Raw genomic sequence first — 72,089 nt, 5'->3', positions numbered from 1 at the left:
TGGTTATAGGTCATGTTTAGAGCTAAAATAACATTTTCGCTCCCAACTTTGAACTAAAGAACCTTAGGACTCATTTGATTCTTATTACATGATTAATATGCATAGTTTTAACTTTCTAAAACTCATTCCAATCTACGTATGCACATTTAAGGCTCATTGGGTCGTTATAGGTCATATTTAGAGCTAAAATGACATTTCCGCTCCCAACTTTGAACTAAAGAACCTAAGGACTCATTTGATTCTTATTACATGACTAATATACATAGTTTTAACTTTCTAAAACTCATTCGAATCTATTTATGCACATTTAAGGCTCATTAGGTCGTTATAGGTCATGTTTAGAGCTAAAATGACATTTCCGCTCCCAAATTTGAACTAAAGAACCTAAGGACTCATTTGATTCTTATTACATGATTAATATGCATAGTTTTAACTTTCTAAAACTCATTCCAATCTACGTATGCAAATTTAAAGCTCATTGGGCTGTTATAGGTCATATTTAGAGCTAAAATAACATTTTCGCTCCCAACTTTGAACTAAAGAACCTAAGGACTCATTTGATTCTTATTACATGATTAATATGCATAGTTTTAACTTTCTAAAACTCATTCCAATCTACGTATGCACATTTAAGGCTCATTGGGTCGTTATAGGTCATATTTAGAGCTAAAATAACATTTCCGCTCCCAACTTTGAACTAAAGAACCTAAGGACTCATTTGATTCTTATTACATGACTAATATACATAGTTTTAACTTTCTAAAACTCATTCGAATCTATTTATGCACATTTAAGGCTCATTGAGTCGTTATAGGTCATATTTTTAACAACATAATTATCTCTATAGTCTGCAACTATATCTTTTTATGCTTCAATGGAATGTAAAGATAATATCGTGAGTGTGAACTTTGGTACTCTATAGCTCATATATTTTCCTTCCATCTTGCAGGGATCGAGTCGATTGGAATTAGAAAGTCAACACGGCCTTAATTAAGGTTTGTACGTAATGCATGATCGATCTAAAGGGAGCTAAGTGGCCGGATTAGAGAAATTTGTTAGACTAGCTCTCTAGCCTTTTGTCTTTATTTGTTAATATTAGTTTTAATTTGTTAGACTAGCTAGCTAGGTGTTTAAAAATTGTAAACGTACGTACTATACGTTTTTCTCTATTAGGCTAATATAAATGAAGTTAATTTAATGATTTATTAATAAAAAATAAGCAGATTCATACCTTTGCTATTCTGGTGTTGATTGGTGCGTGTACAGGTTTCAATACTCAATGGTGTATATATATAGATTTGGTTATTGCCACCTATTTTATATTTTAAAAGAATTTGTTGAAGGGGGCTTTTAATGTACGCCTCGACAACATATGAATTTATGGCGCCAATGTACAGGTATTGGCGCAAGAATACAGGTCTGTTGAGGGGGGAATTTAAGAAGTGAGCCTCAACAGAGGTGTCTGTTGAGGCGGGCTTTTGTAAAGCCCCCCACAACAGGTCCTTATTTTTTCGCTTTGGTTTTGGGCTGTTGAGGCGGGCTTTTGAAAGCCCCCCACAACAGACCACCTGTTGAGGCGAACAAAGCCCGCCTCAACAGCTATGTGAGCTGTTGAAGCCACGTCTGTCGAAGCGGGCCTTGTTCGCCTCAATAATCCCAAAATGCCCCCCTCAACAGGTATTTTTTCCACTAGTGAGGCCTCGCCCTTTTCATGAACTGTTAAACTAACTAATTCTGATTGTTCTACCACGCCTAACAAATATAATATTTTTGGGAAATTGGATTATCATGCTAGGTCCCTTAATGCTATTTAAATCAGATAATCGCGATCGATCTAGTATTATATGTTGCATATTGCTAAAATCAACTCAGATTAGTTTAATAGTTAATGCATGTCCCTTCAATTATTTATGCTGAGCTAGTAAGGATATCCTGCCTCTGGAGTTATCGAAGAGCGAGTACTCCTCTCGGTAGTTACAGTCCCCCGAACCCTCAATCTCTACCTTGCGGGTGTATGTTGAGAGATCCCCACACCAGGGATCACAAGGGAACCTACGGCCGTCGTGGTCAAACATAATTGCACTCCCTTTATGTCACGATAACCGGGTTTTGTCAGTTTTTCTCATTGTCGTTAAAAACTGAATGGCGACTCCTATATTACTAGTCAATTGGGTGTAAACTCACAGGAAATCCAATTACACTTGATTGAATAAAAAGAATCGTCACACCCACGAGGGACGAGGTCACGCATTAGCCTCGTGCGTTTTCGACCCCCTCACAACAAGCAACCTCTGCTGAAGGATTTGGGACTTGGGAGCCAAAATGAAGGTTGCTGACGTTTTTTATCTAACCCCAATCCTACAAGCATATGAAATTCGCTAGAGAGCTAGCTACAGACAATGAGTTATGCGTTTAATGAAAAATAGTAGTAGTAATATGCAAAATAGTGAATACTTGTAAAGGGCTTGACTATACATCTGCTCAGTTTCTATCAAACATCTGGAATAATTTTATAGGCAATCAAGAAGAAAAGCCCAAGAGATGGTTTAACTAAACAAAAATGAGATACAAAGAAGTCAGAACTTGAAACACAACCTTAGAGACACAAAATCACTCAAACGGAAAATGGTGTGAGCAGAATCAAACTTGAATTAATGAACGTGTTTAGGTTCATATAGAATATAGGTCAGGGTATTAAGCACAATGAACAACTAACTCTGCATTGTATGACTATACACAAACTTTAAAGTTGGTTTGCATCAACACAATATGATTACAGTACATAGAATATACACTAGCTATAAACATGCTACTAGCTATGAAACTAAAGTGGCAAAAGAGAAAAAGGTGAATTTGTAATTATAACTATAGACAATTCTTCCAATTTTAAAACCAAGCTAGGAAAACCACAATACATCTATAACTTAGCACGATAGTCTTTATACTTAGCTGACAGCATCAGATGCAGCAGCTAGATGACAACATCAGCTAGCTGACAACAGCAACATCAACAACTAGTTGACAACAGCAGCATCAACAGCTAGCTGGTGGCAGATCCGCGGCAGATCCAGCAGCTCGAACTTTGTGTAATTCTAGTTTTTTCTAGGTAATTTAAGGTGTGTTCGGCTTAAGAGGTTCATTTGAATTCGTTGCACTGAATTTGGTTTCTTTTTCGTTCTTTACGCAAATTATAGGCGAACTTGTTTTTTCACTAGTAGAAAAAATGTCATTTGCAGCGCGCATAAAAGGGGCTTTTTGCAGCGTTTTTGAGCGCTGCAATTGTGATGGCTGCAAATAGTGGACTTTTATTTGCAGCGAACACAAACGCTGCAAAAAGTCATTAATTGCAGCGCATGGGGTTTTACACGCGCTGCAAAAAGTCTATTTTTGCAGCCTTTTGCAGTACGTTAGGCGTTGCAAAAAGAGAATTCAAAGCCACATTTTTGAAACTATTCGCAGCATTCGCTTGACAGTGCGTGCTGCAAATAGTACATTTATTTTACAAAAAAAAAATCACTACAGTAATAATGCATTGTTTTTTTTTTTGGTAAATTAGCAAAATTTATTACCAAAAGGTAGGAACCAAGAATCCAAACAAGAAACACCATAAAAGGTTAAAGGAGTACAGTTCTAATTCTAAGTATCCTTACAATTTGTTTAACCTTTAATGAAGAAGTACAAAGTGATCAGAACTCAGAATAGAGCCAAAGAAACAGTCTGCGGGAACGAGAAACTAACATTCAAGTGTTAGGTTATGATACATATGACAATTCATAAATCATGCGGAAAAACCATAAACCCAGGAAAACATATTATTTACACATAATCATTTAGCATAGATTAGATGCATACTCTTTGTTGCGTGCCTTCCCTAGCTGCGCCCGAACCGAACAAGAACAAGTCTTTAGGACTCCAAGTGTCGTCCCTCCGTAGATAGTCCACAGCACGTCCGGATCCGCCTTAAGATTGACCAACTAGAATCGCCCTTAAGGTACTATTATTTTCGGCACTTTATAGGCAAATGTGTGACTGAATTTTTCTCTCAAAAACTCACTTTGAATACTTTTAAACTTGTGTTATAAATTGTGAGCCCTAGCCTCATATTTATAGCGGTATGGAAAGGGAATCGAAATCCTATTCAGATACAAATTAATCAAACCTAGAATCCTACAAGAACTCTAATTTAATTAATTTATCAAATAGAATTAGGAATTTAATCATTAACCGAACTCTGCATGTTTTAGGAAACGTGCACGAACACAAACACTTGCACACACACGCACGACAGCCACGATGGGCCTCATGCGTGCGCGCGAGCAGCAGCCCACTCAGCGCCCGCGCGCGGTGCGCGCTGCGCGCGCTGTGCGCGCTGTGCGCTGCGCGTGCTGTGCGCGCTGTGCGCGCTGCGCGCTGCGCGCAGCCTGCTGGGCCTGGCCTTGCTGTTTGTGCGGCGCGCTTGGCTTGCTGGGCGATGGCCTGGCTTCGTGCTGGGCCTCGTCCGGCAGGCCTCGTCCGATGCTTATTCGTACGATGCGCTTCCGATTAAATTTTCCGATTCCGGAATTCATTTCCGATACGAACAATATTTAATATTTCCGATTCCGGAATTAATTTCCGTTTCGAACAAATATTTAATATTTCCGTTTCCGGAATTATTTTCCGATTCCGGTAATATTTTCCGATTCCGGTAATATTTCCGATTCTGACAATATTTCCGTTTCCGGCAATATTTCCGATTCTGGCAATATTTCCATTTCCGATAATATTTTCCGATACGTACCATGTTTCCGTTTCCGGCAACATCTACGACTTGGATAATATTTATATTTCCGATACGATCCATATTTCCGTTTCCGGCAATATCATCGTTTCCGGAGTATTCATTTCTTGCCTGTGACGATCTTAGCTCCCACTGAAACCAAGATCCGTCGGTTCCGAATATTCATAGATATAGTATCTAATGCCATTAGATACTTGATCCGTTTACGTACTATTTGTGTGACCCTACGGGTTCAGTCAAGAGTAAGCTGTGGATTAATATCATTAATTCCACTTGAACTGAAGCGGCCTCTAGCTAGGCATTCAGCTCACTTGATCTCACTGAATTATTAACTTGTCAATTAATACTGAACCGCATTTATTAGACTTAACATAGAATGCATACTTGGACCAAGGGCATTATTTCCTTCAGTCACCCACTTGTCCTTAGGGACAAGTGTGCATTTCCTAATTCCTTTGTCGCTCGATGCTTGCTCTTGAACATAAGGTAAGAGTTGTCATCCTTATTATGTCCAGAGGTGTTCCTCGGTTTCAGAGTTCAACTGATCAAATAAACAGATAATCATAGCCTATGATTCATCCGAGCACGGCCATGCATTTCACAGTTTCTAGCTCTCCGAGTGGCCTTGTACAACTTTTAAGCATCTCATCCCGATTTATGGGAGGACAATCCCAATCTTGCGATCTTGAGATTAGACTTCGTTTGATAGGTGATTACCTGAGCGTTGCCTTTATAGCCTCCTTTTACGGTGCGACGGTTGGTCAACGTCAAAGCAACCAGTTTTCAAACAAGTAATCTCAAATCACTCAGGTATTGAGGATTTAGTGTCTAATAATTTAATGAAATTTACTTATGACAGATTTTCATCTCTTACAGTAAAGTTTCATAGGTCTTGTCCGATACTAGTCTTCCCAAAGTAAGTATCTATGCAAATGATTATGACATTGCCATGTCCACATAGTTCAAGAAACAGAACTACTAGTCATCTTGCATTCTAATCGTCTAACGTTTTCTATGCGTCCAATTTTATAGAAAACTCCGATTAGGGACCATTTTCAACCTTTGACATTCAAGTTCACTTGATAGACATTTCTTAGTCACAGGACTGGTCCTGACAGTCTATCTTGAATATATCGTCAAATTGAAGGGACTCATCATTTAATAAACCACAAATTAAATGGAAAAATGAATTCCTTTCATTTATTGTGAATGATTAACCAATAATGTTTTACAAAGATTTAAACTCTAAAACTTTAAAACATTAAACAGAGACATCAAAGCCATTCTCCAATATGCTTGATTCCCATAGCTGCAGTGTGCGAGTTGTGCTTCGCTTGCGGCAGAGGTTTAGTTAATGGATCTGATATGTTGTCATCAGTTCCAATTTTGCTTATCTCGACTTCTTTTCTTTCAACGAACTCTCGTAGAAGGTGAAATCTACGAAGTACATGCTTGACTCTCTGGTGGTGTCTAGGCTCTTTTGCCTGTGCAATAGCTCCGTTATTATCACAATACAGGGCTATTGGTCCTTTAATGGAGGGGACTACACCAAGTTCTCCTATGAACTTCCTTAGCCATATAGCTTCCTTTGCTGCTTCATGTGCAGCAATGTACTCCGCTTCAGTTGTAGAATCCGCAATGGTGCTTTGCTTAGCACTTTTCCAGCTTACTGCTCCTCCGTTGAGGCAGAAGACAAACCCAGACTGTGATCTGAAATCATCTTTGTCGGTTTGGAAACTTGCGTCCGTATAGCCTTTAACAATTAATTCATCATCTCCACCATAGACCAGGAAGTCATCTTTGTGCCTTTTCAGGTACTTCAGAATATTCTTGGCAGCAGTCCAATGCGCCTCTCCTGGGTCTGACTGGTATCTGCTCGTAGCACTGAGTGCGTACGCAACATCCGGGCGTGTACATATCATAGCATACATTATTGAACCAATCAATGATGCATATGGAATCCCATTCATTCGTCTACGCTCATCAAGTGTTTTTGGGCACTGAGTCTTGCTTAGAGTCATTCCATGAGACATGGGTAGGTAGCCTCGCTTGGAGTCCGCCATCTTGAACCTATCAAGCACCTTATTGATATAAGTGCTTTGACTAAGTCCAATCATCTTTTTAGATCTATCTCTGTAAATCTTGATGCCCAATATGTACTGTGCTTCTCCTAGATCCTTCATCGAAAAACATTTCCCAAGCCAAATCTTGACAGAGTTCAACATAGGAATGTCATTTCCGATAAGCAATATGTCGTCGACATATAATACTAGGAAAGCAATTTTGCTCCCACTGACCTTCTTGTATACACAAGATTCGTCCGCGTTCTTGATGAAACCAAAGTCACTGACTGCTTCATCAAAACGTATATTCCAGCTCCTGGATGCCTGCTTCAATCCGTAGATTGATTTCTTTAGCTTGCATACCTTTTTAGCATTCTTTGGATCCTCAAAACCTTCAGGTTGTGTCATAAACACAGTTTCTGTTAAAACGCCGTTTAAGAAAGCAGTTTTGACATCCATCTGCCATATTTCGTAATCGTAATATGCAGCGATTGCTAACATTATTCGAATAGACTTTAGCATTGCAACTGGTGAAAAGGTTTCATCGTAATCCACACCGTGGACTTGCCTGTAACCTTTTGCAACCAATCTAGCTTTGAAAACTTCAAGTTTCCCATCCTTGTCCTTTTTCAGTTTGAAAACCCATTTGCTTCCAATGGCTTGGTAGCCATCTGGCAAATCGACCAAATCCCATACTTGGTTTTCAGACATGGAGTCTAATTCAGATTGCATGGCTTCTTGCCATTGATTGGAGCTAGGGCTCGTCATAGCTTGCTTGTAAGTCGCAGGTTCATCACTTTCAAGTAATAGAACGTCATAGCTCTCGTTCATCAAAATACCCAAGTACCTTTCCGGTTGAGATCTATATCTTTGCGATCTACGCGGGGTAACATTTCTAGATTGACCATGATTCTCACCAGATTCTTCTAAAGATCTCTGAGTTTCATCTTGAATGTCATCTTGAGCATTCTCTAGAGTTTGTTGTTCGACTCGAATTTCTTCGAGGTCTACTTTTCTCCCACTTGTCATTTTGGAAATGTGATCCTTCTCCAAAAAGACACCATCTCGAGCAACAAACACTTTGTTCTCAGATGTATTGTAGAAGTAATACCCCTTTGTTTCCTTTGGATAGCCCACAAGGATACATTTGTCAGATTTTGGATGAAGTTTGTCTGAAATTAATCGTTTGACGTATACTTCACATCCCCAAATCTTAAGAAAAGACACATTTGGAGGCTTTCCAAACCATAATTCGTATGGAGTCTTTTCGACAGCTTTAGACGGAGCTCTATTTATAGTGAGTGCAGCTGTATTTAGTGCATGTCCCCAAAATTCTAATAGAAGTTCGGCCTGACCCATCATTGACCTGACCATGTCTAGCAAGGTTCTGTTCCTCCGTTCTGACACACCGTTCCATTGTGGTGTTCCAGGAGGAGTCAATTCTGATAGAATTCCACATTCTTTCAGATGGTCATCAAATTCATAGCTCAGATATTCACCGCCTCTATCAGACCGCAGTGCCTTGATCTTCTTGCCTAATTGATTCTCTACTTCACTCTGAAATTCCTTGAATTTGTCAAAGGATTCAGACTTATGCTTCATTAGGTAGACATAACCATACCTACTGAAGTCATCAGTGAAAGTGATAAAGTAGCTGAAACCACCTCTAGCATTTGTACTCATTGGTCCACATACATCTGTATGGATTAAACCCAATAGTTCATTTGCTCTTTCTCCAACTTTAGAGAAAGGTTGCTTTGTCATTTTGCCAAGTAAACATGATTCGCATTTACCATAATCCTCTAAGTTAAATGGTTCTAGAATTCCTTCCCTTTGAAGTCTTTCTAAGCGTTTCAAGTTTATATGGCCTAATCGACAATGCCACAGATAGGTGAGATCTGAATCATCCTTTTTGGCCTTTTTGGTATTTATGTTATATACTTGTTTGTCGTGATCTAATAAATAAAGTCCATTGACTAATCTAGCAGATCCATAAAACATCTCTTTAAAATAAAACGAACAACTATTGTCTTTTATTATAAAGGAAAATCCCTTAGCATCTAAGCAAGAAACTGAAATGATGTTTTTAGTAAGACTTGGAACATGGAAACATTCTTCCAGTTCCAAAACTAGCCCGGAGGGCAACGACAAATAGTAAGTTCCTACAGCTAATGCAGCAATCCGTGCTCCATTTCCCACTCGTAGGTCGACTTCACCCTTGCTTAACTTTCTACTTCTTCTTAGTCCCTGTGGATTGGAACATAAGTGTGAGCCACAACCTGTATCTAATACCCAAGAAGTTGAATTAGCAAGTATACAGTCTATAACGAAAATACCTGAAGATGGAACGACTGTTCCGTTCTTCTGATCTTCCTTTAGCTTCAAGCAATCTCTCTTCCAATGCCCCTTCTTCTTGCAGTAGAAGCATTCGGATTCAGAAGTGGGTTGACTGACCTTCCTCTTTGCAGATTTGGCGCCAGTTTGCTTAGTTGGGCTGGCCTTGTTGCCACCTTTCTTAGCATTCCTCTTCTTTCCAAATTTCTTGAACTTGCCCCCACGCACCATAAGCACATCCTGCTTATCACTTTTGAGCGTCTTTTCAGCGGTCTTCAACATACCGTGAAGCTCAGTGAGCGTTTTGTCCAGACTATTCATACTGTAGTTCAGTTTGAACTGATCATACCCGCTATGAAGAGAATGGAGGATGGTGTCTATAGCCATTTCCTGAGAAAATTGTTGATCCAGCCGACTCATATTCTCAATGAGTCCAATCATTTTGAGAACATGTGGACTTACGGGCTCGCCTTTCTTAAGCTTGGTCTCAAGAATTTGCCTATAAGTCTCGAATCTTTCGACTCGAGCCAGATCTTGGAACATGTTCTTCAACTCACTGATGATTGTGAAAGCATCTGAGTTGATGAACGTTTTCTGCAGATCCGCACTCATGGTGGCGAGCATTAGACATTTCACATCCTTGTTGGCATCAATCCAACGATTGAGGGCTGCCTGAGTGACCCCGTCGCCTGCAGCTTCGGGCATCGCCTCATCTAGGACATACTCCTTTTCTTCCTGCATAAGAACTATTTGCAAGTTCCTTTGCCAGTCAAGGAAGTTTTTCCCGTTCAACTTCTCCTTTTCGAGAATTGATCGAATGTTGAATGAATTGTTGTTTGCCATATTAAAAACTACAATTGAAAAAAATAAACAAATAAATAACCATTCACAGTTTCTCTTAATAAACTTAAATTCTAGCATACATGCATAATTCAATGTTTATTAAGCATTTTATTCAAGTTATGTGTTCCGGCAGGTGTGAATAAAATGATTCCAAGATCCTAAAATCATTGAAGAACTAAGCACAGTTTGTCGACTTAATCCTAGAACATCTTAGGTAAGCAAAAGCCTTTTGCTAATAGTCTAGAAACTATTCTTGGTTGATAGGTACGTCTAAGAACTTATTAGGTAAACCTATCGAGTTTGCCACGACATAAAAGGACTCCTTACTTATATCGTTGAGTTTCACCAAAACTAACATGTACTCACAATTATTTGTGTACCTTGCCCCTTTAGGACCAATAAGTAACACCTCGCTGAGCGAAAACTATTACTAGATTGATGTAAAGGATATCCAAGCAAGTGTATATTTTGGCATGGCACCTTTTAACTCAATTTTTAAGTTTGGAACTTAAGGCTCTTACTATGTTGGTTAGATTTTAAGTGAACTAAAATCCTTAATCATGCAACATAATCAAGCTTTTGATCTCATGCATTTTAAGACATATTTAAAACAATAAATAACTTAAAACATGCATAAGATATTTGTGATCTAGTATGGCCCGACTTCATCTTGAAGCTTTGACTTCAAAGTCCGTCTTGAAAATCTCCGTGGGAGGCACCATTTTCTTCAAATAGGATAAGCTATAACTAATTACAACTATTTGATGGTTCGCAGACCATATTTGAATTGAAAAATAACTTTGGTACTTTAGACCAATTACATTCAAATTAATGGTACGCAGACCATATTTTCTATCCTATTTGGGCCATACTAGTCACTTCATAACCTGCAAAACAGTACATATACAATATATACCATTCACCCATTCATTATCATGAATGGCCCACATAGCTGGTTAGTAAAACACATTATGCATCACGTAAACATTTGCAGCAATTAATCAAGGGCACCAATAATCTACCAATTACTCAGTCCTTATTAATTCTAATCAAGTTGTTTTAACCTTAAGGATTTGTAGACCTAATCAAGAGTTTATGACTAAAAAGCGCTCCCACTTAAACCAATAAATTCATATGCTTTACCAATTTTAAACATAAAAATGTATTTCTAGTCCAACCGGAAACATACAAATTTAATTAAAATTTAAAGCTCATATCAATTTATAATTGAATCCAAAAATTTAATTTAATTTCAGTCGTATTTAAATTAATTCATGATTTTAATTTTAGTAAAATAATTAGAATAAATAACATTTATTATAATTATAATATTCAAAATTAAAATCCAAGAAAATAATTCAAATTATTAATTTTAAAATTAATTAACATTACGTGAACTGAAATTTTCAAATTAAACATTCAAAACGATCTAATCGTAACGCAAACACCCTACGCGTTGCACGCCCATGGGCCGTACGCACACAGCCATTGCTGGCCATGTGCGCGCAGCCCATGCGCTCGTCGCATAGCTGCTGCTTCCCTATCGCAAGCCTCCGCACGCATTGGTGCTCGCTGCGCGCGCCAGCGCTCATCGCACGCGGGCTATCGCTCGCAGTGCGCGCGCGACATCGCTCGCTGGGCGCGCGAGCCATCGCTCGCTGGGCGCGCGACATCGCTCGCTGGGCGGGCGACATCGCTCGCTGTGCGCGCGAGCAATGCTAGGCGCAGCGCTCGTGGCACGCGAGCTTGCGCTCGCTGCGCGCGAGGCTGCGCGCTCTTGTGCGAGGCAGCGCGCGTTGTGGCGCAGCTCGCTTGCTGCCCACACGCGACTGCCTTGGCTCGCTCTTCGCCCATGCCCATTCGTTCATTGCTCGTGGCACACGACACAAGGCAGGGCTGCTGCCTTGTGCTCGTGCACTACGCCCTTGCTCATTGCATTCGTGCCGCACGGGCGACGAGCTCCCTTGCTCGTCGTCGCATGCCCGCATTATACAACACCCCTTAAGGGTAACACGAAGCGTCCATTGCCTCGTGCGTGCAAGTTATATGAACGAATCGCATAAAAATTTAAAATTTATATTTAAAATTAATGACAAATTAATAAATAATATTAATTTCATAATTTTAGGGCGAAAATCGAAAATTTATTATCCAATTGATTTCCGATTGTTATGGATTCAAGTCTAGGTCATAAAAATTTAAAATTTATCGTAAATTTACAATTTTTATGGTGGTTTTTAATCATAGGTTTCTAATTAAATTACAATTAATTATGAAAATCAAATTAATTCTAAATTATTCTAATTTTCAACAAATTAATCATAATTACAAATTAGATTGCATAATTAACAAGACTAGGCATTCAAACTTGTTAAACATATGCAGTAGGTCAATCAAAAATTCAAGATTTATCAACAAGAATCGCAAATATTTAATTTAACATCTTAAATTTACGAAATTTTGCATTCGAAAAACTAAAACCTTCGAAAAGTCATAGTTAGGCTTCGAATTTGAGAATTCTGGGTTCGGCAGAAAAATACTATTTTTGTCAAAATTTTAGAATGCCTTTTACATGCGGAATTGACACAAAAATCACTCAATTTGGATGAGTAACGAAGAAACTGCCGAAAAACTGCGTACGTATAATTAAATAAACGCAATTTGCAATTAATTAACAATTACGAAAATTAATCACCCCTTTTAATTCTTGCAAATTTGTAATATTTAACCATGTTCATGCAATTTAGATTATGAAAATAATAAGGGGCTCGTGATACCACTGTTAGGTTATGATACATATGACAATTCATAAATCATGCGGAAAAACCATAAACCCAGGAAAACATATTATTTACACATAATCATTTAGCATAGATTAGATGCATACTCTTTGTTGCGTGCCTTCCCTAGCTGCGCCCGAACCGAACAAGAACAAGTCTTTAGGACTCCAAGTGTCGTCCCTCCGTAGATAGTCCACAGCACGTCCGGATCCGCCTTAAGATTGACCAACTAGAATCGCCCTTAAGGTACTATTATTTTCGGCACTTTATAGGCAAATGTGTGACTGAATTTTTCTCTCAAAAACTCACTTTGAATACTTTTAAACTTGTGTTATAAATTGTGAGCCCTAGCCTCATATTTATAGCGGTATGGAAAGGGAATCGAAATCCTATTCAGATACAAATTAATCAAACCTAGAATCCTACAAGAACTCTAATTTAATTAATTTATCAAATAGAATTAGGAATTTAATCATTAACCGAACTCTGCATGTTTTAGGAAACGTGCACGAACACAAACACTTGCACACACACGCACGACAGCCACGATGGGCCTCATGCGTGCGCGCGAGCAGCAGCCCACTCAGCGCCCGCGCGCGCTGCGCGCTGTGCGCTGCGCGTGCTGTGCGCGCTGTGCGCGCTGCGCGCTGCGCGCAGCCTGCTGGGCCTGGCCTTGCTGTTTGTGCGGCGCGCTTGGCTTGCTGGGCGATGGCCTGGCTTCGTGCTGGGCCTCGTCCGGCAGGCCTCGTCCGATGCTTATTCGTACGATGCGCTTCCGATTAAATTTTCCGATTCCGGAATTCATTTCCGATACGAACAATATTTAATATTTCCGATTCCGGAATTAATTTCCGTTTCGAACAAATATTTAATATTTCCGTTTCCGGAATTATTTTCCGATTCCGGTAATATTTCCGATTCTGACAATATTTCCGTTTCCGGCAATATTTCCGATTCTGGCAATATTTCCATTTCCGATAATATTTTCCGATACGTACCATGTTTCCGTTTCCGGCAACATCTACGACTTGGATAATATTTATATTTCCGATACGATCCATATTTCCGTTTCCGGCAATATCATCGTTTCCGAAGTATTCATTTCTTGCCTGTGACGATCTTAGCTCCCACTGAAACCAAGATCCGTCGGTTCCGAATATTCATAGATAGAGTATCTAATGCCATTAGATACTTGATCCGTTTACGTACTATTTGTGTGACCCTACGGGTTCAGTCAAGAGTAAGTTGTGGATTAATATCATTAATTCCACTTGAACTGAAGCGGCCTCTAGCTAGGCATTCAGCTCACTTGATCTCACTGAATTATTAACTTGTCAATTAATACTGAACCGCATTTATTAGACTTAACATAGAATGCATACTTGGACCAAGGGCATTATTTCCTTCATCAAGTACATAAGTCTAGAGATAGTAAGTAGAAAGCAAAAAATAGCAAATTGACAACTATAGCACCTTAAATGACCGAGTGTCTCGAATCACCAGACGATAATCAACTGCAGCAATGTAGCAAGCATTGGGAGAAAAACAGCAGGGCCCAGTCTGCTTATAAGCATCCGTGAACTCCATTCTTCTGAATATTCAATAACAATCTGCACACGAAAATCACCTATAAGATTCCCAAATGAGCATATCAACAATCCAAGAGAATTAACCTGTTTGATTCCGTCTAAAACTCTAAAATCATATTTCTCTTTGATTTGGAACTATACCAAAAATTTAGCCTTTGAATGTGGTAATGCAGAGTTGCCCCTAGGCGTTCAACCAATTTCCTTGGGTACAAGGGAGAAAGCAATCCCAACTGTAATTCAGGAGGTAAACCAGCTGATGTATTTGTCCACTACATTAAAGTAAGAAGACATTAGTTTCCTGGATAAATGGTAAGAACCATCCTTATTGAACAAGTGTATTCTATTTTCAGATGACGAGTAATAAATTATAAGTATCAGCATATATTACCTTTGAAACATCAGTTAGCCACTCACTACCAACCCCAGCAACTGCTTGTACTCCTTGAGCTAGTCTTAAGGCTCCACGAGGACCAGTATTTATGGATGTCTGGACTATATCCTCAAGCAGCCTAGGAAGGTTTTGGATACGTTCTATAAGGTAATGGAAATTCATATTAAAATCTATGAGAACCATGACAGATTGCAATTAAATATAGGGCACTTAATGTGAAGAATAAGAATTACAAGAATCGCTAACACTCTAATAATGTCAAGTATTATATGTCAAACTCGATTTGGTTGCTACAAGAAGTTTACATCTAAATTTGACAAGATGGTTTGAGTGAAATAAAATCCAAAGTTCACAAGGCACAAAAAAAGAGGAGTAGCTTGTTATTAATATATACAAGAGAGGCACAGATTTTGACTAGAGTGCATGTATAGGTGTAGCTTGTGCATTCAGAAAATGGAATCCCTTCACATATAGAAATTAACCTATGTATAGACCAAAAATATTTATTTCACACCTAATTAAATGATAAAATGACGCCATGACCTAACTTCTGAAATATACCAAGTCAATATAAATTGAGGTGTTCAAATCACAAGTTAAGTAATCACTCTAATCAAAGGTAGGGAAGAGGGAAAGACAGCTCAAACCAGAAACTTTGCAGCAGCACACTCTTATTACAATCTAATAATAGGTCAGCCTTGGTACCAGGTGCACATGCAATACAGATACATCTGACTCTCCGAAGATTAGTTGCTTTGTACTTCTTCTCCCTAACCCTCTCCCCTCCCCCAACATCCCTACCCAACCCAACCCCCCCCCCCCCCCCCCCCCCCTAAATGACAAAAAGATTCAGAAACTGTTATCGCATTCCAATTTAAGCTCATGCATAAAATCTCCATAAAGCAATGCAGGCATAATTGCTATCTTCAGATTCTTCAAAAAGGTGAATTTAAGATCTTGTAGCTGTAGCCTGTAGGCAGTTCACATCACAACTCTCTGACTCCCAGTATAATGTCTTATTTAGTATTTAACTGTTTACATGACAACTATTTAACTATTTAGTATAATGTCTTATTTAGTATTTAGTATTTAACTGTTTACATCACAACTCTCTGACTCCCAGTATAATGTCTCTGACTCCCAGAAAACTCTAGTATAAATAACACATGATTTGCTGAATTGAGACCGGGTACTTGATTAACAAAATATAATGTGGTACAGGAAGACCAACCTTTGGGGACAAGAAAAGAACAGGGAGGCGTGGGGGAGAAGGGGAAATAAAGAGACGAGGAGGAAAAACATTAAAAGAGATAGCTAAAAGATATCATGAGCCGGGGCAGAAAATGTACCTGCAGCTGAAGTTAACATTGCAGAAGCAGGAGGTGCCATGTCAAAACCGCTCTTCCATTTGCTGTCACAACACAAGTTAGAGTCCATAAAATCAAAGGAACTGTCATGAACACTTGTCAAAACATAAACGAACGACCATAAAGATTGGCAATATAAGAAATACTAGTAAATACTGAAAGAGGAGACTTTTGGTTATACATTTAGTCTGATCGTTTGATAGGCACAAACCATTTATCATAGTGGTAGAGCAATATCTTCACAAAGGTAAAAGGAATCTAATTCACAAAATTCCTTGATGCCTAGCTTTTTGTAAATGTCAGATTGATAAAAGAAGGACAAAATGATATTTAGAACAGTGAATCACACCAGGCTCCACCCAGGTTCCTTGATGCCCATGAAACAATGTCTTGGTAAAAGAGTTGTAGGAAAACTTCACAAGATTCTATCAATTCCGGACAGACGGAATATTTCTCTTACAGATTTGGGTAAAGTTTTTGAACAATTTGAGACTCATTGCACTCAATTATTTGACAGCAAGTTAAATCATAAACATATACAAAATGCTAGAATCATGACAAATTTCCATCGCTATCAAACTTTAATTATACAATTTCTTACTTGTTACATTATAAAGTAAATTTATTTCCTTATTTGGAAACTGTAGAAGAACATTGTTCTCTTAATCAGAAACTAATGAAATGAAATGAAGATTTAGGTATCATTTCATAAAAATAAGAATCTATCAGTTGTTGACACTATTCTGTTGCAAAACTCAAATGTGTATTTTGCAAACAATTTTCTTGTCAACAAGAAAAGGGTAGTCCATGGAATTACTCCCACCATTATTCCTAATGCACTGGGATTCAAATACATGAAAATCAAACAAATAAACATATTGTGAATTCCAAATAATCTGAACCAATTTGACTCCAAATCAACAAATTCGAAGCATAACTTATACAAGCAATGTTTGTCAGACCTTTACTAAACACTGGTAGAAAGTCTCAACATTGTTAGAAGAATTCATCTCTTATATTTACCCTACCTCCTAGACTCATGGTTGACTCAAATTAATCTCCAAGACACTTAATGAATGCATAATGAACTATCTGATTCCGTATTATTTCAATCGGATTACTCTAGAAAGTTTTCTAGACATATTTTGAACTGAAAAGTGTCAAGTACACAACAATCTGGAGTTCAATTTTTGTTTTTTAATTTCTACCACCTAGTTGACTAATCAATGATCATGTCTCAATCTGACATTTACAAAAAGAGTGACTTACTCTAAATTTTACTACCTAGCTTAAATTCAACTCTTTTTGGCAGTGCTGCAATTACAAGCAAAGAAATGTCCTGTTTATTATTTAGTTAAATTGTAAGCCATATGCACTTACTAACATTGAAGCATAAATTACGACTTCTACTTTGCTTATTTGGATGGATATATTTGATGATCATAGCTCGATCATACCTAATACTTGCTTTATTTCTCCAGATTGGCTCGATCTACCAGGTTTCATCATCATCATCATCATCAGCATCATCATAGTGGTGGCTCCGAGTTTGGTTACCTACTACGCTCGTGGTGGTTGGATTGGCGCAGGAGTATGTTTGGCAATCGCAGGTTACTTGCTGCAAGAACACATCCGAGCATCAGGTCTAGGAGGTAGGGTAAATATAAGAGATAAATTCTTCTAACAATGTTGAGACTTTCTACCAATGTTTAGTAAAGGTCTAACAAACATTGCTTATATAAGTTATGATTCGAATTTGTTGATTTAGAGTCAAATTGGTTCAGATTATTACCAGATCCAGTCTCTCAATTAACAGAACCCCACAAATTTACATCAAATTAACAACTAAAAAGAACAATAAATCCCCAAATATTAAGAAATCAAATCAGCCAAACATCATAAATCATTTAAATGGAAGAAAACAAAGAGTTTAAGAATTGAAACCCTACCACAATTGACGATCGAAATGAATGTAGAACTTCAAGCACAGTACGATGTCGGCGTCCTCTCTCTCATCTGCCATCTTTTATCTCTCTGTAGATCGGGGTTGAAACTTTAACACAAAATCGAAAGAGATGAACCCATTACATATTTCAAAATAATCGACTAACATATCCAAAAAATGAGAAAGAAAAGCAAAAAATGGTGAGATTTAGAGATAGAAATATTAACCTTTCGCACGAGGGGAGTTGGAAGGAACCAGATCGAAGCTCTTTGAACGATTGAACGATTTGGACGGAGAGATTTGGACGATTGAACGATTTGGACGAAACAAAGAGATAGAATTCTAGGGTTTGAAATGGAGGGAGAGTTCTAGGGAGAGGAGAGTTAACAGTGATTTTGGGTCTAGAAAAGTCACGCAGCGCGTACATAAGGACAAAGTTGCCATTACACGCCTTTTTCTTAGCGTGTACTCACTTGATGCGCTGCGATTAGTTTTTCAATTTTTTTTTTCCAAAACTTGCAGCGCTTACCGTCCTAAAACGGTGCAATAAAATGATTAAATCCTTGACCCGCGTTGACCAATGGCTTTTCGTAGCATTCACATAATATGTGAGTTGCAAAAAGGGAGTTGCAAATGACATTTTCTCTACTAGTGTTTAAAACTAAATTCTAGAAAATTTAAAATAATTTTATCTTAATTACGTTCGTTTAGAGTTCTATGCACTGAGTTAATCTAGAGAATCACACCACAAGCCAATATTAGAAGCACACCACCAGCCACCTGGTTGGGTCGGCTGGATAGTAGCTAGCTACTGAATTTCATAAATGAAGAGAGTTGTTCGCTGACTTTCACAACCAGCCAACAGCTCAATGTATGCAGACTCGAACAAAAATACAAACAACAGACCTGGACACTCAACAACAACAACAACAACAACAACAACAACAACAACAACAACAACAACAACAACAACAACAACAACAACAACAACAACAACAACAACAACAACAACAACAACAACAACAACAACAACAACAACAACAACAACAACAACAGACCAGACATCTCAACAACAGCAACAACAGACCAGAAGCTCAACAGCTCTGTCAAGGCATAACACAAGAAGGCAGCAACTACAACAACAATAGACCAGAAAATATCAAAAAGTTAAAAAAAAAACAAACATATAGCATATCAGCCAACCAACATAGTATAATAATTTGGTTAATTAATGTAAACATGGTATCATAACACAAAAAGTTACAATTCTGATTCTTACAACCTTAGACATCAATATCAAAGAGTACGTAATCCTGACTAATAAAATGATAGATGAAATTCTAATTATATTAACTTATTAAGCCGAAAAACACAGGGCTGTACAAAGTAGGACCTAAGGACGAGAATCTACCAGTGAATACATAAACAAGCTGAAGAGGAATTATAAATCATCTTAAGTAGATGAACAGTGATCATCTTAAAGGATGAAATATCAGTATTTCTAACCAAAATTAAAACTGAACCAGAAGAAGAAATATAACAGTATTTCTAACCAAAATTCAAAATGAACCAGAAGATGAAATATCAACCAATTCGAATCGAAAAAGGTAAATTTATCCAAATATCGAAAAGAATTAGGAAAATTCAACCAAAATTCGAAAATAATTAGAATATAAAATTCGAAAATTACCTGGAACTACTTCATGAACTCAATAGAGAATGGCGAATTCGTTTGCTCTGAATACCTTGATCAATTTGGGGAAGTAGAAAAGGGATGACAAAGGAACAACCAGAACTGAATTAATATGTACTTATCATCTAAATATCGAATAGAATTAGGAAATTTCAACAAAATTTTGAAAAGAATTGGAATATAGAAGAGTAAAATTACCTGCTTCGTGAAATCAACAGAGGATGGTAATTCGTGTTTTCTAAATACCTCGATTTGGGGAAGGAGAGAAGTGATGACAAGGGAACAACCACAACCGAATATATATTTAATTATCATCCAAATATAAAAAAGAATTAGGAAAATTCAACCAAAAATTGAAAAGGATCGGGAAATTCAACCAAATTTCGAAAATAGTTAGGAAAACTTAACCAAATTTCGAAAATACTTAAAATAAAAAAGAGGAAAATTACCTTGAACTTGTGATGAAATAGCTGCAATTGAGTTCCGTGAAATCGGGTTAAGAATCCAGGATGAAAACCCGATTAACGTTTGCGCGAATTATTCACATCCGCCCCAGAATATCGCGTTTCGAGTTCAAGCTTGTGGTATCTATGGTGAATGAAAGAAAACCGATCTAAACCCTAAGTTGAGAAGTCAGAAGGCAGTGGAGGGAAGTGAATGTTTTCAGCGGAAAGTTTTTTGGCGAAAATTTTTGAAGGAAAAGTTGAGCGCAATTTGTGAAAAATTGGGCGGTGTACTTAGGAATCATATCTAATTTGTTTTTTTCGTATTGATTAATTAAAGGCTGATATAGAAATTATGAAGTGCGTTAATTGTCTATATTATTTAACACATACTATTGACTTATTGTAGCGATTATACATTCGGTACTAAATAATCGCCACAAAAAGGTAAATTTCTTGTAGTGATTTCTTTATATCTCCAAAGTGGGATTAGCCTAAAAGTGGCTTTAACTCGGAGAGTCTTTCTAATAGCTATTGAGAGTTTCAACTTTTTATACTTGTTGGTTTATTTATTCTAATTATCCATGTCAAAGGTTAGGTAAAGAACAACGAGCAAGACACATATATATTGGTTTAAGCAAGGTTACTAGAGGAAGGATAGTATTATTAGTTTTGAAGTATAAATTGAGGTTATCTTAATTTGAGAAGATCTATATTTAGAGTATGGAGTTAGTCATACATTTGAGATTATACGTGTAACTTAGTTTCACACTACGTTGTTTAAATGATCAAATATTGTTCTATATTGGTATGTTTTATTACAGGTGATTACTCAGTTTTTTGCTGACTTGTGTGTTTATTATGTGTGTTTGCGGCCATATCTTTTTCTTATGGTGACCCTGCGACGATCCTTTTGAATTTTTTTCTCTATGGTGAGAAGTCAAGATTAATTGGGACAAATTGATTGTGAAGGGTCGTTGTTACAAATTGAAGGAGTTCAAGTGTTATCGTTTAGTCTTTTATGGCAGTGTAATACTTTTCAGTTATACAATGTAAATAGATCACCTAGTAATCAAGTTGTAGTAGTTTGAGTTTTGAAAGCCTTAACACTTGACAATATGGTCAAGTGTGGCGGTGATACGCCGATTTAGGTATAAGCTTCCGTAATTTTTTATAAAGTGTTTTATATTTATTAGTTATTTAAAGTTAGTAAATCGGGAGTGTTACAGTGTATCATATTTTTATTATATTTTATGCCAAACAAGCAGTAGCGTATCCAAAATTTAAAAATAGGGTGTGCAGAAATATAATAAGTAAAAGTTTTTAAAAATTAAATAAAATCCAACATATTTAGAAACCCCGTTGTATAGATTTGAATTGTGTAAAGGCAAGTAAAGTAAAAGTTTAAAAACGCTAGTGGGAAGATTCGAGCCAGTGTTCATGGGATTGCAAAAGTCAAAGTTTCCATTTACTAAAACCACTAGGACAAATGTCATTAGTGATAATCTTTGGGGATAATAATTATTAGTTGTAATGACTTCCAGATTGATTTTTCGGTTTTTGAAGCTTTTTTTATTTTTATTTAAAAAAAAGAAGTAGGGTAGACATTTATCTACCCTGGTTACAACATAGATCCGCTTCTGCAAACAAGTGTCAAAAAGTAGGTTCGGCAAAATTACTTGAAAACCGAAACCCCATCATATAAGATTTAAAAAATATGATACCTTGAAATGATATGTGTCATGTTTTGTGTTGGCAAGTATAATGAGGAATATAAAATTGCATACAGGATAATTTTATACTGTGTACTTAATTTTTTTTTCCTGTTATGTTTCAATTACAAATGACAAAACTTAATTTTATAAATTAATAATAAGAAAATAATGATATTCGTGCATTGCACGGGAACTAATCTAGTAATCATAATAAACATGTCACCATAAATTAGAAATAAGTTGACATTTTAAAAGTCATAATCCACAATAAATTTAGTGTATTCCCTATATTCTCGAATATTAGTCCCTTTTGGAATCTTGACACTATTCACAATTTAAGAGAATATTCTAATTTCTTTCCAATATGTACTTCAAAACATATTTTATGTGATTTTATTTTGTTCGTCTTAATGTGTAGTTTAACAATATCAAATTTTTATATTTTTCTAACATACGTATTTGGAGATATTTACGTTTAAATATTGAGTTGAAACGAGTTGAAATGTCAAAACAAGACTAATATTTAAGAAAAGAGGGAGTACAAAATCTATATAAAAATACAAACTTTTAGGAACGACAACCTAACGGTTAGACCACTTTTATGCACTAGAACCAATTAGTTATGTACTTTAACTAATTAGTTAACCACTGAAACCAATTAGTTAAGTTTGAAATTCAATTAGTTAAACAACGAAACCAATTAGTTATGCAACCGAACCAATTAGTTAAGCACTGAACCAATTAGTTAAATAAAGAAACAAATTAGTTAAGCAATGAGATCAATTAGTTAAGATTTCATGTGTTTTAGTTAATAATAAATTTGTTAAAAAATAATAAGTATTCGACTCACAAATTTAACTATTTATCTTTATACCTTAACTATTTTGTTATTCAATTAATTATGATTTTATTACTTTTAGTTATGTTTTACACTAATTTAGTAAGTACCAAAAAAGTGATCTAACCGTTAGACGTTCTTACACAAAATTTCACGTGAGATGATCTAGTATGACCATATATGCACCACGAGTCCGCACAAAACTTGTTAGATGACCCGAATCAATTAGATTAGACCATATCCATAGCTGACCGTCGACCTGATTTGACAACTTTACCCAAAAGAAGGTCCAAGTCCAAACATTTTGCCCATGGGCTAAAGAGAACAGTAAAGCAAAGGCCCAGCAGAACAAAGTCTGAAATTTCGCTGACTCTTTCTTTGTCTCTCCCCTTTGGGTCTTCTGCTCTCTTTACAGTTTGCGCATCTTCTTCTCCAGCGATGCCAAAAACTCCATTAACGGAACTTCGTCTGTGAATATTCTTCGACAGCCTAATCCTCTTGCAATTTATCACTCTCTCTCTCCTCTTTGATTCATCTTTGAGGAAGAAAGAGAGAGAAAGAGATGATAACGCGGCACAATTTGGCGGAGCAGCTGAGAGAGTATCAGGTTCGATCCAAGCATGATTGGGCGTCTGCTTCCTTTTTCTCCTCAACTTCCAATTTCACTTCTAGGTATTATTCCTTGATTACTCACACCAATGTTGATTTCAATTTCTGTAAATCTTCAATCGCGTGTTAGGTTTTTCTGATCTGATCGCGAATTTGGTTTTGTTTATTTCGTAGTTCTTTTCTTTTATTGATTCATTGTAAGATGTTGGTTTGATTTGTGTTATTGTTGATTAAAACTGGATAATTTTTGTCTGTGATGAAATAAAAAACTGTTACGGTTTGGTGAGATTGAAGAATTTTGAACTTTTGGTGAAGAAATTGGGGGTAAATAGAATTAGATAGCTTTCCTTCTCGTAATTGCAGTGATCCGTGAATTTGGTTATATTTGGGGGTTTGAGGTATATGTTGGATGGTCTTTTGAATTGTTTTACTATGTGGATGATTTGAATTGTGCGAATGAGGTAATAGGAGTAAATCAATTGTCCTGGGAAACAGTGAGATAAATCGTCCCTTTTTTATGCTTTGTTATTTGATTCTGATGCAATAAGAAGCAATTTATAAGTTTGAAGAAAAAATTATTGGAATTGGCTTGTCATTCACTCAATAGTACTTTTGGACTTCTAGTGCTGCTTACTTCAGATTTTGGGTGCAAACTCGTGTACAGTAGTGTAATTAACATCTTTCAAATGTTTAGTTGCTTTCATACTTGATATCTTGAGATAATTTCGTATAATTGGATTTATCTATCCACTTTAAGACGGATCATAAGCTAATACATTTAGGCAAATCTGAAACTACATGTCTACATCGGACCTTTGTAGAATCTTTTGAGGTGCATTTGCCAAGATGCTAGGAATTGGTGTCTAGTGGCTTCGTGCTTTATGATTTACACTATACATGGCTGAGCTTCTGTGCTAGTTTTGGAGTGGCTTGTAACTTAGTGGAGAAAACAAATATGAGATCCTCCACCTTAGTATAAGCTAGCAAAAACACTTAATAATTGAAAAAGTTAAGTTACTTTAGGCCTCAAACCACTTAATCTGAAACTACATGTCTGCATGCCACGTTTTTAGAATATTTGAGGTGCATTGGGCCCAGATACTAGGAATTAGTGTCTAGTGGCTTTATCCTTTATGGTTTACACTATGCATGGCTTGAGCTTCTGTGCTACTTTTGGAGTAGCTTGTAGCTTAATGGAGGAAGCAAATATGAGATCCTCCAACTTGGGTCCCTCTTTCGAATAATCCATAGCTAGTCATAAGCTAGCAAAAATACTTAATAATTGAAAACGTTAAGTTACTTTAGGCCTTAATTTTAAAGTAATTAGTGTAACTGTCTCTATCAGGGGTCTCAACCAAATAAACACCCTAACTATACAAGATGTAACAATTTTGTTCTAGCCATACGGTTTGAATGTGTACCAACAAGAACGAGACGGGCTTGGCCCTTGGGGTTAGGAATGTTGACCAGTACTTTCCCACCCATTAAGAGAGTGTACTTGTGTGCTTGGCTCGTTTTCTGGGTGCTGTGTATTAAATCTAATTCCTGAAAAGATGGTGGGGTTTAAGTCTTGATTAACTTATACTTTTTGGTTAGCTTTCCCTCTTTGTCGAATCCACCCTAATTCTTCGGCAAGCCAACTTCCCCTTACGAATCGTTCTCCGGCAGCAAAATCCAACACCACCTTCCGAAAATTCCTCTCCTCTTCCCTTCCTAGCCTACTTCCCATCGTTTGACTATCTCTCAGTTAACCGGGGAGTGTTTTTTCAGATAGTCATACAGATGAAAAGGCAGAGCAGCAGTTGCCAGAGCTCCAGAGATGGCAGGCTGGCGAGATTTATCTCCAATGGCCCCTCCTGATTGTTGATTTTTTTCCTCCGATCTTTCTTGTTTTTTCTCCTTCACAGCCTAATTGGTTTTTGACGTCATTTATGAATACCGTAGGATGGTGTGAGGCGGTGGTTGCAGAGTGTAATGGGTTTTGTGATGTTAGTTATGAATTCAGTAGGATGGTGTGAGGGTGCGAAGATGGTTGAGAGAGTGGGTCATTGGTTTTTAAATGGAAGCTGGTGGATTGGTGCTCGTGATGGTTATGGTGAAATGGAGGGTGGTGGTGTTGGTTGTTGTGGTGGAAAGTTGCAATGAACTGATGTAAGTGGGAGGGGCACTTTAGAAACTGTCTTATAAGTTAGCTATGGAGAACAAATTAGGGAGTTTGTTAGAGGAAAAACTCTATATCGTAGAGCACATGAGAGAGTGTGTCATGTCGAATACTCCCTCCTCTGTTCCTTTTTGTTTGCCCCATAGCTAAATTCTCTTTATTAAGAATTGGGTGTAAATTTTGCACATGGGATGATAAAGTGGTCTATGAGGAGAGAGATAGAGAGAGGGCAAGTGGAAAAATTTACCATTTAAGATATGGAGCAATCTCAAAGGGACACCCCAAAGAAGAATATCAGTCAAATAAAAAGGGAAGTAAGGAGTATTATGGGAAGTAGTGGTTTAGTTATTAATTGACATAATTATGTTATATACTACTGTGTATATTATTACATTGCGTAATAGTTTATTTTCATTTTAGTGTGAGATGGGGTGCTTGCATCCTGCTCTTTACTTACAATTCCACTTGTATGGACCCGGTCCACCATAAGATTACCATGGACCAGGGTAATTAGGTAATTTTAACAGTGTGTAAATTATAGAAACTGTAGGTTCTGTAAAGTAACTATATCTCCAGAATAATAACTATGAACATAATAATGATAAGAATAACTATTATATCCAAAGAGTAACTATATCATATAGAAAAGTAATTTTAACTGTAAAACAATTACTACTATATATTCATTCTTGCAGACAAAAAGAGTAAATTATAGAAACTATAGGTTCTGTAAAGTAACTATATTTTCAGAATAGTAACTATGAAATAAATAATAATAATAATATAGTAATTTCGATGAGAACAATTATTCTATCCAAAGATTGACTATATTATATAGAAAAATAACTTTAGCTGTAAAACAATTACTATATTATAAAAATAAACAATATGATATATATGGTTTAGAGGTCATATAGTAATTTTTTCTATTATATATCACATACTTACCGAAATATAAAAGAGTAACTATATCAAAAGTAACAGTAATTATAACTCTTGAACAATAATAAAGAAAACATTAACTACTTGGTTAGTTGTTTTAGCTACGACATTCTAATTCTTTGCATCTATTAAATAAACCATGTTAAACTCAAATGTTTTTTGAACTAAAAAATACTAATCGACACGTCCACGTGGACCACGTCTCTTTTTTCCACCAACACATCATGTCCTTCCTCTACCACGTTATTGGTTTCCATTGTTGTCAGGATTTTCTTCTTCTCCTCCTGCTTTTGTTTTCCTTGCAGAATTTATTCTTTGCACGATTTCAATTCTGGGTGCATCTTCTTTGTATTTCTGAATCAATAATATTTAAACTAAGTTAATAATTTAACATTTAAGTATGAAAAAATAACATAGTAACTATGTAAAACGTGTAGTTTCTATTATGCATCATATAGTAACTCTTACAATTAACGATGGTAAAATACTTGCAGAATTGCATATATAGTTATTGTTATTGTTATAGTCATATAGTTACTGTCAAAATAATATAGTCACTTTGATTAATAATAACATGGAGTACAAAGAAAGATCATAAAGAGAACATAATGAAAAGATAATAATTATTAAAAATATATAGTTACTATTATACATGATATACTAACTCTTAATATTAATGATAGTCATATACGAGCAAGGTTGTAGATATAGTTATTGTTATGATCATATAGTTGCTGTGATCATAACATAGTAACTCTTATTACTAATAACATAGAAGACAACAAAGAACATGAAAAGAACATTATAATATACATAAAAAACTATACCAAACATATAGTTACAATAATACAAGATATAATACCTATAAATATTATTGATGGTCATTTAGTCACAGAGTTGCAGACATAGTTGATGTGATAATAATATAGCAACTCTATCCATAATACAGTAACTATATCAATAAAAATATAGAATAACATAAAAACATGCACATAACATAATAAACTAACACAATACCTTTCAAAAATATAGTAACTATATAAAACGTACAATAACTATTAAAGAAAATAAACATATGGCAACAAGTCATGATAAAATAAACATAATATCTATTTCAAACATATAACTATATAAATAATATAGTAACTATATAAATAATATAGTAACTATTGAAGAAAATAAACATATGGTAACACATCATGATAAAATAAACATAGTACATATTTCAAACGTATAGTAACTAATATAATAATATAGTAACTATTGTACACATATAGTAACCATTATAATCACACAACAACTAGCTTAACATATAGTGACTATTATTATAATATAGTAACTATTGTACAAATATAGTAACCATTATAATCATATAGTCACTATCTAAGAAGCAGACAAAAATATACTCGAAATAACATATTACATAATGTAATCGTATAGTAACTATTATTTATCAAAAAGTCACTATAAACTGTTCTTAACATAGTAACTATCTTAAACACATAGTTATTGTTTTAAATTTATAATAACTTTCTAAAAACATAGTAACTATTTTAAACACATAGTTACTGTTTTAAAGTTATAGTAACTTTTTAAAAAATATAGTTACTCTAAAAACTACTACTAACATAAACACAATGAATATTCCAATGATTATTAAAAACATTATTTCGCAACATAAATTAAAGGTAACTATATCATTTCTATACTAATTAACTATATGAAACTCTAACCCTAATTTCACCTAAACAACAAACACTATTTCTACCTCTTGTGCTTTGCTGCATCAATTCTTAAAGTTCACAGCCTTTGTCTCTTTTTTCTAAATTTAAGGCATTATTTCTTCTTATATAAATGATATTGTAAAGTATTTTTGAAGATTCGTCACTAGATAGTGCAACTTTAGGACCTGGAATAACATGTGATTGATACTTCGTATTATTTTCTTATACAAATATCAAATATATAGTAACTATATAAACCATATAGTAACTATATAAACCATATAGTAACTATATAAAACATATAGTGACTATTATTAAAATATAGGAACTATTGAACACATATAGTAACCATTATAATCATATAGTCACTATCTAAGAAGCGGACAAATACATACTCTAAATAACATAGTACATAATGTAATCGTATAGTAACTATTATTTATCAAAAAGTCACTATAAATTGTTCATAACATAATAACTATCTTAAACACATAGTTACTGTTTTAAACTTATAATAACTTTCTAAAAAATATACTGACTATTTTAAACACATAGTTACTATTTTAAAGTTATAGTAACTTCTAAAAAAAGTATAGTTACTCTAAAAACTACTCCCTCCGTCCCGGAATACTTGACCTGTTTTCCTTATTGGGCCGTCCCTTAATACTTGACCTGTTTCTAAAAATGGAAATATTCTAACAATATTATATTATTTCTCACTCCACCCCTATTAACCCACCTACTCCCTACTCCATACAAAAAATAATTAAAAATTCAACCCCTACTTTCCCCCAACCCCACCTCTTAACCCACCTCCCACTAACTACATTAAAATAATACCCCACTATCAACTACTACCTATTAAATTAAATAAGTCAATTCAAGTCCCTTAAACTCTGTGCCGGTCAAACTGGGTCGAGTATTCCGGGACGGAGGGAGTACTACTAACATAAACACAACGAACATTCCAGTGACTATTAAAAACACTAATTCGCAACATAAATTAAAGGTGACTGTATCATTTCTATACTAACTATGTGAAACACTAACCCTAATTTCAACAAAACAACAAACATTTCGAATCACTCAACAAAATAATAACTATTGTACACATATAGTAACCATTAAAATAATATAGTAACTATTGTACACATATAGTAACCATTAAAATTACATAGTACCTCTTTAAACCATATAGTTACTGTATTACTCATATAGTTACTATTTAAAATCGTGAAGTCACTGATCGAATTCGCGAAGTGAAAACGATACTTCGGTAAAACACAAACATTAATTTCTTCAAAACAACAAATATTTTCAATTTTAAATAAAAATAGACTTAAAATTCTTTAGAAAACAACAAACCGAGATGTGATCTCTAAAAATTCTTGCGAAGATTTGTAGGCGAGCGCAAATTCTTTGATTCGATTTCGGCAACGACAAACCTCCTTCTTGATCTACTACTTCCTCCAATTTTTCCTCATCAAATAGATCCAATCATAAGAATTATAAGATAATTACGAAAAAAATCGAACAAAACCTAGAAATTTAGGCTAAATTTTGAAAAGCACAGAGAGAAAATGAAGAGAGAGAAAATGAAAGAGAATGAACAGAATGTAGATCTGAAATTTTGAAAAATAAAAAAGTTTAAAACGTATATAAAGTGGGATAGACACAAATCGCATTAAAACTCCTCAAAACACATAGTAACTCTTTAAAACACATAGTTACTGTAATACGCATATAGTTACTATTTAAAATTACAAAATAACTGTCACGTGACAGTTACATATGTTACCCATAAAAATTACTCTGTTGCCCTGGTCCACGCTAAGTTAGCATGGACCAGGTTTATATTAGTGTAAATACTTTACTTAATATGCACTTTGTTGTAGAGGAACATTGGGCATCTTGCTTTTGAAAATTTTCTTTTCAAAATGAGATAGGATATTAGGATTAAGCTTTTTTTCTTCACTTTAGGTCAAACTCTTCATTGTTACCGAGGACTGTCGTGCCTTTTTTTTATAGGTTTTAAAGTTAATAATTTATTTTGGCAATTGTCAGAAATGACCTTCTAACACAAAAACTTTGTGAAATAGCACCTTTATTAATAACAAAACTGGGAGAAAGTACCTTACAAAACTGTTTTTATAAAAATAGCATCCAAATATCTAATCACCGGATTCTGATAAAAACTTCCGGAAATTGATCCTCGTTTATCCCTCTTTTTTGGGCTTGTTGCACGCTCTCCAGCCTCTTATCTTCTATTTCTCCCTAACAATAATCTTCCTCTCATCTTCTTTTCTTTCTCCCTAACCTCAACCCATTGTTTTTGCTCTAGCCTCCTGCCATGGAAAAACTATAATTTTAATTAACAAAAATAATAAAAAAATTCCTCCATCTAACCTTCTATTCTTCTCTTGCTTTCATCTTCTTTCCCTGCCACGTAGTCTTTCTCTGACTTTAATCTTAAATTAGATCAAGTTATTATTACCCAAGATATTTCACACCCTCAACAGAAATTACCCCTTAAATTAAAATTATCTTGGTGACATTGGAGATCGCATTCTACCTTTGACAATATACCCGTCACCAAATGCATGTCCACCACGTCTACGTATCCATCATTTAGCTAAATAATTACCTTTCTCAGAGTACATAATATGCCAAGAGTACTTTGAATTAATCTTCGGGAAACATACAAATTGTATCTCCTGAAATTTCGGTGAAGTATTATTTTTTATGCTTTGGTTGGACTTTTGAAACACTAAATTTGAGGGGTTAAGGGGACTTTGAAGCTTCACCCTCCAGAAATGACAAGCAACGGGATATTTGACTATTTGGTCGAAAAGGTGCTAGTTTTAATAAAAATGATTCGATAATATACTTTATTGTGATAAAGTAAATGTCACAATATTTGTGTTTTAAAAGTTCATTTCAGACAAATATTCCTTTACTTTGCACTTAATACTCTCTTAACTGTTAGCACTCCCTACCACCCTGCAAATTGTTATGAAGTTTCTGATTGTTAGACGGATTTGGTTCTCTTTAGCAGGGTGGATATTGTGATCTTCGTAATTTGGGAGCTCGTCATTCTTGCATTCCTGGTTTTCTCAGGAGTCTCACTATATTTCAGACATGTGCGACTTGCGTTTGTTTTGTTATGTGTCACGTTGTTGCTACTTCTGTGCATGAAAGTCACCAAGCAAATACGTTTGGCACGTAAGAAGAAACGAAGAATGCTTCTACCATTATCAATGTAACGTCCTTTAGGCAACTCTGTCTGTAAAAATGTGAGATTAATTACCATTTTAATCGTTCAATTTTGCTCTTTTATATTTTTTGATTGGTACCGGAGTTCATTTAAAGCAGCTAAAGTAGATGGTAGTTGTGTGATTTGTGTCATCTGATGGACCCGCCAAGTTATCTCAGGCCTGTATTTTGAAGCAATGTGTCACAGTTGACCTCTTTCTCACCAAGAAAGATGTTGGCTCTGTGCTGCAGTCTAGTACTGGTCGCACCTAACACGCACAGGTTGGTAATGAGGATTTACACACGTGCTGGGTAGTTACTATGGTTTGTAAACTTTGTATACATGGAGAAAGGGCGGTAAAACTGTGAAACTTGTGGACATCACTGCACATGTTACACAAGCCATGGGGCAAGTTATTCTGGTATGTTAAAACCTACATCTGTCTGGTATTTCTATTTTCATGAAGCTGTATTCTGGTGTCAAATTGAGGACAAGTTTCTATCTTGTTTCATCTGGGTTGAAGAAGTGGACTGGGATCCCTTTGATGGACATACTCCATATGGCTCCAGTCACAAGCAGAATGCTCAGAAGTATCCCAAAACACCCTAGCAGAATGTTAAGGTACCACATAAAACTCAACTCTTGAGGTTTCTTAATCTGTATCCACATAAGACAGGGATATGCTAAGGTGAGAGACAGAGCAAGGCCCCCTAATAGACCTGCCAAACTCGGCAAGAATGGTAGTGCAGATGCTATGAAGACTGTTAAGCATCCAAAGAAAGCTCGTATTCCTGATCTCAACCAACGAGGACATGGTTTCTTCTTGCTGCTTGTGAATCGAAACTCCAGGTTGTCAAACACTGGCATTGCATATATCTGGAATGAGCACAGACAATGTATCACTACAAGTAAGCTTGTGAGACACAGTGCAAACTTGGATGTGTCATTCCCATGGTATTCATACAAGACTCGTAGTAGCCCCTCATTTGTAGGTATAATCTGTAGAAATACAACACAAATTAGAAGAAACGAAAAGGTTACTTATAGCAGGTGAAGGTAATGGCAGAGTTAATTTTTCTTCTGGTTCCAAGTGACGCCTATTTAATATTTTTTCTGTGTTAAGTTTTCATAAAAAAAAATTCGATGTAAAAAGCATGTAGAGTGTATGTGTTTGGTTGGAAAGAAAACAGTTAAAATTAGTTTTCCCCATTGTTCCTTTTAGTTTTTGGTGCAGGTAAGGTGAAAGCTCGGTATAAGCCCGGCTTGTGTTGGATGACAAGACCGCTTTGACATTGGAAAAACTTTTCCAATTTAAAAAGGAATGTCATATTATCATCCATTTCCCTTGCCTTTTTTCTCTCTTCCCTTCCTTCTTCCTTCTTCCTTCCCAAATTCTCAACCAAACACGTTTGAACTTAAACACCAGGCATATTATCAGGAACAAAAATTGATGTTTGTACGAACCAAGTTTCCATAGGCCCAGTATCCGCCAATTGCGACGGGAAACAAGCACAACCCAATGACCATGTAGGCAAACTTCACCCCTCGCCACATTGCTATTCTTGATGGTTGCTTTATACTGCTTGGCATAGTTCCCTGTACCAAAAACACGCATTTGCGTTAAATTCTGGGATAGAATTCCGTCTATATCATTTATTTTTGAGCTTTTTCTATCCAAAAAAATGTGAAATTATAATAATTGACCCTTATTATCATCTCTTTTACCTGTATTTCAAGCACTAAGTTGTGCCCTCTAAAAGCCAAAGCAATCATCCCAATTGCATTGAGTACCTCACAAACCCTATCAGCATGAAACCAAACATGGGTCGGCCCGTATGACATACTTGTGGGTCGGTCTTTGCATACGGATACGACCCATATTAGGGTACAATATCCTACTGCGGTTACTGATCCGACGAAGGAGACCCAGGCGATTGAGTTTAAGTTGGGCAGCTGTGCCATGATCGCGGCACAAGAAGTGAAGACCATGTACCATTCTATAGTGGTTAACGGGTTACAAGTGGGCCCACATAAGGTTTCGAAGAAGATCTTGATGGTCCCACCTCCAAACATAATTAGAGCCACACAAGTGCCACCTGATAAGTACATGACTGGGAACAAGGATAGCATTTTCCCTAGATTTTCACCTACATTACATTATCAAGGAAGCTGCTTTAAAAAGTTGTTCAAACATAAAAGTTTTAGGCCCTTTTAATGGACTAATTCATATTTTCAAGTTGATCTTGCGTGTAAAGGAAATTAACGTACTTTTCTAAGTTGCTTTAGTGTTCTTGGATGTTTTAAGTTGGAAATTGATGAACATATCATGTACTGGTTTGTTCGATAATATTTTATGGTACGACCAGTTTGGGAGACCATAATAATAACAATAGCATTACAGATCATCGATAATGAACTTGTGTCAAGTTGTATTAATTAGTACGTCCATTGGGGAGTCCTTCCTAGAATGGTTGCCCACTCATTTTTAGAACTTACTCCCTCTGTCACTTAATACTTGCACCGTTTTGACTGGCCACGCATACGCTTGCCAATGCACAACGTTGACCACCAATATATTTAACTATATATTATAAAAACTTATAAAAATATTAATATTTTAAAAATATATATTATGAAGCCAACAATATATTATATTATATACTAACATTTGTTTTCATATATTATAAATAAAATAGAGTCAAAATGGTAGTGAGTTTTGTGAATAGTGCAAAAAGTCAAAATGGTGCGAGTATTAAGGGACAAAGAGAGTAGGTTGTAAAATTTCGATATGAATAATTTCTTACTTACGATTTCAATATTTTTTGGAGTAGATATATAGAAAGAATTTAAGCTGAGCTCACCAAAGGCTGCCATGGATAGGCGAAGGTATCTACTATAGCGTGTGCCGTTCTCCGATTCATGGAGTTGAATTAGCAACCATATTGTGTACAACTGCCATACGTAACCCAACGAAAGACATGTTATGCCCCAAATCCTGTTTAAGATAAACAGAAATGTATGTTAAACTTAACATCTTTACCTCAAAACATACACCATCCTTAAACACAATGTAACTAAAATCTTCCGTTTTTTAATATTCGTAACTTTTTAGACTTTTTACACTATTTATATAAACTACTTTGACTATTCTAAGTGTTTTTTTTATATAAGATAAAACATAGTCATGTGAGATCTTGTTAGATTCGTCTTAATGTGTATTTTCAAAATATCAATTTTTTATGATTTTTGCACAAAGAGAATTTAAGATATAAATGACCAAAGTTCTGCATTGACATGCGTAAAAGTAACAAACATTGTGAGTATTAAAATCAAAGGAAGTATGAGATTATAGTTTATTGTAAAGTTAGTACTCCGTAATAGGTTAGTTAAATTATATACTAGTACATGCATGCCCATTGCCCAACGTACTGTATAATTGTATTTTTGTATATGTATATGCTCCATACTACTACGTACGTACTACGTATTGAATAGTTGAAGAATAATATATTACTCCGTAGTAAATGGTCGATGTTTAGGCAACTTAATTAATTATAGATTAAGAAGTGAAACTAATTAATTACGTACCAACCAAGCGATGCGAAGGCTAAGGGAAGCATAAGAGCTTGGAAACCAATCCCTGAAGAAATGGTATGAAAGGCAGCGTAGAAGGCGTTACCATTTCTAGATTCAGTGATAGGAAGCCAATCTTGTTGGGGATCAACATTTGATTCATCCAAGTAACTAATATTTCTCATTATGTGAATAGTTATGGAAGAGCTTTTATCATCGTCCGGTTGTCGGAGCAGCGGAGACTGGGAAAAGAACCACCGGAGCTGCCGAGGTGCTGGTGCTACTTCTTCATTAGAATAAGGCATCATTGATCTCTATTTTTTTTAGGGTTTTAATTAATTATTTGCCACTATTACAAGACATATAAATAGGCTGTAATTGAGGGCCATGGTTTAGTTGTTGTTTCAGGTTCAAAAGTGGTAGCTGACTAGGATTATTTGGTTTAGTCAATACTGATCGAGGTTCTTCACTCTTTCTCTTTTATTAGTTTATAATATAATTATATCATTTTTTTGTTTGTTATATAAAGTTTTTCTTTATATAACATTAGTTTTAGATGTACATAATAGTTAATACAAGTACAAGTACTATAAAAAGCTAACACTTTCATATAAATAAACTATAAATAATTATAATACCTTAGCTTATTGAAAGTTATCCAAATCTGTAAAGATACACTTCAAAAGTATGTAACCTTATATTCATGTATAAAATGTTAATCTAGTATTTAGATGTTAAACCCTATAAATTAAACCATTTTAATTGTATCTTATAATACTCCCTCCGTCCCTTAATACTCGCACCGGTTTGACCGGTGCGGAGTTTAAGACATTTGAATTGACTTATTAATTTAATAGGTGCTAGTTGATAGTGGGTATTTTTTTTAATATAGTTAGTGGGAAATGTGTAAGAGGTGGAGAGTGGTGAGTGGGGGGTGTGAATTTTTAAATGATTTTTTGTAGGGAGTAGGGGTCACTACAAAAATCAAGAGCAACTAGGGCGACATTATTTAATAAAAAAGGGCGAGTATTAATTGCCTTTGCATAAATAATCAACTAGCGCGAGTTTATGTCGTTGTCGTACATATAAACAATAAGGGCGAATTAGATAAGGTCGCCCTCTTTGATAAAAATAGGACGACGCGCTTTTTAAATCGTCCTCATTGATAAAATAACTTTATGAAAATCCCAAATTGGTTATCCAGGCCATTATGACTCTCCTAGTCTCCTGCCAGAGTTCTTCGAAGAAACTCCAAACATAAACCCCTAAAATCCCAAATTCGTTTTCCCTAGAAAAAAATATCAATCGATGCTCAAATTTTTCGTTTCCCTCTCTCTCCATGATTCTCTTCCGAATTCCTTCATAGATTATCCTAATTTAGTCGAAAATTAATTGAATTTCTCATCTTGTTTATGCTTAGTTCGTAACCTCGGGGATTTGTTCGAAAAAAGCCCGATTTCTGCTGAGATTTGTTTGAGAAAAGATCATTTTCAGCGGAGATTTGTTCGAGAGAAGGACGATTTCTGCTTACTGGTATCATCTACTTCCTTTGATTTTTTTTTTTATTCATCTTTTGTGTGTTTTTTTGCTGGCACAGCTTGTTTATGCTTAGGTTGCGTATGTTTAATTTGTTTTGGTGTTTTAGATCTCGTTTTACCAATAGCAACAAAGGTGAATGCTTAGGTTGCGTAAGCTATTATTTTGGTTTATTCTTATAGGCTAATGTTCTGATTTGGTTTGAGTTGCTGGTTGAGAAAGTAAGTTGGTTCAATTTTGGTATGTTTGTATGTTCTACATTTGAAATATTGAACCTAACAGTATTGAGAATTTTCTGCAATTGTTTTATTGGTTTACACGCATTAATTGTTAATTTTCTGGAATTGTTTTATTGGTTTTAGATCCACATTGTACCAGAATTTACTCATATAGCCAATAATATTGCTCACTAATTTTTATCAAATTACAATTGCTCACTTGAAAATGCTGGAAAATGTTACAAAATGACGTCAGCAAAAGAATATGGAGGTATTTTGACTACTACATTAAGGAGAACTGAAGCATATGGTCGTGATTCACATATGGACCTACAACACTCACAAGAAAAATCGAACACTTAGCTTTAAGACAAAGTGTTTAGTTGTTTCATTATAACCATTTTTAAATTTCATTATTCATATGGTTAAGCATATGGCCTCTTCTAGTGCAGGAATTTCCCTAATTAGGTTTAACAATCATATGAACTTTACCTCATGTCTTTTCTGCTTTTTCATAAAAAAATAATTACCTACTCTCAAGAAAACATCATTGTGTTTCCAGATTATACCTCATGTCTACTGAATACTGAACAAAAAGGCCATATAGGAATTTGAAACTTTGTGAACCATCATATTCAGTTTTTATGCCCTGTCCGAAATGGTGTTAAAAACTTTCTCGATTTGAATTGGTTAATCTTTAATGGACCTTAATATTTCTTATTGTGTGTCCCTTCACTATTTAGATAATGCGCGAATTGTTGTTTGCATATGGTTTTGTTTCAAGATTTGACCTTAATATTTATAGTTGACCATTCCATAAATTCCTAATTTATAGGTCTTGTTCCGTTGTTTTCAGGAGTTGATTTGATGGCTTCTTGCTCAAGAAATTTGCCTGGAGGTGAGTATATATGATTGTGATGTCTCTTGTTTGTTATTAGAATCAACATGTGGTGAATGCAGGGGATTACAGTAAATGGGTTTATTGGGTTTGGGTTGTTGGATTCATCATCTTGTTGGTCTGTCGCATCTGTAAGAGTTTAATCTAGTTGATATCTTGGGTATATTTAGAGAAATCTTGCAGTTTTCCAGGGTCTGATTTTGAGATAAAACTCCCGAAATTGGATAATCCAATCAAATCCAATGTTAGTCTGATTACATGTCCTAGTGTTCAACAAATAGTCTAAAAATGTAGTACTAAAATCCTTGTACTCAGATCATCAACTGAGAGTCTGAGATGAAGGAAGACATAGTCTAAAATGTAGTACTAGAATACCTTCAGTTAGACCTATCATTCGTCCAAATCAGTCAGCAAAGTCTCTGAGGCTCGTATAGAGATATCTATGCAATACGAGATAGTAAATGAATTTGAAACTGCAAAATCTTTTAGCTGTAAGAATTGAACAGCTAATAGAGCTGGTAACGTCAGGAGACTGCAGCCATTCACTGAAAAAATCGCGCACAATTTTGTCGTTGTGGTTTAGAACTGACTGGTGCAGCAGTGACGCTGCCCATCATAAGTTGTGACCGAAGCTCAGCAACTGTAGTTGATATGAATGTTGAATTTTTAAAGTGTTGCATCTATAATTGAAAGTGATCGAATTAATATCTTATTACATACTTGTTGTAATTTCTATCTGGATTGAGTTATTTTGGTGAATTCCGATATGATTTTGATGTTATATTGCATTCATGTGTGACTACTCGGAAGCATATAGCTTGTATTATTTCAGGTCAGGAACGATTTATGCAGCAAAATCTGAAATGGAGAATGTTCCAACTTAATGTTCTTCCTCAGGTAATTTGTTGTTTATAGGCTCTAAAACCTGCAATTTTATTCTGATGTTTGTGATAATTGTTGTTAATTACCTGTAGGAAACTGTAATGTTTGTCCAGGGAACCTCTTGGAATAGTTTATGATTCTACTAAACTTAAACCCACGATTCAAGGTTAGCTGCATTTCTTTTGCTTTTGATATGGTTAATCTTGTCAATAGGTAACTAGTACTTTGAAGCTATGTTGTTTTAGTCATCTGAACAAGGACAACTAGCTCACATGTTTATCCCCTCAGGAGAAATACAGGTTATGGAATTAGAGATTTAAAATTCCAATAAACAGGTACTTTTATGCAACTATATGTGTATTATAAAAGTCTAGGGGACCTCTCTCATTTTTGAGTACTTCAGGTTTTGGTCAAATGGCAATTTCTGAGTTCATCCACCATAAATTGATTTTACTTACTTCGACTTTACTCAACTCAACATCCTTCAGCAAAGAGGGAATGATTTTGCGACATTTTCACCTTTTGATTTCTTGATTGAACAGGGCTATGTACCTACAGTTTTTGATAACTTTAGTGCTAATGTTGTTGTTGATGGGAACACAGTCAACCTAGGGTTATGGGATACTTCCGGTAAGATTCATGCTTCTCTTTGTTTGTCCTTCTATTATTTTCATGTATTCCAAATTACTCCTGTTCAGTTACCTGTCTTTAATGATATTTGAGACCAGTGTTTTGCTATATCACATGTTACAGGTCAAGAAGACTACAATAGATTGAGACCTCTGAGCTATAGTGGATCTGATGAATTTATTCTCGTTGGAACAAAACTAGGTACGACCTTATGCCTCAGTTTTTTTTGTAAAGATCTCTATAGAACTGCTTATGTTATGCGATTGGTTGCATTGACTAAGTTTTTCTCAAAGCAACACTAACCTATTAGCTCAAATGGAGAGCATTGTGCAAATGCATAACGATGTGGGTTCGAATCCCACATGGGTAAATTTATTTGATGTATAGGTTAACATTTAAAAAAATAGAAATAAAAAAAGCAAATAGTACAATTAAAGAGGGCGAAAGTATATGCATTTCATAATTTCAATCAAAGAGGGCGAAAAAAGAAGTTGCCTTTCTTTTATTAATCAAAGAGGGCAAATAATATTGCCCTATTTGATTTCAATCTAGGAGGGCAAAAAAAGTTGCCTTCTTTGATTGCAATCATAGAGGGCGAAAAAAGAAGTTGCCTTTCTTTTATTAGTCAAAGAGGACAAATAATATTGCCCTCTTTGATTTCAATCTAGGAGGGCGAAAAAAGTTGCCTTCTTTGATTTCAATCAAAGAGGGCGAAATTTTTTGTATGCCCTATAAAGCTAATAGGACGAGCCTAACAGGGCGACGGGAGGGCGATTTACAAATCGCCCTGATAGCCTAAAAGGGCGAGTTTTACATCAAAGAGGGCGACATTTTTCACCCTCTTTGATCTTATATGTTGTAGTGGGTGTAGGTGGGGTAGTAAGTAAGTGTGAGAAATAATATAATATTGATGAAGATTTCCATTTATAGAAATAGTGCAAGTATTAAGGGACGACCCGAAAAGAAAAGCGGTGCAAGTATTAAGGGACGGAGGGAGTAGTCAAATTGATTATGAAATAAATTATGTCTCATGACCTTAAAGCTGCAAAGTGAATAAAGCTCGTACTAATAAATAAAATGATAATAAACACTTATATATTTCGTAGATTGTACGAGGAGCATTCAATTTTATATTTTACCATGACAGATATGTATAATGTCACTTTAGTCTTTAAATACTAAACCCTTGAAATTAAGGCGAAAATCATTTTAACCCTATCTTATGAAAGTCAATTTATTGTGAACGAAATCATATCTCATGACCTTAAAGTTATATAGTGAATAACGCATAGCTCATACCAATAAATAATAAATGGACTAAAATAAAATGGTACTATGTAAATAAAAAATTGCAAGTATATAAAGTGCAATCAAATAGTTTAGGTTGAATGCTCCTTTTTGTACAAGCTAGGAACTTGCATGGATGTTGCTTGCAATTGAATCCCCTTTAGATTGCGACATTATCCGATCTCCTTTATTTTAGTCTAAGCTATATTATTTGTCACTTAGCTTTAGCTTTAGCTTTAGCTTTTGCTTTTTTAAGTCAAATTTGCTCTAAGGTAAGCTAAGCTAATTAAGGTACGTAGAACATAATTTTACATACATGCAATCGTGCAACACAACTTATTATATAACATGTGTAACAAATGATGTAATTTGCTTAAAACTTTCCTTAAAAAAAAAAAGGTTGAATTTATTCCAGTCCAATTTGTATAAACAAATAGTTTTGAGCTAGTGGGAGAAATGTTGTTTGTAGTGGATGGCATTTCATTTTTCACATGCAGTGGTGGAGCCACATTAAAAGTTGTGTTCAATTATTGACCACAGAAGATTATTACTTCACGAGTCCACAAAATTAAAAAAACACAAGGCCTAATACGGCTAATTGCCCAATACACTAGTACGGAATTGTAACTATGCACATAATAGAATTAACAACTCTACAATTGTTAGAACTACAGATCGAATTTGAGTATATATTTTGAAGAAATAGAGTATAATGAAATAAAGATATAACCTAGTATCAAATTGAAAATTTTAAGAATTGGTTCTTATAAATTGTAAAAATTTTAAACTCTGGTAATAAATTGACCAAGGACCCTTGCAAAATTTACTTATCAGAATCTGACCCCGCATTGTATAATTTCTGAATCTAATACTGTTAACTTTTTTTTGGGTTGACATAAGCTAACTAACACAACATTGTGGAAAATTGGAAACACAAATTCTTATTTACAAGAGGTGTACAATAAATATTGTACATTGGAACAAAAGTTAATTCAAAATGTTTAAAAGTTAAGCTTATATATGTAAAGGTTATCTATTTTTAGTGATAAATTTTTTCATTTTAGTAAAACTTATTTCTTCAAACCACTAATAATGTATAAAATTAATCATTTAACCATTTAAAATGTTTATCTATCAATTTTTTTTACTAATATAAAAGTTAATCAAAACTAGGTTAAAGTTACAAAAAAATGGGTAAAAGTTATCTTGGTGTGCAATAAATTTATTGTACACTTTATGCGCGCAAGACCTTTTGAATTAACAAAGCACATTAAATCATATGAAGCTCCATTTGCAAGAACATGAAATATTAAACTTGCCAATGCTGCCAAATTCGATGCAGGTCGATAAAGTCGTAAGTGAGTGCATCATCATCTTAGTTCTTAATCCATACTACTATGTTTGAGTCTTTATTAGAATTGTGTATAAGCATCGTTTAAAGATTTGAAGTTAAGTGACTTTATCACTTTTGATTAATAAATATGGAAACAGGACAAAGAAATTAAAGTGCTAAATCATGAACAAATTAATACAAATACTAATAGTGATGATTAATGGTATAATGGACAATGTTTATAAGATGATGTCATAGCCGTCAATGAAAGTGATGCAAGTTTATAGTACGTTGCACAACAATTAATTAGCCGTCAAAAGAAACTCGATCTTTCTTGGTAGCTTCTTTCTTTCTGTACGTGGAATTTGCTTTGTGATATTCTTTCCATACTATGTAAATTACGTACCAAGTTTTTCTTTTTCTTTTCCCCCAATTTCTCCAAGTGTGTTTTGATTTTTGAAACAACCACACATTCATGTGGAAATTTTACGATTCACCAACTTCTTTAAGGGCTCTCGTCTATGAATCCGACAAATGTTTTGTTTTTAACACATGGTTAATTAGGTAATTGAAAATAAGTTTAGATAAGTTAGCAAAAAAATAGAAGAAATAGCGAATTGTGAACAATTTTACAAAGGGTGGTAGAAGAATTAAACGATATGTATAGAATGAAATTTACACGATTATATTCAAATTAAGTTTAGGGGGGGGGGGGGTGTTTGATTCTTTGCACCTTAATTTTTGTACTCCCTCTGTTCTTGAATGTTAGACGCCTTTCCTAATTGAGTTATTCTTTTTTATTAGTCCATTTTCAAACATTTTCTTATTTGTCCAACATTTATCCCCTTTATACCCTTATAAATATTCAAAAGGCTAACGTGTTTACTCTCAAATAAACTTTTATCATCTATAAACCTCTTCATTATTTATCTCTCCTACCCACGTGGGTTATATTCTATTGAGATTCATGTGACAATTGTACTTTTGTTAGATTATCTTAGATTCCAAAATGGACTAACATTAAAAAATGAATGGAGTATCACTATTCATTTGTGTGTCACTTTCTTTTATTTACTCCGTATTTTAAAAAGAGATACAACAGTTTTCTTTTAAAAAGAGATATGTAGAGACCTAATTTGTGTCTCCCCATTGGGATGATGACAATACCATTATCCTTGTTAGGTAATTGGAACAACTCCGTGCGGAAATTCCAATTGCTAAAAGCATGTCCAAAATCCAAGAGCCACAATCCAATCCCCGAGGTCGTTCCCCTCCCGGAACTCAGTACAAAATACAATTTTTAAAAACCAATTTCAAAATCCAAGTACAATCTCATCTAGTAGACCATTCCATTGATTTTACTAAGCCTTTTCCACTCAAAATCATATAAGGCATGTCAAATTCGGGCGCCGACCCACAAAACCGAGCAAGCCGGGCCTCGTCCCGTAAAACCGAAATTCAAAACCCGAAACAGGTTGTTTTTAGACGCAAAATCAAGTCTTAAATCCCAAGCAAACACTATGTGCCAAGCATCGTACTATTCGTACGAAGGTACATCAATACAAGACAAATCAAGGACGGAGCCCGCATCCTTGTTTTGGCAGCATTCACGCCACGTCACCAGCGCTGGGCGCTGCTTCGGCGTGCTACGCTGGCAATGGCTGGCGCTTAGCAGCCATTTCCCTTATAAAAACCCCCTAATTCCAAGCATTAAGGGAGGAAAATTCAAGATATAACGTAGTAATACAAAAATTGCACCTCAATATTCAATACAAAAATAAATACAAAATCCTCCAAAAAAATACCATACAATCTTCAAGCTTTAAGCAATTGGGAGTTCTAACCGGAAAGCTTGCCTAAACCTAACTAGGTAATTCCGAATCCCAACCTTAATCTATTCAATGGTGTCTTGATTTTCTATTTTCAAAATGATTAGTAAGTTGGCATTTTTACTCTTAAAAATGTCACTTGCAACAATCATACATCTTTTCAAAATTCAAACTTTTCAAAATACAAAAATGCAAACTTTCAAGATTCAAGGATGTTCAAAGTTGTTTGTAATCACTTCTTTGAACTAGAATCATTTTCAAGCATGGGGTAATCAAAGATGATGCCTTTCTAACTTTTAAAGGTTTATTCTTTGAGATTCAAGACTCCATTTTTCAATATACAAGTTCAAGTTTTTAAATTTCAAGATCCAACAATGTTTAGGGTTGCTCATGACTACTTCCCTAAACTAGGATCCTTTCAAAGCAAGAGCATATCAAAGATCTAACCTTTTCAACATTAAAAGGCCCGATCTTTGAGATTCAAGTCTCTTGATTTCAATATTTCAAGTTCAAGTTCAATATTTCAAGTTCAAGTTCAAGTATTTCAAGTTCACTATTTCAAGTTTCAAGCTTTCAAGTTCAAGTCCTATGTGCAAAATCTAGGATACTTTGGGATGAACAACTTCTCCCAAGTTTAGATTTTTGGCTTTGAATTCGTGTCGAGCGCACTTATTTTTAAGTAGCCGTTTGGCGTTCGGATCTCATGTGCCCGAATACAAATTTCAATATTGTGATTTCGATTATGCACTTTCAATTCCGCACTTTCAATAACGCATTTCAATAACGCATTTCAATAACGCATTTCAATTCCACAACTTTACTTGCCTAGTCCTTCTAGGCAATGTGGACCTACTCCCTAGTCCATCTCCAGGGGGTCTTGTATTTACTAATTCCGCACTTATTTACTATTGTGATGTTGCTTTATTTGCTTTATTGCTTTCATCACCCCACATGCTAAATACAACAAAATACAAGGTTACATCATGCTTAACAAAGATAATTTCTTGGATAAACCGATCTTAGGTTCCCTTAAATTAACTTTAAAGCAAAGTGACCGCCATACAAAGTAGAAATTCAATTTGTCCTAAATTCAAACCCACATAGTCTAAACTAGGGTATTTTCGAATATGGTGTGTCACGCACTCGAATAATTTCTAAAGCTAGCGGAATAAGCATCTCGTTCCCTTGCCCGGATCTCACCCATCCGTTTCGAAGATTCAAGTCTTATCCTAATAGAGTCATTTGCGGTCTTTCCAAAAAAGACCCTAAACAATGTTTGGTGGCGACTCCTACAAAGTACAAAATACGAAGGTTTCTAAAACAACCGCCCCCGTAGGGGAAAGCTCCAAAAACAACCCCTACAATTCTGGCGACTCCACTAGGGAGTTCCTGATTTCAAATTCGAAAATACGAGCAGACTTTGAGCATCAAGCCACTGATCTGCCTAAGTTCTGGATGCCAACACTGGCGCCAGGCGCAGCCACCTGCGCTCAACGCCACTGTCTGCATCCAGCACCGTGGCTCACAGTGGCTTGCTGCCCATATTTTGCTCGAGTTTTTAAGTGGGAGTCAGTCTGTTTCTGTACTTTGAAGGACGCTCCCAAACCTTGAGAACGAATGTCGAAAAATGAGCTTTTCAAATATAATATTCAAGTGCGATTTCAAGTTTCAATTTCTAGGCATTTCATGCATTTTTCAAAAACCATATTTGTGGAAAATGAATTTCTACCTTTGCCCAAACGGATGTGTTCTACATTCTGGCTAGCCCCGGGGGCAACGAAATTGTGACTCTCCATACGGTTCCCGACCAAAGTGTGTGACCATTTCCGCGCCTACCGAAACTTGGCATTTACTTGGCATTCCCGATGTCAAGTATGGAGGCCGTCTGCCGACACACACGTCCCTTAGGCGGATGTGCAAGTTGTCGCCGGATCCGTCTCTTAGTCGAGTACCTTTTGACACCCAAAGCCGACCACTTGCATCATACAAAACTTAGACCGACCTTAGGTTGAGAACTTTGTATGTCGCATTCATATTCATGACTAGTGTGACAACGTGCTAGTTGTGCATTGTGTGGGCGTCTTTGCACGCGTGAATGGCTAACCTCGAGTTCTAGCTTTGCCAAAACCAATTAGCCTCCAACTAGGAAACCAAACCCCTAGGAGCATCATTCAAGCCTCATGCATCTAAATCGCCGATTTAAGGTCTTTTAGGAGTGCCACTCCATTTGATTCAAAAACCCTCAAACACGCCTCACGCACAAATGCCAAATTTCAAATTCAAATCCAACGGCGTCATAATGCCGGATTTTCTAGTCCAAATTTCAAGTTTTAATTTCGAAATTCGAATCCAACGGCGTCATAATGCCGGATTTTCTAGTCCAAATTTTAAGTTTCAATTTCAAATTCAATCCAACGGCGTCATAATGCCGGATGTTCTAGTCCAAATTTCAAGTTTCAATATCGAAATTCGAATCCAACGGCGTCATAATGCCGGATTTTCTAGTCCAAATTTCAAGTTTCAATTTCAAATTCAATCCAACGGCGTCATAAGGCCGGATTTTCTAGTCCGAATTTCAAGTTTCAATTTCAAATTCAATCCAACGACGTCATAATGCCGAATTTTCCAATTCAAATTTCAAATTTCAAGTTCAAAACTCAAATCTAACGGTGTAATGCCGGATTTTCTAGTCCAAAATTTCAAATTCCAACGGCGTCACGCCGGATTTTCTAGTTCAAGCATCCAATTTCCAAGTTCAAAAAAATTCAATTCTAGTTCAAGTATTCAAGTATCCATCCTTCAAAACCTCGAGTTCAAATTACCAATTTCAAGTTCAAAACCTAAAAGTTCAAATGTTCGAATTCATGCCGTCGTAATGCCAACTTTTCCATTCCATATTCCAAACCTCAAGTTCAAAATTCCTATATTCAATCTTTTGAATCTCAAGTCCCATATCTGAAACTTTTCAATTCCAATTCCATGATGGCGTATTGCCGGATTTTTCTCATTCAATTTCAAATTAAAAATTCCATGATCAAACACTTCAAAGTTCCAAGTCCACGGCGGCATGATGATGCCGGACTTTCCCAATTTCGAATCCAATGGCGTGACGCCGGAATGTTCAAATTCAAACATCTCATGCTCTATACAAAAATGCCTCTTTCCCATTTCAATGTTCAAACTTCGAATCAAATTCAAACTTCAAACTCATCTTCAAGCTACAAATCTTTGCTTTCCATTGCTCTCAATTCAAAATTCAAAAATATTTCCAATGGGTTGAAAATCCCTTGAAATAGTACAAACTCAAATTCTATCATGGGTTGAAACTCCCCTGAAATAATACAAATTCGATCCCTCAAAATATTTCCAATGGGTTGAAAATCCCTTGAAATAATACAAGTCCAAATCCAATGGGTGAAATTCCCCTAAAATATTCCAAGGTCCAATGGGTTGAAATTCCCCTAAAATATTCCAAGGTCCAATGGGTTGAAACCCCCCTAAAATACTTAGAAATCCAATCGGGTTGAAACTCCCCAGAAATAATACATGTTCAAAATTCCATTCCATGGGTTGAAATTCCCCTAAAATATTCCAAGATCCAATGGGTTGAAATTCCCCTGAAATATTGACGGGTTGAAATTCCCTTGAAATAATACAAAATCAATTCCCTTTCAATCGGGTCGAAATTCCCTTCAAACACTCCAAGTCCAACGGGTTAAAATCCCCTAAAATATTGACGGGTTGAAATCCCCTAAAATATTGACGGGTTGAAATTCCCTTCAAATAATACAAAATTCAATCTCGTAGTGTGAGGGGGTCGAAAAAGCACGAGGCTAATGCGTGACCTTGTCCCTCGTGGGTGTGACGTTTCTTTTTGTCAAATCAAGTGTAATTGGATTTCCTGTGAGTTTACACCCAATTGACTAGTAATATAGGAGTCGCCATTCGTATTTTAACGACAATGAGAAAAACTGACAAAACCCGATTATCGTGACATAAAGGGAGTGCAATTATGTTTGACCACGACGGCCGTAGGTTCCCTTGTGATCCCTGGTGTGGGGATCTCTCAACATACACCCGCAAGGTAGAGATTGAGGGTTCGAGGGACTGTAACTACCGAGAGGAGTACTCGCTCGTCGATAACTCCAGAGGCAGGATATCCTTACTAGCTCAGCATAAATAATTGAAGGGACATGCGTTAACTATTAAACTAATCTGAGTTGATTTTAGCAATATGCAACATATAGTACTAGATCGAGCGCGATTATCTAATTTAGATTGTATTAAGGGACCTAGCATGATAATCCAATTTCCCTACATATTATCTTTATTAGGCGTGATAGAACAATCAGATTTGATTAGTTTAACAGTTTATAAAAAGGGCGAGGAAAGCAATTAAACCATGGAAAAGGGACACATTACGACGCACCCTTGAGAGGTGCGTCACGGTTCTCAGAAAACTAACCACTTTGACTTTGCTATTTCTCCTTTTTATTTAACGAATCTCAAATTACGGGACAGGATACGTTCTTTTCGATTTTTGGATCGATTGCGACAGAACGTGTGATCAATTTCGCAGCGTGAGGCTTAGGCTTAGGGGTTTAGAGTCAATACTCAGAATAATTAATTGTGTGTTGTGTTCTTTTCACGTCGAATTTGGGGCTGTATTTATAGGGAAGACTTCGTGGAAAGATAGAATTGTAGAACTCTAATCCACGAGGAATTAGGAAAGAACACGTCCCAGGTAATTTCAGCGCCCAGGGCTGGGCGCCGAAGATTTCGGCGCCCAGAGCCAGGCGTTGAAAATAGGGTCTGGACCGTTTCTTTGTCAGATTCGGACTCTTAGAATTCGGAGTGTATGAGACTTAATCGAGTCTTTTAGTGCGTATTAATTTTATGATGGAATGCATCTGGGCCCGTTACGAACTCTAGGCTCGTTAGGATTTTAATTAATACGTAACTCTTATTTTCGAATCGTATTGAGAACAGGATTCTCTCGCAATTTCTATCTCATTTAGGATTTATGTTGGAGTGCAACACCTAATTCTGACAGGTTTCTATCTTTTATGACTTGCCACTTTTAACAACTACCCATTACGAAAGTTACTATTTTTAGCAGGTTTCCATAAATGGCAGGTTTCTATAAATAGCAGGTTTCGGGTGAAATGAAAAGGGGATTGATATTCGTTATTTTATAGGAGATGCGTTGTCAAGTGGAGATTTATGTTCTCATCATCGAACCTTCCCTTTCCGGAATGGGGACAAAAGTAGGTGTCTACAGTTAGCCCCCACTTTGACTGAGTCTTGGAGTAAGACGATGGTCAAAGTATTAGACGGAGTGCGTCACACAAGCCATGGTGACCTGCTTTTGCGAGGGTCTCACGAGCCCCCGAGTGATAACATTTGACTTAAGGGTCATCACTTGAAGTATCGACATATCCCTCACGTGTCATTGGGATTTGTCAACGGATAGTATAGAAACTCTTTCACTTTGTCATTGGAAGTATCTAAAGAGGCGTAGAAACTCCCTCACTTTGTCATTGGGAGTAGCTACAGATGTTTTCGAAATCAAAGCTATAAAGTGTAATTGGGCCTGGTCAAGCCCAATCACGAGGTAAAAATGTTTTTAAAGATTCTCATTTTCAGGGCTAGCTAAACGAGAAAACCCCCTTGTTTTTATGTGACGTAAAACGAAGGAAAATCCAGCACATCGTTCTTTTTTGGAAAAACGGAAAACCAATCCTTTTAATTTTTGGAAAAAGGAAAAACCGAAAAAAGTTATCGCTGCAGCGACTAAGGACCTGCGCGGTTAGTGACGCAGACCCCGCCGGCTAAAGACGGCGAGCCTGTCCGCTAAGGGTGGACACCCCGTCCGATAGAAGTGGACGAATCTGTTTTTGAAATTTGAAAATAAGGACCTACTTAGTTTGTGACGTAAACCCCGCTGGCTAAAGTTGGCGAGCCTATCTGCTAAGGGTGGACACCCCGTCCGATAGAAGTGGACGAATCTATTTTGAAATTCGTTTGTGCTTTTTGAAGATAAGGACCTACGTGGTTTGTGACGTAGACCCCGCCGGCTGAAGATGGCGAGCCTGTTTTATTTCGTTTTTTAAGATTCTATTTTTCGAAAACTGAGGACCTGCGCGGCTAGTGACGCAGACCCCGCCCGTTGAAGGTGGGCGAGCCCTGTCCGCTAAGGGTGGACGCCCCGCTCGCTGGAGGTGAGCGAACCTGAATTCGTCTTTTTGATTTGGGATTCGCGTGCCGCGATCTTGCTTGATTGAGGTGGACAAGTCCCTATCGTGATTTCTTTTGAGAATTTCTTTTATTCATTCTTGTAAGAGCGAATTCTTTCGAGGGATGCTCGGATTTAGTTGTAACTTTAATGTGGGTTGACAACGTGCTTAGACGGATCCTTGTCTTGTGGCCATCATCTTTTCATGGTTTTGAGCTAGTCTTTTCGGCTCAATTTTGCCACTACTTGGGTCCTTGATTAGGGGACTATGTATAAGTATCAACGGCGACCTTTGTCTTGAGGTCGTAATCCGGTTTTATTTTTTTGAGACATCCAAACATGGGACTGCGTGTAGCGTAGTCCGGGAATATGATTTTGACTCTGCACACTCTTTGTTGGAGTATATATTTTTTTCGCGAGCCCCCAAGCACTTGGGCTCGTCGGTCATTTTTCGCCAAGAGAGGTACATATTTTATAACGTCTTTTATTCATGTTTGGGGTCGTGCTCGTATATGCGAGCGACCTTTATAGTGGTGTGCTATTTTGGTGAGGTCGTGGAGTGCGACTTCAATTTCCGAGCGACAAAGTTTATTTTCCAATAATACCCGGTTTAGCTTGGCCCGGATTTAATCTTTTGACAAACAAGTATTTTTTATTTTGAGAAACCAACGACTTAACAATATTTTTTGGTGTTTCGAAGAATGACCTTGATATTTATTTCGCTCATATTTGTTTTGAAAAGTGTACACATATATTCCTTGAGACGAGTCTAAGTTTTGACCAAGTTTTAACATTTATTTTTGATATTTGGGTGCTAAAGGTGCTTTTGGGCTTGATCTTAATTGCAATAGGGCCTCGTGTCTAGCGATACGGTTTTACATCCTTTCCTGTTCCGCGTTTTGTGAAATCTGGGCCTTGGGCTGCATATTCAGCGCCCAAGGCAGGGCGTTAATTATTTCGGCGCCCAGCCGTGGGCGCTGAAAGTCCTCTCCTGGTGATTTTTGGTTTTCGGATTTCTTTACGCGTTTCCGAATGGGATCAGGATGTCAGTTGATGTCTTCAGCTATATATAGGGGCTAGATACATCCCTATTTTCTATCACTCTCAATTTTCTTCTCTCTTGTAGTTGCTTAGTCTTAATCTCTCCTTGCTTTTGTCATGTCGATTCCTCCCTTCTCACTCCAACGAGTTGTTAGGCGTTGGCTACAAGCCCTTACTCCTACAGAAAAGGCTTTGTTGAAAGAATACCACTTAGAGGCACTTTTAGGCTTACAACAAATTAATATTGATTATAACTTTCTGCATGCAGCCCTGAGCTTTTGGGATTCCGATCATCACGTTTTTGTCTTTCGGGGCAACGAAATATGTCCTTTGCTAGATGAATTTGCCGCGATCCTTGGTTATCCTACAAATGCTACTCCTGCCACCCCTAGCACCATTGAAGAGGGTAAAACAACCATAGGGGCTTTCCTAGGACTAGATGCTAACATGCTTGCTGAGATTGTTGTAGGTGATGAGGTTAATTTGGCAAAGCTTGTAAAACATCACTTTAGACCTAGTAAAAATATGACCGAACAAAAATTGAACATTCGAGCCCATGTATTTTGCTTGTTGAATCATTATTTGCTGTCGAATAATAATGGTGAGTACGGTGACATAAGGTTGATCCCCTTGATTAGCCAGATGGAAAGTTGCTATTCTATTATACCGTTGGTTGTTGCCGAGACTTTGCTGAGTACGGATGAGCTGAAGAAGGATGCCAAATCTGAATATTTTAAGGGGAGCCCCCTATTCCTGCAGGTAATCGATCTCTTCCTTGCACACTTTTTTTGCATTCTTTTTTACTCGTCTTGCCTGGAGCTGAGTTTCAGCGCCCAGGGCTGGGCGTTAGAATTTTCGGCGCCTGGTCCTGGGCGTTGAAACTGCGCCCCAAGCTTCGTTTATTTATTTATTATTTTTTGATCAGATCGTACCCGTTTTTGCAGATTTGGCTCATGGAACGACTTAGGGGGCTCCTGCCGATCCTAAACACTATCGCCCTATAGCCTTGGGTAACCGGAAGTGTTTGCGCCGAGGCCAGGACGAGGCCGAGTGGGCCTCCTTTTTTACTCATGGTATCTGTTCTATTAAGTGGGTGGTACCGTGGTGGGGTTTGACTACTATGACGGGGGGTTCTGATGTATCGGTTTATGTTTCTTTGTTGGGGCTATCCCGGCCCATTTATATCTTTCCTTACCGAGTCATGCGTCAATACGGCTTAAGACAGACCATCCCCTTTTCTGATACGGTACCACCTAAAGTAGCGGCCTTTTCACAAGCACAGGTTCAAGCATGGGCTAAGTATTATGATGGTCTCCCGCGCTGGGCCGTAACTACAAATGGCTTTGTGGGTCTTTTTGAAAACTATAAGTTGTGGATGAGTTCCGATGATAAAGCTGTGAGGACCGAGGCTCGAAATGGGGAGCCGGCTGAGCTTTTGATACCTCGTATTCGGGTTAGATATGAGGGCCGTGATTCTGCCAATCCTCGCACCCATGGTAGTAAGACTGTGAAAGCTCGTCCTGATCGAAAGCGAAAGGAAGTTCCTCCCCGTTCCAGTTCTAGGCATAAGAAGATGCCTAACATGAAGGGGCCTGCCATTGCTAAAAGAAATGCAGGCTCTCGCGGAGATCGTCGCCAGAACAATGTATGGGTTAGGAAGGCTCAGCCGCCTGTAGAAACAGTGACTAATCTAGTTGATGTTGATAATCCTTCTCCCACAATTGTCTGTGCCCTTGAGGCTGAGCAGGCTGTAACTGAGAATGTTTCTGAAGTCTTGGCATCTTTGGAAGTTAGTGTCCAGGAGCCGGTTCTTATGGAGATTGATATGGGGGCAGCGCAGAAGACTGTGGGGGTGGATCCTGCGAACATTGCCCTCTACAAGACTTTATTTGATGATCCGGAAGAACTAGAGTAGTGTAGTTCCTGCTAGGGTGTAGGTGCCCTTTGTTTATTCCAGTTGTGGTTGTTTTTTGCTTCTTAGCACTTTTGTTTTCCTTCTTATTATTTTTTAATAAAGGCGTATTTATATATTTTTTTTTACTTTCATTTTTGCTTCTCCCTTTTTTATATTTTATATATGTCTAACACTTCTGCACGATGTATATATATTTTGCTATTTAATTGGACCGATCCATAAATTGGATTGCCTACGTATCTTTGTTAGAATCAGGTCGCGCGTAGTTCTAGCTAGAATAAATTCTAGGATGCCGGATTTAAATAGATATGCCCTGAGGTGGAAACATATTATTTAATCGGTCAAATGAGTGAAGTATTATCATTATTTTCGTCCACTGTTTTTTTTTCCGTAAGCCGTGTATAAAAATGAAATTCCATGTGTTTTTTGTACGGCTATTTTTTGGTACGCATATATTTTTTGGAAATTCCGTGTGTTTTTTGTACGGCTATTTTTTGGTACGCATATATTTTTTTTGGTCCGCATATCTGGATACGTGCTGTACCCCCCAAGTGTTCGTTATTTTTCCGTTATGTGCGGATAAAATGACGAACACTTTCTGGAAAAAAGTTAGGCAGGCAGAGAGTTTCAACGCCCAGGCTGGGGCGTCAAAGATTTCGGCGCCCAGCCCTGGGCGCTGAAAGTGATTTCTGGGCGGTCATTTTTTGACGCTTTGCTTCACATGTTCTTGCACTTATTTCTTTTCTCTTTGTTTTGTGCTTTGCTTTTTTACTCGTATTAAAATCATTTTTGAGGCTATTTCGGAGACTTTTTGACTGTTAACGTGAGACGCATTTTTGTCCGGATTAATTTTTCCTATTCGTGACTCGAAACGGTTTTGAGAATTGGGTTAGTGTGTGGAAGATATGAATATCTTTGCGTAGGCTTTTGAGTGGGCCGAGGTGCGTGTTGATGCCGGGGGCGGTGTTTATTTTTATGAGTTTTTTTTTGAGCAACATTTGTATGGTTTCCTTTGCTTTCTTTGGGTTGCATGGGTTAGACCCTTATGTTTTGGTAATATGATAATGTGGTTCTCTTTTGGGGTTTGATGAATTTCGATGTCACGATTCAAGACCGAGTGGGCCTTGTTTATTGGGCCTAGAGTGGGCTGCCTCTTTGCAAGTACGTTTGGTGCTCATTTAGTGTTAGAAATAAAGGTTTAAGGAGGAATATTACGCCTTTATTAATTTGGAAAGTAAGGAAAACACACTGAAATAAAATTAACCTATATTCTAAGGGTTCTTAGGACCATCTAAAGCTTTAATTTTTTTCTACCAATCTAAAGAACCACTAGGCGCTTTTTACTATGGTGCTCTATATGGCTCAAGCCTTGGGTTTAGTCTCGTAAAACTTTGGTCCTTCACCGGTACTCATCTTGAATTCTATTCCTTTTGCGTTGACCCACTGATATGTCTTCACTCATCCGTTCTCGATCTCTTCTAGTGTTGATGCAGGAGAGATTAACCGGGTTGGATCGAAACCTTCATCTTGTAAAGCTAGGGTAGTCATCACAGTCTCGTCCTCCATAGGCCTCGATTCGTTAAACAATGTCCATAGAGCCTGGTTGTCCAATATTTCAGCTGTTTTGGTCTTGGTGAGGTGGAGTGCCTCATCCAAGGTGTGGCAGTCATGGAAAATTTCAAATCCGAATTTTAGCAAGCCATCCTGAACGAAGGGTTCAGGGAAATCACAGCATGGGTGTTCTTCTCCTTCCCGAACGAACATCCCGTTAAGGGTCCTTTGATATGGGGTAGGAGGGTGGTTTGTTTGGCCTTGTTGAGGCGTAGCCCAGACAGGCGGTCAGCAATATCTTCCTCCGTTGGTTCATAGCCTAAGCCAAAGGGAGTAGATTTGTTGGGTAAAGGATGGAATGTGCATTCCTTCTTCCTTATGCCCAATGGGGTTCCTGGGAAATAACCTTGAGCTAACAGCATTCTAAGGACGACTCGGGATGCGCGCGGGTCTAGGAATGCTGGATCATAATCTTCGATGAACTGGATTGCTTCATCCATTTGAAACCCATAAAGGTCGTCTGCAGTTTCGGCCGTTCCAACCATAGTACAATTGACGTCGAGAGGAGGGGCGCGGATTTCCAGTATTACCCCGTTATGGTTAAGTTTAACCATTTGGTGCAAGGTAGAAGCCACACCTCATTAGTCATGGAGCCAAGGTCGCCCTAAGAGGAGGTTGAAAGTGGGCTTGATGTCGATTATTTGAAACTCCGTGGTGCGTGCCACAGGCCCGGTTTGTATGGTAAGGTTAATTTTTCCCGACACAAGCCTTCGAGAGTTATCATAGGCTCGTACCCCTTGCGTGGAGGTTTGGAAGTCATCGTTTCCTAGCCCCAAGCAATGGGCGGTTCGCAATGGGCAAACGTTAACCACTGAACCGTTATATACGAGCGCTAGGGGGATGTTTTGTCCTTTGCATCCAACCACTAGATAGAGGGCTTTATTATGAGCACCCCCCTCCTTGGGCAAGTCTTTGTCAGTGAAAACTATGGCCTTTTCTCCAGCATCTCTCGTGACGTGGCTAACCAATGATTCAGGTGTGATATCTGTAGGCACCAAGATGAGGTCAAGTGAGCGGATAAGCTTTTCGCGATGTTCCTTTGAAGTACACATGAGGTCCCAGATGGTAATCTCGGCCTTGGTTCTTTTTAGCTGCTTCAAGAGAGGATTTTCAATGACTTTCGCGACGGTGGTGTGCCGTCCTTTCTCAGGAGTTTGTCTGATTGGGATATCGTCCATAGGAGGTGGGCGAATATCCGATTGATATATCCTCCCGGATCGGGTGAGATTGTCGACTTCGGGTTCCTGAGGGGTGGTGTCAATGAGAGCATACCCGGGCCAAGTTTCAGTAAAGAGGTCCTGGCCCGAGACTTGAGGTAGGTAGATATCTTCAACATCATCATCCCACACACCGCACACTTCTCTCTCGATTCGATCCATAGGGACCACATCGAGTGGTGCACCTTGAGGTGTAATATACACCGTAGGGTCGAAGTTCTCATTTTCTGGTTGGTCGAGAGAGACGTGACAAGAGCCGAGTGGGCTTTTGTTGTTGTTGGGTTTGCCAACGTTAGGGAGCGGTATCACTTCATCCTCTATCATGTCCTGGATCGTATGTTTTAGATTCCAGCAGTTTTCAGTGTCATGCCCATTTCCTTGATGGAATTTGCAGTAAGTACCTTCGACCCAATATTTGTTCTTGACAGGAGGGTCACGGGTGGGGCCTATAGGACTCAACTTTCCTTGATTGGTTAGTCTTTCAAAGGCTTGTACCAAAGTCGACCCGAGTGGGGCAAACTTTCGGTCTCGGACCCATCTTCCAGGGCTTCTTCGGGCGGGAGTCTCCTCTACGGCATGGACTTCTTGGGCTTAGGATGTGTTGCCCCTGTTGTAGGTGTTGCTTTTGTATGCGGGTTTACTTTGTATTGTTTTTGCGAGGTCATCCTCGATCTTTATTCCCACATCATAAACTCTTTTGAAAGTGTCAAGTCCCAGGTACCTAAGGTGTTGTCTGTAAGCCGGGTCCAGGTTGTCAATGAATTTTTGGACCAATTCTGTTTCGGGAGGCCTATTGATTTGTTGGGCCGCCTGGTCCCTCCATCTAGCAAAGTAGGTTGTGAAACCTTCATTTTTCTTTTGGAAGAGAACTTCTAGCTCGCGCATGGTGACTTGAAAATCCATGTTCGACGAGTATTGCTTGATGAAGACATTGACAAAGTCTTCCCAAGTGGGGAAGAGCTTAGGGTCCTGGTGGTAGTACCATTTGAGCGGCACAGGTTCCAAAGACAAAGGAAAGGCAGGTAAATACATGGACTTGTCCACGCCTTTCAAGTTCATGGCATTCACAAAGCTCAATAGATGATCACGGGGATTGTCCGTGGCTTTAACCTTTGGTAAGTCAGATGAACTAAACTTTTCTGGTAGTTTGCCAGGAAAAGGTTCAGGATCGAGGGAGAAGTACTTGCTCCCCATGGTTTGCTGTAGGACCATTTTTTCAATCCTCTTCTCGTTATCGAGGTCATTTTTGGCCTGTGCAGCCGCTAAGGCTTCGTTTTCCATTTTCAGTTGGCCCATGAGTTGGGTCATTTGGGCCATCTGGTCTCGCAATTCTTCGATGGACATGTTTGAGGGTGCGAATCGAGGTTGGGGAAGCGGAGATCCTTGAAATGAGGGATGACGGACGGAGCTTGGAGTCACTAAACTTTGGTGTTGGCGATGTATCTTCGAGACGCACTAACCTTTGATTTCCCGATTGGCACCAAGTGGCAGGACCAGTCCTATGCATAAGATAAGCTAAAGTTCAGGCCCCAAAGTTTCAAGCATTACTTAGTCTAGACTTTGACTCTCTCTATTGGTTTCTTCGCTCTTTCTTTTGTTGGTACACTTTTGGTTCTTTCTTTTGGTCATTCTTTGGATTTTCGAAACACTTGCCCATTGTGACATTCATAGTTATTGGCATGTTCGGTTTTGGTGCCGAGCATTGTCGTCGTAGGAGGCCTAACAACGACTCGAAGAGTTATTTATATATTTTTTTTGGTCGCTTTAAGAATCGAGTGCTTTTCATACACCCTTGCAGCAATTTTTTACGAATGGTTTTTTTTGCTACATATTTTTTGCACGGGCACCGAGGCTGCTGCGCCTGACCAAAAGGCCAGGCAGCAACTTCAGCGCCCAGTGTAGGGCGTGAGAAATTATGGCACCCAGCCAGGGGCGTTGAAAATGCGTCCCTGGCTGGTTCTCGTTTTCTGTTTACGTCTACTTTTGTTTTTGCGACTTTAATTTTGCGTGCTTGCCTTATAACGTCCTTTACGCGTTGTGCAGCGTTTGTGGGATTCGTTACAGGCCATCCCGAGCGTCGCTTATTTTTATGGCGATCGTTCGGGTTTGCGGAACACGTACTTTGGTATAACCCTTTGGCCAATTGGTTTATGAATGTTTGGGCAATTTTTTTTAAGGTCGTTGGTTTTCTAGGATGGTTTGTCACACAATCATATATTTCTCTACACATAACTAACATTACATCATGAGGCAATAATAATATGTCATGTAGTTTATGATAGGCTTCTATGGGTAGTATTTGCGCCTGGCTTGGTACCGCTTCTATCGCAGATCCAACACATGCCCGGGTCGAGGTAGTGCCTTCAAGAGACGAATTTCGCCCAAGAGGCCAATCACGATGTAAGCCAAGGGGGCATGCACCAATGAGAGGGACCTAATGGGCCAGCGATTGGGTTTGGGACGGGTGTACTACTAGCGAAAGTGCCGAGTGGACAACATTCAAAGCGTATGCACCCCCCGGTTGGCGATGGGTATCCTTCGTCCCGACTCCCGAGATGAAACATCCAAGGGAGCCAAGATTCGTTATGCGGTTCTGTCCGTTCACATTAATATGCTGATTTTCAGGTCGTCCCAACTTGATGGGGAAATAAACGCGGGGTAGGATCGTTTCACCCTTCGGCTATTTTGATTACCTACAAGCACGAGTATTTCCTTCACTATCCCTAGTGGAGTCGCCACTGTGAGGGGGTCGAAAAAGCACGAGGCTAATGCGTGACCTTGTCCCTCGTGGGTGTGACGTTTCTTTTTGTCAAATCAAGTGTAATTGGATTTCCTGTGAGTTTACACCCAATTGACTAGTAATATAGGAGTCGCCATTCGTATTTTAACGACAATGAGAAAAACTGACAAAACCCGGTTATCGTGACATAAAGGGAGTGCAATTATGTTTGACCAGGACGACCGTAGGTTCCCTTGTGATCTCTGGTGTGGGGATCTCTCAACATACACCCGCAAGGTAGAGATTGAGGGTTCGGGGGACCGTAACTACCGAGAGGAGTACTCGCTCGTCGATAACTCCAGAGGCAGGATATGCTTACTAGCTCAGTATAAATAATTGAAGGGACATGCATTAACTATTAAACTAATCTGAGTTGATTTTAGCAATATGCAACATATAGTACTAGATCGAGCGCGATTATCTGATTTAGATTGTATTAAGGGACCTAGCATGATAATCCAATTTCCCTACATATTATCTTTATTAGGCGTGATAGAACAATCAGATTTGATTAGTTTAACAGTTTATAAAAAGGGCGAGGAAAGAAATTAAACCATGGAAAAGGGACACATTACGACGCACCCTTGAGAGGTGCGTCACGGTTCTCAGAAAACTAACCACTTTGACTTTGCTATTTCTCCTTTTTATTTAACGAATCTCAAATTACGGGACAGGATACGTTCTTTTCGATTTTTGGATCGATTGCGACAGAACGTGTGATCAATTTCGCAGCGTGAGGCTTAGGCTTAGGGGTTTAGAGTCAATACTCAGAATAATTAATTGTGTGTTGTGTTCTTTTCACGTCGAATTTGGGGCTGTATTTATAGGGAAGACTTCGTGGAAAGATAGAATTGTAGAACTCTAATCCACGAGGAATTAGGAAAGAACACGTCCCAGGTAATTTCAGCGCCCAGGGCTGGGCGCCGAAGATTTCGGCGCCCAGAGCCAGGCGTTGAAAATAGGGTCTGGACCGTTTCTTTGTCAGATTCGGACTCTTAGAATTCGGAGTGTATGAGACTTAATCGAGTCTTTTAGTGCGTATTAATTTTATGATGGAATGCATCTGGGCCCGTTACGAACTCTAGGCTCGTTAGGATTTTAATTAATACGTAACTCTTATTTTCGAATCGTATTGAGAACAGGATTCTCTCGCAATTTCTATCTCATTTAGGATTTATGTTGGAGTGCAACACCTAATTCTGACAGGTTTCTATCTTTTATGACTTGCCACTTTTAACAACTACCCATTACGGCAGTTACTATTTTTAGCAGGTTTCCATAAATGGCAGTTTCTATAAATAGCAGGTTTCGGGTGAAATGAAAAGGGGATTGAGATTCGTTATTTTATAGGAGATGCGTTGTCAAGTGGAGATTTATGTTCTCATCATCGAACCTTCCCTTTCTGGAATGGGGACAGAAGTAGGTGTCTACACCTAGTACAAGTCCAATTTCCAAATTCTCGATGGGTTGAAATTCCCCGAAAATAGTTGAATTTCCAATAGGTCGAAATATTCTTTTTCGATATTCCAAGTCCTAGTACAAAGAGTCAACTTCTGCAAAAGAATGAAGGCTCCTTTCAAACACTTCCAATAGGTTGCAAATCCCGAATACAAGTACAAAATCCCAAATCCCGAATCTTTGGAGTGGCACTTAGAGTCAAGTCTAGGTCTTATTCATTGCATGCATATCATATCATGTGTCCGGAAGTTCAAGTTCTAAAGTTCTAAATCATGTGGTGTGTCCTAACTAGGAATCCAAAGATCTTGTGGGTTCGCCGAAGAGGAGCGAGGTTGAAAAGAATTCCATCAGCCCTAGCCTCACTCATAGCCGACATCGAACGAGCAGCCAGTTCATCTCCTACAAATCTAACTTCCAGTCCCCTTAAAGAATCAGTCCAAATGTCTGCCCCCAATCAACTGACCCAGCTCACAGCAGCTGTCGCCAGTCTTAGCACCAACGTGGAGAGCATAAGCAACCGAATGGGTATTGTGGAACAGGCCGCACCCACCGATGACCTAACCAAAAAGATCTCTGCTCCAAATGGGAAAATGTTCAAGATTACGGTGGGCGAAGGATCTATGATGAGCGAGTCCGAGTCAGAGGATGAGCCAGGATCCGAATCTAGTAATGAGTCTAAGAGTCTAGAGCTAGAGTCTTGCATCAATCAAGAGCCTCTAAAGGCCGAGCTTCAAGTCAAAACTGTCGATGTAATGATTGCCAATTTCAATAACACTTCAATTTCCTCTTACTCTTCGAGTCCAAATTCAAAACACACTTCTAATCCAAACAACCTTGCTTCACAAGAAACTGACCTTGAAATTCTAAAAGATATTGAAAATCATGAAAACAGGACGCCCATAATTGAGGAAACAAAAAAAATTAACCTTTCTAACAACGGTGATTCAAAACTAGTTCAGATTGGTCTAACTCTTTCTCAAGCAAAGCGGGATGATCTTATCAAGCTACTTTCAGAGTACATAGACGTCTTCGCATGGTCCTATCATGATATGCCAGGGGTTGATCCAAGCATCGGTCAGCATACAATTCCCCTCATTCCAGGTTCGAAGCCCATCAAGCAGAAACTCCGTCGCATGAAACCGGACGTTTCCCTCAAAATTCAAGAAGAGGTCTCTAAGCAGCTAGAGGCCGGGTTTATTCGAGAGTCCAAGTATCCAGATCTTTCAAGGTATTGGGTTCCAAGCAAGTGTCCCAGTTCATTCAAGAAAACACTATATGCATATATGGTGTTCCTCACAAGTCCATCAATGATCAGGAAACCCATTTCCAAGAAGAATGTCAAGACCCATTCAACGAGTACAAGATTAAAAATTCAAGTTCTATAATCTCTAACCGAGCAAGGTTGGGCCAAGCAAGGCATCTACAATTCAAAAGTACAAAATTCAACATCATCGCTCTTCGCCTTATCGCCCAAACCAAATGGAGCAGTCGAAGTAGCCAACAAGAATGTCAAGACCATCATCATGACAATGACTACCAATTACAAGGATTGGCCCCAGAAGCTGCACTTCGCATTGTGGGGATATCGAACTTCAATTCGCACTTCAATTGGTGCAACCCCGTTCTCATTGGCCTATGGAATGGAGGCAGTACAACCTGTCGAGCTGGAGATACCTTCTCTAAGGATAGTCCCTGAAAGAAAAATCCTAGTGATAGGTTATGATACATATGACAAAACATAAATCATGCGGAAAAACCATAAAGCTAGGAAAACATATTATTTACACATAATCATTTAGCATAGGTTAGATGCATACACTTTGTTGCGTGCCCTCCCTAGCTGCGCCCGAACCGAACAAGAACATCTCCAAGTGTCGTCCCTCCGTAGATAGTCCACAGCACGTCCGGATCCGCCTTAAGCTTGATTAACTAGAACCGCCCTTAAGGTAGCTTAGGAATTTCGGCTATAATGGTGCAAGTGTATGGCTGATTTTTCTTCAAAATTTTACCTTTAGAATACTTCAATTGTATCTATAAATTATGACCCTAGGCACCTATTTATAGAGGTATGGAAAAGGAACTGGAATCCTACTAGGATACGAATTAATTAATCTAGAATCCTAGTAGAACTCTTATTTAATTAATTTATCCTTTTAGGATTAGGAATTTAATCATATATCGAAACCTGATAGCTTTAGGATTCGTATAGCACACAAACACACACACGCACGCACAACAGCCCACGAGGGGCGCCATGCGCGCGCGCGCAGCCCGCGAGCACTCGCAGCCCATTGCCACGAGGCCCACACGCTGCCGTAGCCTTGGCTGGGGTGCTGGCTTGCTGGGCAATGGCCCGGCTTTGTGCTGGGCCTTCGTCTGGCAGGCCTCGTCCGATGCTAATTCGTACGATACGCTTCCGATTAAATTCCCGATTTCGGAATTTATTTCCGATACGAACAATATTTGATATTTTCGATTCCGAAATTAATTTCCGTTTCGAACAAATATTTAATATTTCCGTTTCCGGAATTATTTTCCGATTCCGATAATATTTACGATTTTGACAATATTTCCGTTTCCGGCAATATTTCCATTTCCGGTAATATTTCCATTTCCGATAATATTTTCCGATACGTACCATGTTTGGATAATATTTATATTTCCTATACGATCCATATTTCCGTTTCCGGTAATATCATCGTTTCTGGAGTATTCATTTTTTGCTTGTGACGATCTCAGCTCCCACTGAAACCAAGATCCGTCGATTCCGAATATCCATAGATGGAGTATTTAATGCCATTAAATACTTGATCCGTTTACGTACTATTTGTGTGACCCTACGGGTTCAGTCAAGAGTAAGCTGTGGATTAATATCATTAATTCCACTTGAACTGAAGCGACCTCTAGCTAGGCATTCAGCTCACTTGATCTCACTGAATTATTAACTTGTTAATTAATACTGAACCGCATTTATTAGACTTAACATTGAATGCATACTTGGACCAAGGGAATTATTTCCTTTAGTCTCCCACTTGTCCTTAGGGACAAGTGTGCATTACCTAATTCCTTTGTCGCTCGATGCTTGCTCTTGAACATAAGGTAAGAGTTGTCATCCTTATTATGTCCAGAGGTGTTTCTCGGTTTCAGAGTTCAACTGATCAATGAACAGATAATCATAGCCTATGATTCATCCGAGCACGGCCATGCATTTCACAGTTTCTAGCTCTCCGAGTGGCCTTGTACAACTTTTAAGCATCTCATCCCGATTTATGGGAGGACAATCCCAATCTTGCGATCTTGAGATTAGACTTTGTTTGATAGGTGATTACCTGAGCGTTGCCTTTATAGCCTCCTTTTACGGTGCGACGGTTGGTCAACGTCAAAGCAACTAGTTCTCAAACAAGTAATCTCAAATCACTCAGGTATTGAGGATTTAGTGTCTAATAATTTTAATGAAATTTACTTGTGACAGATTTTCATCTCTTACAGTAAAGTTTCATAGGTCTGTCAGATACTAGTCTTCCCAAAGTAAGTATCTATGCAAATGATTATGACATTGCCATGTCCACATAGTTCAAGAAACAAAACTACTAGTCATCTTGCATTCTAGTCGTCTAACGTTTTCTATGCGTCCAATTTTATAGAAAACTCCGACCAGGGACCATTTTCAACTTTTGACATTCAAGTTCACTTGATAGACATTTCTTTGTCACAGGACTGGTCCTGACAGTCTATCATTAATATATTGTCAAATTGAAGGGACTCATCACTTAATACTAAACCAAGATTAAATGGAAAATGAAAAACATTTCATATATGATAAATGTCCAACCCCAATGTTTTACAACCATGGGACTCAAACCCATCTTTAAAACAGTTCATGGAATTTCAAAGCTATGCTTGATTTCCAGTGCTACAATGTGAGTGTTGCTTCTCACTTGTTGCATAGGTTTAGTTATCATGCTTTGCCAATCTTAATATCCTTTTCATCGAATGTTCTTCGGGATAGATGATAAGATCTTTTTGAGTTTGTTTATTTTGTGATCTAGTCTTTCTTGCTACAATAGTGGTTCTACGCATTTCTCAATGAAGAACCATCAAGTTAGCAGACGTTTTTCTTGCTTCAAGAGTGGTTCTATGCATTTTTCAATGAAGAACCATCAAGCCAGCAGATAGGTGATCTACCCATGTTCAGTGAAGAACTTAAAACAACCCTGTTTTATTGCTTTTTAGGCAATAATTACTTTTACTTCAACTGTTTAGGTTGCTAGTGATGCTTTGTTTGGATTTGCTTATCCAATCAGTTCACGGATATGTGGAAGACTTTCCATCTGTATCTTAGAACATAGAAATTAATATTTAATTTCCCACGCAACAACCCATGGTCTCCAATCCATGTTGCCATTTCAAAACACGATGCTCTTTAGCTCGTCTTTGTCAATGGTTAACTCCAAAGGAATCTTGCTTGATCCTTTGCCAGTGTTTATGCGTGTAGCATCAATATTTAGCATATCTTTATTTCCTTGAATCAAGAACTATTCTTATGTACCTTTTCAAGTACCATAAGTTTTCCTTGATCTCAATCTAGTTGATCTTTACTTAGATCAATAGAGATTGGTATATGTTCGTCATGCCTAAAGTCATACGATACGTTTTTGGCGATCCTCATATTATATCATACATGATAAATTCTTTTGCAGAATAATTACCAATTGAATTCTATTCATGTAGCTTTTAGCTCATATAGTTTCAGTAGATACTAATTCCAGCTAAATTCTTTGACATACAATATAGGTTAAGAATCTATTCTGATCCTTTGATGTTTAACTTAGTAAATGCTTATACATAGTTCAAACATTCTTTACTTAGATCTATTCATATGGGTCAAATATCTCCAATGGAGTCTTTCGTGTTTGATTTAGTAAATGCCATTACTTAATCTAAAACAATATCATAAGATCTTTGTAAATAGATCTTATTACCCAGTATGCACTAAGTATCGCCTTGGTCCATCATTGATGAATAATTTCAAACCTAAGTAATTAGTATTTGAATGTTATTTCACAATAGAGAGACATGTGTGTGACACACATCGGACCAATTAAGTTTTTATGTACTCCCACTAAACTTCTTATACTCCCTCCGTCCCGGAATACTCGACCCGTTTTGACCGGCACATAGTTTAAGGGACTTGAATTGACTTATTTAATTTAATGGGTAATAGTTGATAGTGGGGTATTATTTTAATGTAGTTAGTGGAAAATGTGTAAAGGGGTGGGGTTGGGGGAGAGTAGGGGTTGAATTTTTAATTATTTTTTGTATGGAGTAGGGGGTAGGTGGGTTAATAGGGGTGGAGTGAGAAATAATATAATATTGTTAGAATATTTCCATTTTTAGAAACAGGTCAAGTATTAAGGGACGGCCCGATAAGGAAAACAAGTCAAGTATTCCGGGACGGAGGGAGTATATCTATAAGAATCATGTACATTTTATGAAACTAAAATACTTATTAGGTTCACTAAAATACAGTTCTAATTCCCAATTGCCTGCTTAAATCTTTACTTAGATTTCATAAGCTAGCTTTCCTTTTTAAGCATTTATTTGGATCCACAAATCCTATGACATACCATGTACATAGTTTCTTCCAACATTTGACTGAGGAATTCGTTTTTGTCATCCAATTGCCATATGTACCAATATGCAATCATTGCTTGAATTATAGACTTAAGCAATATGATTTTTGCATGAGGTTTCAACACAATCCACACCGTGAATTTGCTTGTAACCTTTAGCAAATAATCTAGCTTTGTGTGTGAACACAATTTCATGTTTGATGGTTTTTATCCTTAAAACAAACTTGCAACCAATAGGTGTGAAACTATTCTTGCAAATCAACAAAATTTCAATTTTGTCATCAAAACATTGAGTATGTTTTATGGCCTCTAACCATTTAAAACATTGAGTCTATATATGGCCTTTAACCATTTTAGGGAATCTAGGTTTCGTCATAGCTTTCTTACAAGTCACAAACTTATTAATCTACATGATAATAGTTTGACTGCAAGTTGTAGGTTTCTTCACTATCTAATAGAAGAATCGCATAGCTTCAGTGACCTGAACTCTATGCCTACTTGGGTATAGAACATCAAACAATAGAATATCAATAGCCACTTGAAAGTCCTTTGAATATTCTGTTCTTCTTGAAGCACTTGTAAAGTCTTCTAAGAGATGTCTATTCTTTAAAGCCACTTCTAAATTCCTTAAAGAATACATGTTCGGATTTTCTAAAGAACTTCGAAAAGCCTCCTGAATGTCCGTTTATGTTTGTTGTTCGCCTCGAAGACTTTCGAGGTCTATTTTCTTCCACTTGTCATTTTGGAAACGAATCTCCAAAAGGACATTATTTCGAGCAAACAAACATTATGTTCTCAAAAATTCGTGGTAGAAACAATACCTTGTGTCTCATTTGAATAAATCACAATGAAACATATATCTATACTTGGGCCTTAGTTTGTCGAATGACAAACACTAAGCTCCCACTGAGTTTAGCAACTCTCTAGATATATATTATGAAAAGATATTCTTTTTTTTTTTGGTTCTACTACGAGGAGTTCCCACCGCCTTTTGGCGAGGTAATCTCCCGTGGGAGTTTGCATGGGTACCTCGATGGGCAGCATCCCTCCCAGTTGAGATTTTTTCCATTCCCAAGGCTCGAACCCGAGACCTTGGTTAAGGAGCAAGAGGCCCTTAACCACTCATGCCAACCTCAATTGGTATGAAAAGATATTCTGAAATTACTTTTCAATAGCTTTGACGAATTTGGTTTAGTTTGGTGGTAGTTGAGCATTTTGTTTTTAGAAATTATAGGAAAGTTCTTTATGATTCATCATTGATCGAATCAAGTACTAATTGACTTCGATCATTCCAACTTAGATATGCCATATCTTACGGAGCTAGATCGTGAAATTACAACACACAATCATTGATGATCATATTTGGTCTTAAAGTAATCATCGACATGATCTAACTTAGATCTTTATGATTTCTTGCCAAGTGGATTTCATACTTCTGAATCTTTGAACTAGCCAAACAGATTCAAACTTATATCACATTTGAGTAAATAAACCTATATTCACTCAAATCTATGTGAAATAATAAAGTCATAAAACCTTTCTTTAGCTTTGAACTCTATCGTCTAGGCGTTCTAACAATAGTTCATATCTTTTGTTACTTTTAACAAGTAGATCTATAAACCAATCAACTTTCAAAAGTCCATCAAAATAGATCTTTTGAATATTAACTTGTTGACATGGTCTAAGCAACAATGCCAAAGATTAGTGGAACTAAAATGAAGGGGTTGATTTGAACCTAGTAAAGTTTTATTGTTAAAGAGTTGTTTGTTTTAATCAAGCATTTTGACTCAACCCGTAAATGACCATTTCATTCAAATAAACAAACAAACAAGCATTGTTTTCGTTCTTCTGAATGTGAGTCTTTCTGTGTTTGAAAACAGAAATTTAGGTATGCTGATTATGGAACAAAATAGCCATTAAGTTCCAGCCTTTGAAAGGACTTAAAACAAACTAGATGACCCTACAACTAATGTAGCATTGCCATGCTTCATTTCCCACTTGTAGGTCATTAGTGTATCCTAGCTTCCATTGTTTGAGTTATTACCGAAGTAAGAACCTCAAGCGGTATATGATACCAAGGAAGTTTGATTGCTAGGTCACTTCTCTTTAAACATAAACTAATAGGTAGAAACGGAATTGTAAGTTCCTTTCATTTGTTCCTTTGTTTTCCTATTTCTTGTACCCTTTCTAATAGCCTTAAGAATTGAATTCTCCAGTGTTGACTTTTATACTTTGTTTAGACATGTCCAATGTCACTCCAACAAGGTTCTTACCATTTAATTTATGTTGAATATTAAGTTTCAACTAGATGATCTTACCAGAAGCTTCTGAAGTTCTCCAAGCATCGATCTATTCGAATGTCTAGGGACTAGACTCATTCGAGAATTAAATGGAAAAAGATTTTAGGTTGTTAACCATTGGTAAAGCTGAGCGTTTAAACTCAATGCTTTATGATCTCAAAACTACATTGTATTTTGAATTCACAAGCTGAGCGGTTGCCATTCGATTTTGATACTCGAAAACAACCATAAAAGTCGCTATAAGAAACGTACATTTTGAATTGATCATTTTCTCTCATTTCCATGAATCGTTCTTGGATTCATTACCAATCGAGGAAATTTACTATTACCTTTCTAAAAGGATTTATTGCAGTGCAAGATATTTAATTATAAACAATAATTAAAACAAACATTGAAGCATGCAAAGTCTAAACATTTATCATGAGTAATAACTTGAAAATTAAAGCAATCATGCAATTTAAACAAGTCATTAACATTTTATTCGAGTTATGTGTTCCGGCAGGTGTGAATAAAATGATTCCAAGATCCTAAAACCATTGAAGAATTAAGCACATAGTGTATTTTGACTCAATTCTAAAACATTTTAGGGAAGCAAAAAACCTTTTGCTAATAGTCTAGAAACTACTCTTGGTTGATAGGTACGTCTAAGAACTTATTAAGTAAACCTATCGATTTTGCCACGACATAAAAGGACTCCATACTTATATCGTTGAGTTTCTCCAAAACTAACATGTACTCACAATTATTTGTGTACCTTACCCCTTTAGTATCGATAAGTAACACCTCGGTATGGCGGAAAACTATTACTAAGATCGATGAAAAAAGGATATCCAAGTAAGTGTTATTTTGGCATGGCACCTTTTAACTCAATTTTTAAGTTTGGAACTTAAGGCTCTTACTATGTTGGTTAGATTTTAAGTGAACTAAAATCCTTAATCATGCAACATAATCAAGCTTCGATCTCATGCATATTTAAGACATATTTAAAAGAAATAAATAACTTAAAACATGCATAAGATAAATGTGATCTAGTATGGCCCGACTTCATCTTGAAGCTTCAACTTCAAAATCCGTCTTGAAAATCTCCGTGGGAGGCGCCATTTTCTTCAAATAGGATAAGCTATAATTAAACTAATTACAACTATGGTACGCAGACCATATTTTAATTGAAAAACAAATTTGGTGCTTTAGACCAATTACATTCAAATTAATGGTACGCAAACCATATTTTCTATCCTATTTGGGCCATACTAGTCACTTCATAACCTGCAAAACAGTACATATACAATATATATACCATTCATCCATTCATTATCATGAATGGTCCACATAATTGGTTAGTTAAAACACACTGTATGCATCACATAAATATTTGCAGCAATTAATTAAGGGCACCAATAATCTACCAATTATTCAGTCCTTATTAATTATAATCAAGTTGTTTAACCTTAAAGAATTTGTAGACCTAATCAAGAGTTTATGACTAAAAAGGGCTCCCACTTAAACCAATAAATTCATATGCTTTACTAATTTTAAACATAAAAATGTATTTCTAGTCTAATCGGAAACATACAAATTTAATTAAAATTTAAAGCTCATATAAATTTATAATTGAATCCACTTATTTAATTTATTTTTAGTCGAATTTAAATTAATTCAAGGTTTTTAATTTTAGTAAAATTATTAGTATAAATAAAATTTATAATAATTATAATATTCAAAATTAAAATCCAAGAAAACAATTTAAATTATTAATTTTAAAATTAATTAAAATTACATGAACTGAAAATCTCAAATTAAAATTTAAAATTCGACAATCGTAACATGACGAGAACTTGGGCTTGCGCCCAAGCCCCGTCGCTCGGCCCATGGCACATCGCAGCAGCAACCACGCGCAAACGCAGCAAGCCAAGCCACGCTTGCGCGCAGCCTGCCTGTCCATAGCATCGCAGCAGCTACGATGGTGCTCGCTCGCTCGCCCAAGCAAGCGCTCGAGGCCATGCGTGTTGGTGCGCAGAGCAGCGATCGCTGGGCGACCAACTCTCGCCCTCGTGCGCGCGCGCCTCTCCTCGTGCCATGTCATCGCTCTTCGCCCATCGCCCACATGCGCACAGCACTCGACACAAGGCAGGGCTGCTGCCTTGTGCTCGCGCGCCACTCGCCTTGCTCGCTGCATTCGTACCGCATGGGCGACGAGCTCCCTTGCTCGTCGTCGCATGCCCGCACTATACAACACCCCTTAAGGGTAACACGTAGCGTCCATTGCTTTGTGCGTGCAAGTTTTATGAGCGAATTGCATAAAAATTTAAAAATTTTTAATTCAAAATTAATGACAAATTAATAAAACATATTAATTTCATAATTTTAGGGCGAAAAATCGAAAATTTATTAATCAATTAATTTCCGATTAACATGGATTCAAATCTAGGTCATAAAAATTTAAAATTTAACACAAATTAACAATTTTTATGGTGGTTTTTAATCATAGGTATCTAATTAAATTATTAATTAATTATGAAAATCAAATCAATTCTAAATTATTCGAACTTCAACAAATTAATCATAATTACAAATTAGATTGCATAATTAACAAGGCTAGGCATTCAAACTTGTTAAACATATACAGTAGGTCAATCAAAAATTTAATTCAATCAAACTTGTTAAACATATACAGTAGGTCAATCAAGAATCGCAAATATTTAATTTAACATCTTAAATTTACAAACTTTTGCGTTCGAAAAACTAAAACCTCTGAAAAGTCATTGTTAGGCTTCGAATTTGGGAATTCTGGGTTTCGGCGAAAAATACTAATTTTGTCAAAATTTTAGAATGCCTTTTACATGCGAAATTGACACAAAAATCACTCGATTTGGTTGAGTAACGAACATTCTGCCGAAAAACTGCGTACATATAATTAAATAAACGCAATTTGCAATTAATTAACAATCACGAAAATTAATCACCCCTTTTAATTCCTTGCAAATTTGTAATATTTAACCATGTTTATGCAATTTAGATTATGAAAATAATAAGAGGCTCGTGATACACTGATAGGTTATGATACATATGACAAAACATAATCATGCGAAAAAACCACAAAGCCAGGAAAGCATATTATTTACACATAATCATTTAGCATAGTTTAGATGCATACACTTTGTTGCGTGCCCTCCCTAGCTGCGCCCGAACCGAACAAGAACAAGTCTTTAGGACTCCAAGTGTCGTCCCTCCGTAGATAGTCCACAGCACGTCCGGATATCCGCCTTAAGCTTGACCAACTAGAATCGCCCTTAAGGTAGCTTAGGAATTTCGGCTATAATGGTGCAAGTGTATGGCTGATTTTTCTTCAAAATCTTACCTTTAGAATACTTCAATTGTATCTATAAATTATGACCCTAGGCACCTATTTATAGAGGTATGGAAAAGGAACTGGAATCCTACTAGGATACGAATTAATTAATCTAGAATCCTAGTAGAACTCTTATGTAATTAATTTATCCTTTTAGGATTAGGAATTTAATCATATATCGAAACCTGATAGCTTTAGGATTCGTATAGCACACAAACACACACACGCACGACAGCAGCCCACGAGGGGCGCCATGCGTGCGCGCGCAGCCCTCGAGCACTCGCAGCCCATTGCCACGAGGCCCACACGCTGCCGCTGTAACACCCTAATAATTCCTTTCTTTTATAAAACCATTTTCCAACTTAAAATAAAGGAATTACTAAAGTATTACCGCCACCGTGATAACGGTTAAGGCTATTACCAGAATTACGCAGCGGAATTTAATGTTACTAACTTTCAGACCATTATAAATAATATTTATTGAGGCCTCCTACAAGTTGGAACCATAACGGCCCAAAACTAAAGTATTAAAAATCCATAACTCCAAAACATAATTAAAGTATAGTTTGAAATAGTTTCAAAGCACAAAAGAATGCAACTCTCTCAATCATCCCAAGCTACATGATTTCGATCGTACTTTGATCTACAAACCTGCTAAATTAATCTACTCCCCAACAATGCAAGTGCAAATGGTGGATCATCATAGGGTCATTAAGGCGAAGGCCATGACCAAAAGACACAAAGCACGTAGTCAGCAGAAGCTGAGTACTTACAAGGCTAGAGTGAAATAAAACTATAGACATGCATCACTCGCTAAAGTACTAATCAACATGCAATAGCCATTTAATAAATAACAAACGAATCATGAATACAAGACTCGACTCTTGACTCGACT

General features: G+C 37.2%; 3 protein-coding genes across 9 annotated transcripts; 1 reads left to right on the top strand and 2 right to left on the bottom strand.

Annotated features, from left to right (window-relative positions):
* Positions 1 to 14,177: 14,177 nt before the first annotated feature.
* On the bottom strand, positions 14,178 to 18,529 carry LOC110785887 (uncharacterized aarF domain-containing protein kinase At5g05200, chloroplastic-like). 6 transcript variants are annotated; one of them, XR_002532715.2, is made up of 7 exons: positions 18,320 to 18,529; positions 18,097 to 18,200; positions 17,605 to 17,765; positions 16,130 to 16,191; positions 14,778 to 14,898; positions 14,531 to 14,658; positions 14,179 to 14,410 (listed from the first exon to the last, which is right to left on the bottom strand). XR_002532715.2 is itself a non-coding variant. In XM_021990403.2 (7 exons), the coding sequence occupies exons 4-7, from the start codon at positions 16,167 to 16,169 to the stop codon at positions 14,424 to 14,426; spliced, it is 315 nt and encodes a 104-aa protein (XP_021846095.1). In that variant the 5' UTR covers positions 16,170 to 16,191; positions 17,605 to 17,765; positions 18,097 to 18,200; positions 18,320 to 18,524; the 3' UTR covers positions 14,179 to 14,423. The 6 variants fall into 6 exon arrangements, 5 of the variants coding, with proteins under 5 accessions (XP_021846091.2, XP_021846092.2, XP_021846095.1 ...); XM_021990403.2 differs by having other exon boundaries at positions 14,179 to 14,427; positions 14,778 to 14,920; positions 18,320 to 18,524; XM_056828885.1 differs by having other exon boundaries at positions 14,179 to 14,427; positions 14,778 to 14,920; positions 18,097 to 18,181; positions 18,320 to 18,524.
* A 4,622-nt stretch (positions 18,530 to 23,151) lies between these two features.
* On the top strand, positions 23,152 to 32,680 carry LOC110785889 (uncharacterized). Of its 2 annotated transcripts, XR_008920834.1 has the most exons (3): positions 23,152 to 23,453; positions 31,270 to 31,891; positions 31,994 to 32,680. XR_008920834.1 is itself a non-coding variant. In XM_056828249.1 (2 exons), exons 1-2 carry the CDS (start codon positions 23,344 to 23,346, stop codon positions 31,478 to 31,480), a joined length of 321 nt encoding a protein of 106 aa, XP_056684227.1. In that variant the 5' UTR covers positions 23,152 to 23,343; the 3' UTR covers positions 31,481 to 32,680. The 2 variants fall into 2 exon arrangements, 1 of the variants encoding a protein (XP_056684227.1); XM_056828249.1 differs by having other exon boundaries at positions 31,270 to 32,680.
* LOC110785888 (lysine histidine transporter-like 8) lies at positions 31,456 to 35,371 on the bottom strand. Its single transcript, XM_021990404.2, has 5 exons — positions 35,059 to 35,371; positions 34,332 to 34,465; positions 33,196 to 33,617; positions 32,935 to 33,066; positions 31,456 to 32,469 (listed from the first exon to the last, which is right to left on the bottom strand). The coding sequence occupies exons 1-5, from the start codon at positions 35,349 to 35,351 to the stop codon at positions 31,969 to 31,971; spliced, it is 1,482 nt and encodes a 493-aa protein (XP_021846096.1). The 5' UTR covers positions 35,352 to 35,371; the 3' UTR covers positions 31,456 to 31,968.
* Between the last annotated feature and the right edge of the window lie 36,718 nt (positions 35,372 to 72,089).

The sequence above is a fragment of the Spinacia oleracea genome, chromosome 5 (genome assembly GCF_020520425.1).
Source record: "Spinacia oleracea cultivar Varoflay chromosome 5, BTI_SOV_V1, whole genome shotgun sequence".
Lineage (NCBI taxonomy): Eukaryota > Viridiplantae > Streptophyta > Magnoliopsida > Caryophyllales > Amaranthaceae > Spinacia > Spinacia oleracea.
The sequence above is the reverse complement of the archived record's forward strand: the minus strand, read 5'-3'. Positions and strand labels throughout refer to the sequence as shown.

Bases quoted from the DNA above. Each gene is read 5' to 3' on its own strand.
- LOC110785887 (XM_021990399.2), bottom strand. From the start codon at position 18,170: ATGGCAGATGAGAGAGAGGACGCCGACATCGTACTGTGCTTGAAGTTC. The intron at 14,921-16,129 runs GTACATTTTCTG...ATTACCTTATAG, and splicing joins AATGTTAACTTCAGCTGCAG to AACGTATCCAAAACCTTCCT. The intron at 14,659-14,777 runs GTAATATATGCT...ACTTTAATGTAG, and splicing joins GGCTAACTGATGTTTCAAAG to TGGACAAATACATCAGCTGG.
- LOC110785889 (XM_056828249.1), top strand. From the start codon at position 23,344: ATGATAACGCGGCACAATTTGGCGGAGCAGCTGAGAGAGTATCAGGTT. The intron at 23,454-31,269 runs GTATTATTCCTT...GGTTCTCTTTAG, and splicing joins ACTTCCAATTTCACTTCTAG to CAGGGTGGATATTGTGATCT.
- LOC110785888 (XM_021990404.2), bottom strand. From the start codon at position 35,351: ATGATGCCTTATTCTAATGAAGAAGTAGCACCAGCACCTCGGCAGCTC. The intron at 34,466-35,058 runs GTACGTAATTAA...TATCTTAAACAG, and splicing joins GCCTTCGCATCGCTTGGTTG to GATTTGGGGCATAACATGTC. The intron at 32,470-32,934 runs GTTCGTACAAAC...GTATTTCTACAG, and splicing joins ACTGGGCCTATGGAAACTTG to ATTATACCTACAAATGAGGG.